General features: G+C 33.0%; 3 protein-coding genes across 6 annotated transcripts in view; 2 read left to right on the top strand and 1 right to left on the bottom strand.

Moving 5' to 3' along the window:
* The first annotated feature begins 20608 nt into the window (after nt 1-20608).
* LOC143044622 (uncharacterized) lies at nt 20609-36503 on the top strand. The gene is made up of 10 exons (XM_076216684.1): nt 20609-20666; nt 20771-20820; nt 21092-21219; nt 21727-21869; nt 23221-23343; nt 28941-29054; nt 29981-30133; nt 31139-31347; nt 33653-33808; nt 34744-36503. Exons 3-10 carry the CDS (start codon nt 21098-21100, stop codon nt 34906-34908), a joined length of 1185 nt encoding a protein of 394 aa, XP_076072799.1. The 5' UTR covers nt 20609-20666; nt 20771-20820; nt 21092-21097; the 3' UTR covers nt 34909-36503.
* A 517-nt stretch (nt 36504-37020) lies between these two features.
* LOC143044623 (galactoside alpha-(1,2)-fucosyltransferase 1-like) lies at nt 37021-43709 on the top strand. The gene is made up of 2 exons (XM_076216685.1): nt 37021-37541; nt 42580-43709. The coding sequence occupies exons 1-2, from the start codon at nt 37523-37525 to the stop codon at nt 43596-43598; spliced, it is 1038 nt and encodes a 345-aa protein (XP_076072800.1). The 5' UTR covers nt 37021-37522; the 3' UTR covers nt 43599-43709.
* A 16542-nt stretch (nt 43710-60251) lies between these two features.
* Nucleotides 60252-69877, bottom strand: part of LOC143044620 (uncharacterized) — a 19301-nt gene continuing 9675 nt past the window's right edge. For 3 of the 4 annotated variants that reach the window (XM_076216683.1, XM_076216681.1, XM_076216680.1), the window contains exons 2-5: nt 65410-65752; nt 63744-64201; nt 62413-62846; nt 60252-61062 (exon numbers count right to left, since the gene is read on the bottom strand). In XM_076216683.1, the coding sequence (XP_076072798.1) occupies nt 60612-61062; nt 62413-62846; nt 63744-64201; nt 65410-65743 (1677 nt within the window). In that variant the 5' untranslated portion in view covers nt 65744-65752 and the 3' untranslated portion in view covers nt 60252-60611. Of the gene's footprint in view, nt 61063-62412; nt 62847-63743; nt 64202-65409; nt 65753-68299; nt 68423-69877 lie in introns of those variants that run through there. The other variant, XM_076216682.1, reaches the window with a different exon arrangement.

Raw genomic sequence — 69877 nt, 5'->3', positions numbered from 1 at the left:
TTTTGGTTGATGCGGTCAAATATGGTCATTTTTGGTTGATGCTGTCAAATATGGTCAGTTTTGACAAATAATTTTGTTACATGATTACATGTTACTGTCAGTCTGAGGTATGAAAACTACTGACATGACTGATATTTGTTTCTGATGAGATATTTTGAATAAAAATAGGAAATGTTGACACTCTCAATTCCAATATTGTAGTTATTTATATACTACAGTCCCTCTTGACCTAAAATTATAACTGAATTACTGTGCAGCTATTTAGATTTACATAAAAAAAAAGCAAATATGGTAAGATTCGGTTGATGCGGTCAAAAAATTTTATTATACGACTCAGTCTGAAGTATGAAAACTACTGATATTTGTTTATGATTCAATATTTTGAATAAAAAGAGGACATGCTCATTGGCTGATCAAGGGGGGGGGGGGTCAGGAGTTGGAACCCCCTTTTTTTGACGATCAATGCTTTTGAATTTGAACATATAGTTGGACCCCCCCTTTTTTTAAATGGCTGGATCTGCCCCTGAATGCTGGCACTATAAATTGATGCGAACAAAATTGTTTTCCAATATTGCTGTAACTTGTATATTACAGTCCCTCTTGACCTAAAATTAAAACTGAAGTACTGTGCAGCTATATAGATTTGCAGAAAGACTGAAGAGCAAATAATGTCAGTTTAGATTGATGTGGTCAAAAGATTTTTGTTAAACAGGTCCGTCCGAGGTATGAAAACTACTCGTAAACAGATATTACATTTGGTTAATGAGGATAATTTTGTTATGACTTTGTGATAACGAGCAATCCTGACTCCCAGAATAAAAAATGTAAAACAATTCAAATAATAACCCTCCCCCCACCTCCAATAATACTAATTAACGGCCTAATTTATGTACAAAAAATGAATGAAAAACAAATATTTTATACTACACATCAACAAAAGAAAATCACTGAATTACGGGCTCCTGACTTGGAACAGGCACTGACATACATGCAGAATATGGCGGGGTTAAACATGTTCTCTTGCCGATTATAAATCTGAAATAAAATCGGCAAAATAGCAAAACTCTATATAATATTAATCGCTATTTTGCCGAAGCCTTTATATTAAGACAAATATTTCTTAAAACTTACATGTATAAATCAATTCTAGCCGTAGAATTTATAAATCAATTTTAGCCATATGGGTCGTTTTCAAAAAATGTCGAATTTTCAGTACACCCATGCTAACTTTTTTATTTCTAATGGAAATTTCAGTTGTAATGGTTTAAATGAAAGCTTGTCAGATTTGTGATTCAGAACATTAATAATAAACACACCTTACATCTTTTTTGATAAGATTAAACTGCATTTAAGACCCATTTTGGGGGTATTTGTCTGCGTACAGTGTCAGAAAATCACATTTCAAATGATTTTTTTGCGATTTTCTGATCGGCTTGATATCTCCAAAAGGGACTTTTTAAGAACGTTAAATATTACTTTAACGAAAAATCGTAGCTTCTATATCATTGTATGTAACATATTATCTACAAACTAAATCGAATCTGCGTACAGGAGGTTCATGTCTTTCCTGTTACCGCTACTTAAATCAGCCGTTAAATTATTCTCCCTATGAATATTGAATCAGTCAGTGTTGATCTCAAAAGTACAAAGTAATCTTTACATTTAAAACGCCTCGTTTCTTGAACGACAGTGTAGAGAAAAGAAATTTCAAGACATTTAGTGAAAAAAATATAGCGTACTTTTTTTCATGTCTATGCTGTTACCACCAATTTTGATAAAATACACCAACAGTATACTTGTAAAAAGTGCAATAACGTGTTGGAAACCAAATTCACAATAGAAAAACATAATCACTTCACCAAAGGGAGTAGTTATTTCACAACAGCAATCAAAAACGAAGAAATTTGTCTATCCGTTATGTCTATCCTGTTACTATGGTTACTATGGTTACAGTAACAGGATAGACAATTGTAGACAAAAACGTCGTTAATTTTTTTATCTTAACATATAGGTGCAAAACGAATGAAATATTTCGTTTTTTGAAGTCATCTTAAGGTTATAACGTCTTAATTTTCCCAATTAAACATTCGCAGGTGCAATACTGATATCGGTAACAGGATAGACAAAAAGGTAACAGGATAGACTTTTATATAGTAATATATCAGAAACGTACGTTCCTGTTACCAATGAAATATAGAGAAAAGTAAACTAACTTATGAGGGATTTACTTGATGTTGGGTTTATTTGAAAGGGTGAAAAAATGCCGAACAATATAAATTGCTATCTTAGACTTGCATTACTGGTGGTAATTTTTACAACCTTTGAAAACCAATTTTTAGAGGCATTTTTCAGTACAACCTGGAAAATTGGCAAATAATCTATCATATTACAGAATGAATATATATAGAAGTTTATTCTCTTGAAACCCATCTAATTGTCTACTTAAAACAAGCTTAACATTTTATCTAAACCTTTTCTTAATAACCCAAAATTTCTTTTGAAAATGGTAACAGGATAGACAAAATAATGTACCACCGATCAAAAAATGTTTCAACATATTCTTGTATGACATCATTAAGATTGCATCTTTTAATATGTTGTTCTTAAAGTACTGTTTGTTTTGATTTGTTTATGTAGAGGGTTGTTTGAATAAGTAACTTTTAATATTTTTTTCAATTTCAAAATTCGACATTTTTTGAAAATGACCCATATAATTTATAAATTAATTCTGGCTGTAGAATTTATAAATCAATTCTAGCCGTAGAATTTATAAATTAATTCTGGCTGTAGAATTTATAAATCAATTCTAGCCGTAGAATTTGAAATCAATTCTAACCGTAAAACTGTTCTAGAAGTAGAACTGACCAAATATTTGGTCAGTTCTAGCTAGAACTGTCTAAAACTGTTCTAGGGTAGAACTGTCAGGATCAGTTCTAGCTAGAACTGTCCAAATCAGTTCTAGGTAGAACTGACCAAATCAGTTCTAGCTAGAACAGTTCTAACCTAGAACTGACTAAAAGGTGTCAGGCTGACAATTCTACATACTGTTCTAGAAGTTCTCCTGACAGATACTTACAGAATTTATGAGAGGTTAGAACTGATCTCCACTGTACTTCGCACACCATCTCATACATCGCCGATATCCATGCGAGAACCAGATGCCATTCAAATTGCCTTTGCCTTACAAGAACGATCAGACACTCCGAACCCACCTCAACCACCAGGTCGGAGCAGTATGAAAGGGAAAAGTACAGCAGATCCAACACTGCAAGACTAGGTAATTCTAGTCCACAATATCTACCAGGATAGCCGGTCGATAAAACCCAACATCAGTCAGTCAGTAATTATTCATTACGTCTCTTTTTCATAATACACAATACGGATGAGAACATATCATGCATATAGAGGATAGTATCATATTATGAAAGTTATGCAAAGTACATGTATTGGCAGAATTCCCATTTTTACCCTACGAGGCCTCGTATTTATACATCAAGCTGTATGAACACCCTGTCTAAGCAAGGGATATCTGTCAGATAAGTCATATTTCTATATGTTAACCCTATACGATATGAAAATAAGTGGTATGATTGCCAATGAGACAACTATCCACCAAAATTCAAATTTAAAAAAAAATATTATAAAAACATGAAAAAAACATCACATTTTTATCATGCATAGATCGATAATTACGTTTCTTTGGAACAGGTAGATCAAACCAGTGTTCACAAAGAAAATTCTTATTCACATTTTTTGCCGCACTGACACCACTCCACTTTAATTCTTTTGAATCAAGAACTTTCCTTATTAGCTTCCCTTTTAAAAAAGCATGTCAAAAGGTAAGACAGAAGTTAAAGTTTGCCAACATCACCGACTTATATAGCGTCCCTGTGTACTGGGCGGAGTTTGAAAATTACATCCCAAACTTTTCATGAACCTAGTAAGTAGTATTATAGATATTTTTTATTTATAAAGTCTTAATAGTAGTGTTTGGGTCTGCCCGATACACTGCGGATGTGTGTCCCGACATGGTCAAACCAGATATTTTGCAGTTCTCCGCAAAGCATGCGGTATTAAGGAATAATATCATAGACCGATATATAAGGTCGGAATACTAGTAGGTCCCGGTTACTATTGATTTTCCTCTACATGAAAAAGCGGAAAACAGCAAAAATAAAAATAAGTATCGTTTTATTTCTGCGTAAAACAAAGTAAAATGTGTTGCCGGATCCAATGGTCTATTATAACAACACTTTCTGATTCAATTATTTTAGTTTTTACCGGCTGATATTTCCTCTTTTTTAAATGAGAACTCGGTTTGCATATTGGTAGATACAACAGAAAATTGCAAATTACAAAAATAACTAGTTAACAAAACAAGTATAATAGGAAAATATCATATTAAACAGAAAACATTGGGCCCGAGGTCTTATATTATAGGACTAGTGTTCCGGACATCATAGAATTGTGAAAGGAAAAAAATTGTAAGATTATTTTCGTGCCCATTAATTGATAAAGTAAACAAGTTTGTGTGCCTGTCAAGTATTTAGTCTTTGAATAATACTAATGAATTTGGAGACATATCAGATGTCATCTCAGAACTTTCTGTGGTAATAGCTTAATTGAGTCTCAACATATATACATTTGTACTGCACTCGTTCTATTTGAGCAGTCAAATTGCGTTCACAATATATTTCTATATATCTCACTGACATGGTATCACTTTTCCTCATGCATATTTAAATAGAAATTGCCGAGATTATAATTACTTATTCATACGACCTAGTATTCAACCTTTCTTGTTTTCAATGTATACAACGACGCAAACTTATTTCTTTTGCAATTTTTATAAAAAATAATCGATCCATGGTGGTCAATTGACATAATATACAGACCCTCTCCATTTAATAAACTCTGAACAGAATTAAAATACACTTTATTCGTACTATTTGTTTGTTCAAAGTATACAGAAAAACGCAAACCGGAAGTATAATCTGACTTAAAATTTCGTCCAATGACGGGACAATATCCGGATGCCTTTTTTCTCGTTTTTCTCCCAAAATAACTCAATCTGAATAATCATATGAATGGATGACAAATGCGACTATGCACTGTATATATAGGACACAGAGTCGTGTTGATTAATTTATTGTGGAAAGAAGAGAAGCGACACCAAAAATGAGGTCTTCTCGTTTAATAGTATAGATAAGGATTCCGTCCGAAACGGGGGAAAAGCTCGGCAGAGCCTCGCATTTCCCCGTTTCTAAGCCTCATCCTTATATCGTTGATATGTCAAGGCAATGAACTTTTATTGTCTATATAACCATGATTACACACACAATTCATAGAAATGTGTTCGTAGGATGTTACGTAAACAACGATCAATAATTCATAACTCGTAATATTAAGAAGAGAGACAATGAGAACATGATGGTGAATCTCTTTCTAATAAAAACATAGATAATACAGCATGTATGTTGTTAAAGTCGTGTCTCCATGCAAGTATCTTTATTTTCTCTCTCTTCTAATTGGTTGAAATAACTTGAAGTTCAATGACATACTTGGGGTATGATTGCCAATGAGACAGCTGTCACCACGAGACTAAATGACATAGAAGTTTGAAATAACTAAAGGTCCCCATACGAACTTCAACAAAAGAGTAATAATAATACCACATAGTCAGTTATAAAAGGCCACGAAATTATAAACCAATTTAATCAAGGGCACTACTAACTGCTAAATCTATGAACAAAAAAAAATAAACGAAAAACAATTAAGGCACAAAGCAAGAAAAGACAACCACTGAATTACAGGCTCCTGACTTTGAATAGGCACATTTAGATAAGCATATTGAATAGAACATAATTATATACATTTAATTTCGATTGCTGCATATGTATCCTGATGTAATTATTACACACATCATATATATTCTGAACGAGAAACCATTAGTAAGTTGAATAAATCAGTTCTGCAGTGTATGCTGACCAGGCTAAGAGGCAGGGAATTTAGACTGCCACGTGCACACAATTTGAATATTAGTATGTCACAATGCCATTGTTTTTATGTCGCCGTGGGAATTTATTTAAGGATTCGAATGACTAATATTTTTTCTGTCTATGAAGAAATAACATAAAAAAAATTGGTGCACACTGAATAACGCGCGCGTAGAATAGACAGAAAAAATAAAACAGTCATTTCTAATAATTTAATTCAAAATTCCATTTTAAACCGTAAAAAAACATGAAAAAACGTTGATGACGTCAAGGTCACATGACTAAATTATGACCATGGGCTCATAACAAAATAACGTCAGCCAATCAGAAGACATGTTACATCCAAAATTATTGTTCAATGTCGTCGATTACACCAATTGACTTCCGGTTAACTGGGTTATATCATTCATTAAAAAAACCTCGACATTTTTTTATTGGATGTTATTTTGCCTTGTAGAGATGTGTTACAAAGGTTAGTGTACGTGGCAACAGGCCACCTCAGAGAGATGTTACAAATGTTGTAAATGGCAACATGCCACCTCAGAGAGATGTTACAAAGGTTAACGCTGTACGTGGCAACAGGCAACCTCAGAGAGATGTTACAAAGGTTGTTGTATATAACATCTGGCCATCTCAGAGAGATATTATAAACTTTGCATGCCACTGTTCACCTCAGAGAGCTGTTACAAACTTAGGTTCTTGAACGTTACAACAGGCTAGCTCAGAGAGCTGTTACAAATGTTTTTGTACCTGGCAACAGGCCACCCCAGAGAGATGTTACAAAGGTTATTGTACGTGGCAATAGACCACCTCAGAGAGATGTTACAAAGATTATTGTACATGACAACCGGCCAACTCAGAGATATATTATACAGTTTCTTTTACTTGGAAACTGGCCACCTCAGAGAGATGTTACAAACTTAGGTTCTTTAACGTTACAACAGGCCACCTCAGAGAGATGTTAAACTTAGGTTCTCGAACGTTACAATAGGCCTCTTTAGAGAGATGTAACAAATGCTCTTGTGCCTTGTAACAGACCAATAAATTGGCCCCAGCAACATCTGAAAAATCCACAAGGCCAATATGTTGGTCCTTAATTGGTTAACATATTTTTCATATTTTCTGAACAAATACGGCTTTATGTCTTTTGAAATGTTGAAAATAAGTTGGTTTGAGAACTACGACAGTTTAATTCAAATAATTTAACGGTTTTATTTTGTATACTGTAAACAATAGTTTGACGTTGACGTTTATTACGTCACTTTCACAACAACAACAGGTACCCGCGCTGAAACAAATAACGTTAGAACACTATAGCCGTATATGAAACTTCAAATTAAAAAAATATATACCGGTACATGTATATTTCTTATAGACTTGAATACATCGGTTTTACTGTTTTAGAAAGTTCTTCATACAATCGAAGTCTTCATACATGTTCCTCTATCAAATTATTATCTATACAATATATGCATGTAATAAAATCATGAAAAGAAAAGTAGGGATTATCGGGCCAAAATTGAAAAAAAAAACCGAGAATAACGAACTACCTCTCGTTAGAACTTGCAAGTGCAAGGGGAAATCCGTGACGAACGAATGTAAACACACGTACACTGCAATGAAAATAGTAATACAAGATTTTGAAGGAATAAATCAAATACACCTAATCATTTAACAATATGCTAAAAGGATAACACATGGAAACCCATGGAAAATAAAAAAAAGTACAGCTCTATAATAAATTCAATTATTTTCATATGCAACACGTGCTATGTTTAATTTTAATCAATGCCACAATCCGGTAAACTTCGGCACCACACTCGAAAGTTAATAAACTTCCAATCAACAAGTACTGAATGAAACATCATTTGTCGGTAATACGTTTAAAGATTGGTACTAAATGTGCATACATGAATTATTTCCGTATAAACATTATGCATACATAAGTTCAATAACTTTTATGACCCTGTTAATGCAATAAACTCGTTTCATGTAAAGTGCAATTTCGAGACTAAACATACACTGATATATTTAACAGAAACACTTTCCGACTGCATGTGAATTTCCTAAAATCTTATCTAATGATTATTTCATCTCCCCTATAACAAATCCCCACTTAAAAGAATATAAGCACACTTTCCCGATGTTCAAAAGAACTATTGTAGTCAATGTACAACCGTTAGAAGAAAAGGAGTGAAACGTCTAGAGAAAATATCATAGTAAATATAACCGAGGCATTATTGAAAAGTGTTTCAGTATGTCAATATGATAAGTTAATGAAGCGAGGTTGTTTGTTTTTGTTTTTGTTTTTTGTTTGTTTTTGTTTTTGTTTTTTGTTTGTTTTTGTTTTGTTTTTTGTTGGGTTTTTTTTTTGGGGGGGGGGGGGAGGGGGGTAGGGGGTCGGATTAGGGTGCGCGTATCGTGAATTTAAACATTTAGTGTATGATAATGATCGTGTGTTACTTCTTTTTGTTTGCGACTGAACAGAATTAAGAATCGTTGAAGTCCAATTCTTATTTGCAGACGAAAATAATGTAATACTATAAACATCTCAGAAATTCAATATTCCTTTTTGAATAAACAAAAATCATTTATTTAAGTGTCAAAATAATTGTGTGTTTCTATTTCATTTCTCTTAATGGATAAGTGAGAAACCCCTTTTATATTTCAAAACATTAAATATGTACTACATGTATTTATAGATACCCACGTCTCTCGCTCCAAGTAGAAAAAACAACACAACCAGTCAGCCACTAGAACATCACAGAGAAACCGATCCGTATCCAAGGCCAAACGCCAGCGTATAAGTGACTCTGATTCCAATGTGTCTGAAATTGCAGACTTTATTCAATCTGTGTCAAGAGATGATAATTCCATCAAGGTTCTTGTAGATGAACTGCTAAAAAATCAAAATATTCGAAATTGCCTAATAGATGTTTTCAGATCAGATGTTTTTGACGAACTTCAAAACCATATTAATACACTTGAACTTCGCTTAGATGATATGGAACAGTATTCCAGAAGAACTTGTTTAAAAATGAGCGGTATTCCGGAACCTGAAACAGCCACCTTTGATGAAGATACAGACTCTAAAGTTCTGTCCGTCATAAACGAAATGATAATCAAACCCCATGACAGAAAATTGTCTATTCGTGATATAGGCCGCACACATCGTATTGGCGAAAGAAAAAAGGGAAAAACTCGAGATATCATAATTCGCTTTATATCATACCGAGATAGAGCATTGGTGTACAGTAACAAAAAGAACTTGAAGATGGTCAATGATGAGCAAGATAATGTTAAAAAAAGAATATATGTCAACGAGGCTCTAACATTAAAGCGTGCGACTCTATTTCGAAAAGCAAGACAACTGAAACACGACAAGCTCATAAACAGCTGCTGGACTCATGATGGGAAAATTCTAGTACGGAACTTAACCAAAGACCAGACATTTCAAATTAAAACTGAGAAAGATCTTACTCAGTTCCTTAAACTAAAGATTTCTTCCGACGTCCCAGAGACTGATCACCAAGCTAGAACACCACGTCCAGCCTATGCAAAAAATGTTCTAAGTCCTTAAGTGTCAGCGCAAACATATTTCGACCGTTAGCAGGACTGACGTCAACACCTGTAACCAACGAGGTCCCATTGAGAGCCCGCTCATCATCAGCTAACTCTATTACAAGTTATTAAAAACAATCTGTACATAATATTTCAAAGACAATCTGAATTATATTATATCTAATGCTAATCTAACTACATAAATTCTATACATATGTTAATCAAGGCAAACTCCACAATTAAATTGAAATTCTTTTTTCCTTTATTCCATTTTTACAAATTGAGTTATTCCTCTTTGTACTAGTTTCGGCAAAATATAAAATTTCCGGTTCGATGAGTCTTTTCATACCGTCATTTGGATCTAAAATTTATTCTAGACTGAAATCAAAACAATTCCATTGGCATACTTTCCCCTTTTTTTATCATCGAACATCATAACACACATGCAATAACTTAATGTACAATCCTTTTCCTATTTATCCCTAGCTGCATGTACCTCTAGACATGACCCAGTTTATAAAACTCCAACATGTCTGGTTTTTGGTGTGTTACATCAGAGACATATAATACATTTTAAACTTTTTAATGATATCGAAATTATATTATAAATATAAGTAGCTGTTATTTATGGTGTAATACCAATTAATTGAGCCCAGCCAGAAACCAAATAGAGAAAGTAGTACATATTTAACACAAAATAGTTCCTACTTGTCGTGCAACACAATATTATGTTTCTTAATACAAAAATTTTACACAAACAGGTAGCAATTATATATAAAAAAGGAAATGTGGTATGATTGCCTTTGAGACACCTATTCACAAAAGACCAAAATGATGCAGACACGGCCGTGTTTATACATACAAAAATGAATGAAAAACAAATATGTCACCATAAACCAGCGACAACCACTGAATTACAGGCTTCCCACTTGGGACAGTCGCTTACAAAAATATTTTGGCAGGGTTAAACATGTTAGCAGGATACCAACCCTCCCCTAACCTGGGATAGTGGTATAACAGTACAACGTAAGAACGAACTATAAAAATCAGTTGAAAAAGGTTTAACTCATCAGATGGACAAAAATACAAGTGGACTTGGCCGGGTACTTATACTTTCCGATAAAAAAAGACAACAAACAGATCTGAGAATATCTGACAGCTATAGTTCAAAGCCAAATTACAACTAACAAATCATGCGTCTTAGACTAATATATCTGCTACTATGGGTTCATTTAGTTTATTAAGCAGTTTCTTACAATTTTAATATGGTTTTTCCTTCGAGATCAAAAGTCTTCAATTGTCATAAAGTGTGATTGTTGGAAAATTGATGTCCAGTGGCATATATTTCATGTATGTTCATGACGGGTTAATGGTCAGAAAGTCACATGTTTTGATAGGACAAAAAGTCACTTATAGTTTGTTGAAAATTGATCAAATAATTTAAGAGAAAGATCTTGAAATATTTCTATTTATTCATGTTAAAGTTAAGGAAATTGTTCACAAGCCTTCATAAATGCAAATGCAAATTCATAAAATTTTAATCGGATACGTTTCTTGACACTTAAGCCACTTTAACATTATTTTTTTTCATAACTAAACTATTATTTGTTCGTTATTGAATTTTATAATTACAAAATTGCTTTATATATTGAATAAATAGTTGAAGAAAAAAACTCAAGATTTGTTTTTTAATTGAGTGTTTTCCTGTTCAAAGCTGAATTGTGACTTTCTGTCCTACATTCGTTCAGGACGAGGGTTATGACATTTGTATTTAAGATAATGCAAAGAAAAGTAAATTCACTGTACCTTTTAAGTCTTGTCTTCCGTGTTGCTTTGATGTGTGACCACGGAAACCACTTAAAGTTTTTAGATATTTATTGCAAAGGGGACACTCATATCCATGTGCAGTTGCACTATTGTTCAATTCTTTTTGTTTTGGTTTTTTTGCTGGTATCTCACTAATATCTTCTTCACTATCACTATCGACAAAAAGTTCGTTATCAGTGTATTCACCTAGGAGTATATCCAAGTCGTAACTATTGAGATCGTCATCCCACGAAATAAAATCGGACTTCGACATAATGCGTGCACATGAATGTAGTTTATTTCAAATGAGACAAAATTGCCATTTTTTATTAAATATAAGTCCTAAATACACAATCCATGAAAAGGAGAAACCATAAATTTTACCGACAATCATAAAAAAAACAACTCAATGCAAGCTCATAAGGAAATTTCGAAAATCACACCTAGAAAACAACAATTTACCGACAATCAAAAAAAAAAAAAACAACTCAATACAAGCCCAATTAATAATGAACACAAAAAGTAATCAACTTTTAATTATCTATATAAATCATGAATATAAGACAAAAGTCGATCATGATTAACGATAAATATACAACAAATTAAGTTTTTTTTAACACATTAATCATCTTTACTTTTGTAAATAGTACTTTCGGAAAGAGTGTGGACACCTGTGGTGTAACAACGTCTTGTTTACAAGGGGTCAATTAAAACTCTTATTTTTTTCACAGGTTGTGATTTACCTGACCATCGAATATACATGTCACCTGTGAAATTATATTTCCGAGAGAGGTGTATATTCAATAAAAATCCATTATGAACTATCAAGTAAATGAACTCTAATACAATTTATCAAGTATTATTTATTTAATATCCCTTTTCTTAATTTAAATTCAATATCAAATTATGTCTCTTTTTCGATAATATATAATACAAATCAAAATGAAATGACATTGAAATAAATAATTATGTATGAAGTCTAATTATTTAATTAATTATGTTAAATTTAACACTGAAGCAGTTAATTTATGCGTACACATTCGCCCTTACTTTTAGTACTTTTAATACTTTGATAATGACTCTATTATCCAAAGAGATCTCGCGAGATTTAAATCTGGCCGAGTGATATTACGGGATTTCGCCGAGTTGCCAATCTCTTGTATTATATGTCTCTGGTTACATGTATGCAGTGAGTACTCCCCCTTCTCCTTTTCTCTTTCAATCATTTTTTATTTTATTGAGAACTAATAAATGCTGGATTTTATCCATTCAAATACCAGCACAGAGTGGTTATGGTTGTAGACTTATGCTGTCAAACAGTATGTATAATATTAATGTGACAAACTTTATGGGCATTATCCAAATAATTTGTAGTATGCTTACTAACTCATTTATTAGTGATCATGGATAATACTTTATTACCACTTTATAATGTCCATACTGATGATAAACCTAGTATCAGAACTGTATATATCTCCAACTTATTTTTTAGTCTTATTATTGTATTAATCTTACTGCAAAGTAATGACATTGAACAAAATCCTGGACCAAACTCATCAAGATATAGCTATCAAAATATTCAAATAGCTGGTATTAATGTTAATTCCTTACGTTATAAAACTGATTTAATTCATTCAGAACTAGGTGAATGTGATGTGATTTGTGTATCTGAAACAAAACTGAAAGCAAATGTTGGAAGCACTGATTTGGTAATGCCAAATTTTCATAATCCTGACTTATTCAGAAAAGACAGGTTAACTGACGGTGGAGGAGGAATTTTGATCTATGTAAGAGACAGTCTCCATTGTAAACGCCGTAGTGACTTAAAAATAGCTGAATTAGAATCAGTTTGTGTTGAAATTACAACAAAAACTGGTAGATTCTTAGTTGTATGTTTTTATAGACCTCCAAATGCACCAGTCACATCACTTGACCATTTTGAAAATTTATTAGATAATGTAATAGATACTGATAAAAATGTAATATTGCTTGGTGATTTAAACATAGATTTACTAAAAGCAAGTCCGACTAGTAGGATATCAAGAATCTGTGAAAGATATGGCATAGAAAATGTTGTTAAGGAACCTACTCGAATAACCTCCTCAACTGCAACACTCTTAGACCCTATATATATGAATAATCTTAGTTTACTAAGAAATAGTATGGTACTACCAAGTTTTTGTAGCGACCACTCTCCAACACTTATTGAGATTAATTTTTCCTCTGCTAGACAAAAAGCTTATTCAAAAGTAGTTTATGACTATGAGAGTGGTGACTATGCATCAGCAAACATGTATTTACAAAGAAAAAAACTGGTGTGAATGCTTTAAAAATGTTCATGACATTAATAAGATAAATGGTCTAATTAACCAAGAAGTTCATCATGTCATGGACACATATATTCCCCCAAAAAAAGTATTGGTGAGACCCAGGGACAAACCTTGGATCACAACCAGTATTAAAGTTAAAATGTGAAAGCGTAACCGTGCTTACAAAAAAGCTAAATCAAGAAATTTAATTTCAGACTGGAAAAAATTTAAAGAACTTAGAAATGAAGTGATTGATCTAGTAAGAGAAGCTAAACGTCAGTACCTGATTAACTTGCATAATTCCCTAGTCGATAAATCAATCCCACCAGGGAAGTGGTGGAGAATAGCTAAGAGTGTTTGCAAATTTAAAAATAAAGAGAGTCAAAATTCTCCCATTAAGGTAAATGGAGAGATTCTTATTCACCCCATTGAGAAAGCAACAGCCATAAATGATTATTTTTGCTCAATATCTAGATTTGACACAGAACCTCAATTGCTTAATGTCCCACCTTTGGCACCATATGAGCTGTCTGACATAGTGATTAGAGAGCAGGATGTAATTGACCATTTCCAAATTTTAAATATTAACAAACCAGCTGGACCTGACAAGCTACCTCCAAAATTTCTTAAGGCAATTTTCCCATCACTGGTTACACCTCTAACATTCATATTTAATAAAAGCTTACAATCAGGAACAGTTCCCAGTGATTGGAAATTGGCAAATGTATCAGCTATCTACAAGGGTAAAGGAGATCAGGACAATGTTTCAAACTACAGACCTATCTCTGTTACTAATTGTTTTAGCAAATATTGGAGAAAATTATTTTTAAGTATTTACATAATTATATACATGATCATGCAATATTAACTGATCAACAGTCCGGGTTCCGAAACAAGGACTCTACTATAAATCAGTTACTTTTATTATATGATGAGATTGTAAAAAATCTTGACAAAGGGAAAGATGTCAGATTTATTTTTTGTGATGTGTCAAAGGCATTTGATCGTGTATGGCACATGGGACTTCTATATAAGTTAAGAAAATATGGAATAAAGGGTAATTTGCTTAACTGGTTCAAAAGTTATCTTTCTGATAGACAACAAAGGGTTGGAGTAAATGGGTTTTTTCTAACTGGAATACTGTCAAGGCAGGAGTCCCTCAAGGATCCATCTTGGGCCCTTTTCTGTTTTTATTGTTTGTGAATGACATAGTAGATGCGGTTACAAACAAAATAAAACTGTTTGCAGATGATACTTGTCTATATTGTGTTGTACATGATGAGAGATCAGCAGCTGAATCCTTGGGTCAAGATCTAGAATCATTAGATCAATGGGCAGGGGAATGGGGTGTAACCTTCAATGCAGACAAAACCAAATCTATGTATTTTACGAGAAAAAGAAATATTGATGTCACATCACTATGCATGAATGATGCACCTCTAGAAAATGTCTCAGAACATAAACATCTTGGTATAACCTTATCTTCTAATGCCAAATGGTCTAGTCACATACAGGATATTTATTCAAAAGCTTGTAAACGTCTTAATATTATGAAATATTTAAAACATAAGATTGATAGACAGTCTCTTGAAAGACTTTATATTGCATTTATAAGGCCTATTTTAGAATATGGGAACATAATTTGGGACAACTGCACACAAGATGAATCAGATCTAATTGAGTCTGTACAACAAGCTGCTGTCAGAATTGTAACTGGGCTTCGAACGGGAACTCCTAGATGGAAATTATATAAGGAATTCCCTCCAGAATAGACGTCAGAAAAACAAATTATTGTTTCTTCATAAAACTATTTCTGGAGATATTCCTAATTATATTGCTGCTGATATCTTGTCGTGTACATACACTAATGACCAGTATGGTCTGAGAAAAAAAAGGGAATTTAAAACTCCTCAGTGTCGAACCACAGCCTATAAAAACAGTTTTATTCCACATACTCTTGAAAAGTGGAATTCACTTGATGGAGAAGTTAAAAATATTTTAAGCTTCACAGGATTTAAAAGAAAACTGAATGAGGACATAAGTCCTTGTCCTGTTTTCTTTTCCACTGGTTCACGTAAAGTTAATATAATCCACTGCCAATTAAGAAATGAGGCTAGTGATCTAAAAGATCATCTCTTCTGTGATCATTTGTCGGACAGCTCTATGTGTGCATGTGGAGATTCAGTAGAAGATAATTTTCATTTCTTTTATGTTTGTCCATTTTACATTTATCAGAGATATGAGCTCTTTCGAAAAATAAGTAACTTTAAAAATGTCAATCTTGATGTCCTACTACAGGGTTGCTCAGACTTAAATATTGATGAAAACACAGAGATATTTACATATGTACAACAATATATTCATGAAACTGGAAGATTTTTATAATAATTCATGTGATATTATACTGTTTAGAAACCAGCCTATAACCACAGTGTACCACTCTTTAGTCTTAATTAAAGACAAACCTAACTTTTAACACAAAAAACAACCAATTGTGTTTAGCATCTTTTTGCAAATAAATTTATATATATTTTATTTTCTTTTTTGTATTAGTAATTATATTTTCAAAAATCAAGAAATTAATAGTCATGTAATAAGATGGTACACTAAATTATTTATGTATTGCAAAAAAGGGCCAATCAATTCTTTTTATTCATATAAATAGAACAACTTTGTTGCAGTGAGCTTGTGAATTTGAGTAAAAATCACTTTATGATCTACTTGATTCCTAACCAACACCTATTATTTTGGTATAAAATTCGACATCACCTTCAGTAGGTCTTGCTTTAACTTTGTTAACATAGTTATTTATATATGTATACACAAAAAATACTTCAAGAAGTGGAGGAACTGCCTCCCTGACTCACTGCAACAACGTATGATCTATCAACTTATCAGAAAATTATATACTATCATGCATGTTATTCAATCCATCTTGTATGGGAAAGGATTTGTATAGGCACTGCCTTTTGTCCAATCCCTTTGTTTAAATGTACATTTGATATTTGAACAATAAAATATTTTGAATTGAACAACACAAAAAAAAAAAAATTACCAAAAAGTTCTAAAAAATCTATAAAATTAACGAACCGGAATGTTAACAGACAATTGAAAAATATGAAGCGGCTAGCAAAATTATTTCCCCTGAATGTCTAAGATATTTTTTCGCGAACTTATCGATTAAATCGACTATTGATTGATTTCTTATTACATATATTGAAGTATCTACAGCACGGTATTACAAAACGTAAAGTTTCAAGCAGACACGATACCACTTTAATCCATCGGCAAAGTTAAAGCTGATTCTTCATTGAACATGCAATCTAAATATCTGTATACACCTGAAAGAAACCATCGATTGATTGACCAGTTGGTTGGACCACGTGCACGCTCTGTAATGACACAATATATACCATCAAAAAGCCTCAAATTTGGCATCAAACTTTGGATGCTGGTTGAATCTATTTCCTGTTATCTCATACATACTACTGTTTGTAGAGGCCGTCGTTTTGATCCTGTGTCTAATGGGGAACTTCAAAGTAGCATTATATTTAAAAGATTTATGATAAATTCGTACACTATCACGCCTACGGTTTATACATGAAGTAGTTGAAAGCTTATCAACAGAACACATAAGAGATCGATTTCTGGGTCAGTTAGAAAATCGGAAGCAAGAACTTTAAGGTTAGTCAACGACAAAGTGAAAGATTGTGTCGTATGTTCATAGGGGAAAAACGGAAGAAGGAAGCGATCAAGACTACAATGTTGTATAACCACATTGTAGATCTCTCAACGGCGTACAGTCTGTGTGTCAACAGACATTTAGTTCTATGTGACGAACAGTAACTTTTTGACATTTACAAATAATAAACTCCTGATTGCTAGTTGTTATTAATTCTAATTCATTATTTATAATAATGATTTCTGAAATAAATAAGTGTTATTAGTTGTCAAGAAACTGCCCCCCCCTAAAAAAGGCAATTAACTTTAAAAACACTTTTTAAAAATATAAGTGTGCCCGTGTAAGGTCGATGGTTCTAATTGGGTCGTTCTAATAGGGGCACTCTGGCTTTCCTCCAACGAAAAAAACAACAACAAAAAAACCAACAAACTGAGCGTCTCTAACTATGCAATGTCTTATAATCATGCAGGGAACGATATTCAATGTTACGGGGAATTCAAATCATTATACATGTAACATGTTATTTATCATGTTTATACATCTATGTAATTTATATTAGTGAGTTTTATCAGCTGTTGCATAATGTAATTATATATATTATCACGTGTGAAAATGAATGCCACAATTAAGAAAAGAGTACAAAACAAGAAATTAAAAATTAGATAAATAAGACAAGATAGATCACAGTTAATAATCATCCCATTCTTTTAGACTTTGACATTTCTTTGAATTGCAACTTGAATCTGCATAAATTTACTACGTTTATGTCTTCTTTTTTTCCTTGTATCGGGTTGTATTAGCCATAAAATCATGTAAAAAAATATTAAAATTGACATGTAAACACACGTGTCAAAAAAGAAGAGATGTGGTAAATACGCACGGTCAATGATGAACAAAAGGAGATGTGGTAAATATGCACGGTCAATGATGAATAAAAGGAGATGTGGTAAATATGCACGGTCAATGATGAGTAACAGGAGATGTGGTAAATATGCACGGTCAATGATGAGTAACAGGAGATGTGGTAAATATGCACGGTCAATGATGAGTAACAGGAGATGTGGTAAATTTGCACGGTCAATGATGAGTAACAGGAGATGTGGTAAATATGCACCATCAATGATGAGTAAAAGTAGATGTGGTAAATACGTCAATGGTGTGAATAAAAGGAGATGTGGTTAATACGTCAATGATGAAAAAGAGATGTGGTAAATATGTCAATGGTGTGAATAAAAAGAGATGTGGTAAATACGTCAATGGTGAATAAAAAAAGAGATGTGGTAAATACGTCATTGATGAATAAAAGGAGATGAGGTAAATACGTCAATGGTGAATACATTTAAAGGAGATGTGGTAAATACGTCAATAGTGAATAAAAGGAGATGTGGTAAATATGCACGGTCAATGATGAGTAACAGGAGATGTGGTAAATATGCACGGTCAATGATGAGTAACAGGAGATGTGGTAAATATGCACGGTCAATGATGAGTAACAGGAGATGTGGTAAATTTGCACGGTCAATGATGAGTAACAGGAGATGTGGTAAATATGCACCATCAATGATGAGTAAAAGTAGATGTGGTAAATACGTCAATGGTGTGAATAAAAGGAGATGTGGTTAATACGTCAATGATGAAAAAGAGATGTGGTAAATATGTCAATGGTGTGAATAAAAAGAGATGTGGTAAATACGTCAATGGTGAATAAAAAAAGAGATGTGGTAAATACGTCATTGATGAATAAAAGGAGATGAGGTAAATACGTCAATGGTGAATACATTTAAAGGAGATGTGGTAAATACGTCAATAGTGAATAAAAGGAGATGTGGTAAATAAGTCGATGGTGAATAAAAGGAGATGTGGCAAATACATTGTACGTCAATGATGAATAAAAAGCATGAGATGTGATTAATACGTCAATGAAAGGACAATCAAATGGTTAGACACCTTTCCTATAATTCTGCCATAATTCGGTGGCAGAGTGGTCTAAGTAGTTACTACTGTAATAACTAACCAGTCAACTCTAAGGTTTCGAGTTCGAACCCCGCTGGTGCGGGTGCACTCGACTCCAATCTTAATTGCCGGACTAGGATTGTTAGTTTTACTATCGAAGGTCGGTGGTATTCTCCGTACACCCCGACTTCCTCCACCATTAAAAACTGACCGCCACGAAATAGCATAAATGCGGTGCTTAAAAGTGGCATTAAAACATCAAACATCATAATGCTGTCATATATTTTTTTATAGGAAGATGTGGTGTGAGTGCCAATGAGACAACTCTCCATCCAAATAACAATTTATAAAACTAAACCAGTATAGGTACGGTTTTGTTCGTTTACTGTAAACAGTTGTTTTTTTGCAATTGTTTCTTTTTTTTGTTGCAAAAAGCAACTAATTCTATGCTACTAATGTGTACTGCTACTCTCCTAAATTATACTCAACCGCCACAGTGTGCATTGAAAAAATCGTATGCGTCCTATGCATGGAGAAGGGTAGCAAACGCATTAGGAACGTCAACGTTGAACATCTGATATTATCGGTGACGTCGTAATATTGTTACGTTTCTAACGTCTTGGCAATTTTGAAATTTGGTCTTGGCATTGAAAGGGTCAAAGAGATATTACAAAGTTCTTGTACACGGAGAGAGCGCGACACTCTCATAATACGAAAGAACAGATTTAACTACATGCTTTTTACGTCAAAATTCCAACCGGACGTCCATGCGTATTTTTACATTTAATGAAACCAAACTATGGCAAGGGTTTTATTCCCGGAATGGAGAAAGTCCGAGGATTACCATATGTATATGATTTAGTCAGGTAGGTTGACGACAAACCTTGGGGTTCAGATGTCATAACTATACATTACGATAAACCATGCTGGTTTACAAACATAACGTAATATAATGCGTAAAACATCGGTTGTCTATGTGAAACGAAATTGCATACAATGAGGCGGTCAAATGGAAGAATTATAACTACACGTAAAATCGTATATATGGTATAAATGGGTATACATGCACATTTAAGATTTCTACTTGATACGACATCCATACAAGTCTTCATATGATATAGAATATCATGTATTTAATTATGCCATATATAACCAAACTAAATTGGTATACTATGAATTGGTACGACATTTATTTTTGTTATGGTACGAAATAGGTATGGGACGAAATTACACTATATTTGCAAATACATGATAAGAAAAAAATCTAGATAGTAAATTTAACAGGCATCTAAACCCAAGGTAGTTTAAAAGTTCAAGGTAATTCTACACAATCTGCACTTTATACGAAATATAATAAAGGTAAAGTTTTTCAATATTGTATGTTTTTTATCGGTTAAATAATCCGAGAGTGATATATTATTTCAAGATGATTTTTGTTCATTTGAAATGTTTTATTTTTTTAGAAAAACAAATTTTATGCACATGCAGCAGTTTATCACAAATCACCACACAGGTAACTATCTTATATATAACTCTTGTTATAGTGTCATATATTTTCGTTTATGCAGACACACTAAGTGATAACATATAACGCAAACTCACCCCATCTTTTTATTTTTATATTGAATTTTACAATAATTTACGATTGTCTTATATTGATCCTTTTGTTTGTCTATATTTAAATACACTTGGGTTTCTACCTACTGAATAGATTATCATTAATCAATACACATAAGGTTAACACTACATTAAATTTTCCTTTTTTTCTTCAATTTTTTCTTCAGAAAAAAATGAATCTTTCATTCGGAAAAGAAATGCGTGAAAAAGGTTTCACTTTAAAAGAAGGTATAACTTTTGTGAATCATGGAGCATTTGGTGCAGTGCCGAAACAAGTTCAGGAGGCCCAAAGGAGGTGATTTTTTTAAACAAAGTTTCGTTGCCTGAATGGAAACTAGCAAAGTATTTAAGCTTGTTTAATACTTTTCTGTCCGTTAATTATAAAACAAAAACCAAGCATTTAATTTGTTTAAACCATGCAAAGTATTTAATCACATCAAATTTGATGTAAAATAGATTTATAGAAAGCAATATTTTACTTGAGTAGTATAACCCCCTTGTGTCGGTACCTCATGCTAACATGGAACGTACTTGTAAAGATCGTTCATGAGACAAAATTCGAAGAATCAAAAATAAAAAAATATTAAATTCCAGGAATGGAAAAATCTTGTTTTGTTAATCTGAAAGTCACATCTTTACGATAACTTGAGCATTATCGCTACTTTTATTAAATAGAAATATCGAAGAAATCTTTAAATGCGCAAAGTACTGTTACAATCTGCATGATTTGTGAAGTTATATTATATAGAAAATCTTAAATACTTGAGTGGTACTGTACATGGTTTTTGTTGTCGAGTTTCAGGCTTATGGATGACATGTATGAATTACCTGATTTGTGGGGTAATAAAACAGAGTCCAAAAAACTTGAAGAGGCGACAACGGCATTAGCTGGGTTTGTCAAAGCAGACTCAGACGATTTTGTTTTTGTACAGAACACAACAACAGGTAATAAGTAAAATAAAAACAAAGAACTCCAAGACAAATTCAAAACAGAAAGTATCTCAGACTAATCAAATGTCAAAATCAAACAATCCAAACACTTTAAACGGATGGAAACCAATTGTCATATTAATTCCTAACAATGTACCAGCATTGCCTTACATAGAAAATAAACTTTTCACAGTATGACAGTTGCATAGAATTTCACTTTATTGACAGCTATGTTCAAAACAAAACAAACAGACACAATAGATAAACATGTCAAAATTTGAGGACCAGCAGTACTATAAAAGTCTTGTCAAACGTAAATCCATAATACTTGAGGAGGAAAAAAAACATGAATAGCACAATTTACATACTATGCGTAATTTGTTGGGGTTTCTGCACATGCATTGACAGCGTGAAATATTAGTCGAGAGCCGCAATGTGAACCTTCTTAGCGACTGAGAGTTTCATATTTTGTCATATTTGTATCCATACACACACAAAAAAGCCTGATAAGCGTGCTTTTTCTTGCGAAAAAAAAGAGACGCCAACGTTGAGATAGCAAGCCAACGACACAAAATTAAATCCATCAGACTTCTAGAAGTTAATATACTAGTATTACTGTAAAGTCATCAGCAAAGGGAGTTGCTTATGAGATTGCACACACAGACCAAATAGGTACGATAAACATATCTTATCTGAATTTCGACATACAGATATTGTAACATAGCAGTCGCTCGACACAATTTGAAGCTGCTTTGAATTTCGAAACTTCTGGCTGATAAGTCAAGATAGAATGAAATTCAAAACAGTGTAGCTGTGGCCATTGATTGACACATTAAAATCATCCATTGACTGGGACAATTTACGTGAACGTTTGTCTGTAACGACCACTGTTCACGACGTACCTACGATAGACATTTAAACTGTGGGGTCACCAAAGGTTTCTTAACGCTTTTAATTATAAAATAATTCGAAAAATTAATCAGGAATAACTTTTGTGTTTTGATTTATATAATTGATATAAATCAAAATATCGTGTTATCTATGATTAATTTTTCGAATTACTTTATTTAGGTGTTGAGAACCTTTGGTGACCCCATAGTTTAAATGTCTTTAAAAATTACATAGTGAGCATTGGTCGTTACATACAAACGTTCACCTAAATTGTCCCAGTCAATGGATGGTTTTAATGTGTGAATAAATGGCCACAGCTACACTGTTTTGAATTTCATTCTATCATCTTCAGAAATAGAAGAGGAAGACATTATCTTATGTAATGCCTATTTACACATGTTTGAAGACATTATAAGATTGCATATAATGAATAAAAGTATGAAGAGTTTCTAGGATAACTATTTTTTTTACTTAGGTGTCAACACTGTACTGAAGTCGTTAAGGCTGAATCCAGATGACATTATTCTGTACACTGATATGGCGTACTGTGCAATACAATACACTTGTGAAGAACTTGTAAAACATTCAGAGTGTAAAGGTATAGTATTTGTAATATTGTGAAAGTTCACACACGTGTCGGCAATAAAAAAACACATGTAAAGAACATGTTAAACATTCAGAGTGTAAAGATATAGTATTTGTCAGACTATAAAAGTTCATACACATGTGCAATACATGTACTATACACGTGCGAAGAGCACGTAAAACATTCAGAGTGTAAAGGTATAGTATTTGTTATACGGTCAAAGATCATACACATGTGCAATACAATACACTTCTGAAGAACATGTAAAACATTCAGAGTGTAAAGGTATAGTATTTGTTATACGGTCAAAGATCATACACATGTGCAATACAATACACTTCTGAAGAACATGTAAAACATTCAGAGTGTAAAGGTATAGTATTTGTTACACGGTCAAAGTTTATACACATGTGCAAGACAATACACGTGTGAAGAGCTTGTTAACCATTCAGAGTGTAAAGTTATAGTATTTGTAACCCGCTAAAAGTTCACACATATGTGCAATACAATACACGTGTAAAGAGCATGTTAAACATTCAGTGTGTAAAGATATAGTATTTGTCAGATGGTAAAAGTTCAAACACATGTGCAATATATGTACAATACACGTGTGAAGAGCACGTAAAACATTCAGAGTGTAAAGGTATACTAGTATTTGTTACACGGTAAATATTAAGATCATACACATGTGCAATACAATACTCGAGTAAAGAGCATGCTTAGCATTCAGAATATAAGGTTGCACGGCCAAAGATGATACACATGTGCATTACATTACTCGTCTGAAGAGCTGGTCAAAATATGTAAAATACCCTTACTTTATCGGTAATTCGTATATTTTCTCTTTGATTTTACTGCCTATTATTTTCGAGTATCAACGTAATGTAATTGCTGTATCACTGAAAATATTATGCAATACATTATGTGACGTCATAATAACCAATAAACAGTTTCGTTTTTGATACTGACTATAACGGGCTCGTCTAGATATTCCACATGATATAGTCAGTATCAAAAACGAAACTACCTATTATTCTATATATATTATGCATAGTTACTCTATTACCTTTCACGAAGACACGCGCTCAATTGTGCGCTTTATTTAAAATTTGGATGGTTGTTATGTTGTTGTATATCAGTATGTATGGTCAAACTATGTTTCTGTTTGAAGAGAAAGTTGTTCCCCTTTTGTCAGTAATTTGTATTTTTGTTTGTGGCGTCATCTTTGTCTGATTAAAATGTAGAAATGGAAGCTGATGTGTTTTTATATGTCCGTATGTAATCGCCTCCATCCATGCTATCAGAGCTATTCCCCTAGTCTGTAATAATGTACATGACGTCATAATTTTTTTTGAATTTGAAATTTAATCAATAATAAATTAAACTAGATTTGTAATTGCTAGCAATAACGGATGGCACCCTCGTCCCCCCATTGCCAGGCGAGCGGCAGCCATTTTGGAAATTCCAAAGTCAAAGAGTGCATCTACACTTGCAAATTATCATTTTTGCAAAATTTCATTGAGTAAATTTGGAGCATTTTGAAATTTTGAACAATTTTGCTGTTTCCATGGTTACGGCGGCCATTTTGGAAATTCCAACTTCAAAATGCAACTCCGCACATGCCAGTCACTATTCTTGTAAAGTTTCATCCAGTTTGCAGTACTTAATTTTTTTTGGAAATTTTGAACATTTGTGCTGCAACCATGGTTACAGTAGATAATTCCAAAATTCTAAAAGCGTACATCTCATTGCCACATGTCATGTTATATATCAATACAGTTTCATTTACTTTGGTGCACTACTCTCTGAGAAAATGCTGATTTTATGCATTTTTCCATAGGGTCAATGCAAAACTTGGACCCTGTTTCCATGACAACGGCGGCCATTTTGAACTATCCAAATATTGTCTTGACACCTTGGCATACTGGAGAACATTTTCATAAAGTTTCATCCAGTTGGATCTTATAACGAAAGAGTTCGAATTTTTGATATTTTAGCTGTTTCCATGGTAACGGCAGCCATTTTGAAAATTCCAAAGTCAAACTGGAAATCAGCACGTGCCAGTTAACATTCCTGTAGAGTTTCTTCCAGTTTGGAACACTTTGATTTTTTTCGCATTTGTGCTGTTTCCATGGAAACGGCGGCCATCTTTTACCATTCCATAGCAAGGTGCACAACTTCAAATGGGGTTCCTCATTATAGTTGAGTTCCATAAACATTGGTCCGTTCAATTCTGAGAACTCGCGCGGACAAAATGTGTGGAAGAAAAATAAAAATAACAAGTAATCCTGTGTTAGGATGCTAACACAAAAGTCACCAAAACGGACCCCAAATCGTTTGTTCTGCGGTATCAATGATGCCAAATTACCTATGTGTAAAGTTTCATTAAATCGAATGGATTTTGATATTTTAACATTTTTGCCGTTTCCATGGTTACGGCGGCCATTTTGGAAATTTTGAGGTCAAAAGTAATGTCTACATATGGTAAGCAACATTTGTTTTAAGTTTCAGCATTTTGAAATTTTTGGACATTTTTGCTGTTTCCATGGCAACGGCGGCCATTTTGAAAATTCGAAACTCAAACGTTTAGTCTACATACATTAGGCAACATTTGCTATAAGTTTCAATAATTTTGAAGCATTTTGAAGTTTTTCATATTTTTGCTGTTTCCATGGTAACGGGGGCCATTTTGAATATTCCAAAGTCCAACCCCCACTGTAATGTGTTCCCTCCATAATTATATACAATCATGTACCATTTAATGTCTCTAGAACTAATTTGACATTGATGTTCTGGAATGTTCCATAAAAATTCACCCCCCTAAAATTATGCCAAGGAGACCCCCGACTGAAATAAAATTAGTTCCAAGTTGAAGCTGACATGTGTCTCTAAATATTCATGAAAGAAAATATAATACCATCTACTCTATTTACAGCAGAGAATTGATGAAATGCAAAAAAAAATTGACCCCACCCATCTTTGAGCCCCCCTAATTATGCCAAGATGACACCCTGGTATCATGGACATTGGGTTCTGCAACCCCCATGATGCAGACCTATACCCAGAATAAATATAAATTTTCCATCCTGTACTGCTTCCCAAAAAATGGTAGGACAGTTTAAGGGGTCAGAAAGAGAAGAATAAGAATAATAATAATAAGAAACGATACAAAAACAATAAGTCGCCAAAAACTCCGTTTTGGTGACTTAACTAGATTTGTAATTGCTAGCAATAACGGATGGCACCCTCGTCCCCCCATTGCCAGGCGAGCGGCAGCCATTTTGAAAATTCCAAAGTCAAAGAGTGCATCTACACCTGCAAAGTCATCATTTTTGTAAAATTTCATTAAGTTTGGAGCATTTTGAAATTTTGGACAATTTTGCTGTTTCCATGGTTACGGCGGCCATTTTGGAAATTCCAACTTCAAAATGCAACTCCGCACATGTCAGCCACTATTTCTGTCAAGTTTCATCAAGTTTGCAGCACTTTATTTTTTTTGGAAATTTTGAACATTTGTGCTGCAACCATGGTTACAGTAGATAATTCCAAATTTCTAAAAGCAGACATCTCATTGCCACATGTCATGTTATATATCAATACAGTTTCATTTACTTTGCTGCACTATTCTCTGCGAAAATGCTGATTTTATGCATTTTTCCATAGGGTCAATGCAAAACTTGTCCCTACTTTCCATGACAACGGCGGCCATTTTGAACTATCCAAATATTGTTTTGACATCTTGGCATACTGGGTCACATTTTCATAAAGTTTCATCCAGCTGGATGTTATAATGAAAGAGTTAGAATTTTTGATATTTTAGCTGTTTCCATGGTAACGGCAGCCATTTTGAAAATTCCAAAGTCAAACTGGAAATCATCTCATGCCAGTTACCATTCCTGTGGAGTTTCTTCCAGTTTGGAACACTTTGAATATTTTCGGATTTTTGCAGTTTCCATGGAAACGGCAGCCATCTTGACCATTCCAAAGTCAGGTGCACAACTTCATATGCTGGTCCACATTATGGTATAGTTCCATCAACATTGGTCCATACAATTCCGAGAAACTGTGTGGACAAAAAGTGTTGAAGAAGAATAATAAAAATAAGGAAAAAAAGAAACGTACAATAACAATACGTCACCCCAACTCCGTTGAGGGTGCCATAACTAGAATTGCCATTGCAAGCAATAGCGGATGTCACCCTTCCCCCATTGCCACTAAGCAGCAGCCATTTCAAAACAATTTAACAGTGAATGCAGATCTATGAATTGCAATATATCTTTCTATAAATTTTCAGTACATTTAGACCATTGTAAAAAGTTTCATATTTCTGCTGTTTCCATGGCAACGGCAGCCATTTTGAAAATTCCAAAGTAAAAAATCTCATCTATACATGCCAGCTAACGATAATATTAAGTTTGATTAAGTTTGGAGCATTTCGAAAATATTTGACATTTTTGCAGTTTCCATGGCAACGGTGGCCATTTTGAAAATTCCAACTTCAAAAGTCTGATGCAGTCTTGACAGTCAACAATCATATTAAGTTTCATTAATTTTGGAGCATTTTGAAATTTTTGAAATATTTGATCCTGTATCCATGGTAACATAGTAGTTCCAATGATTGTCAAAATCATTCAAAACCTGGATATAGTGGACAACTATATTGCATTAAAATTTGATGATTTTAAGTTCAAGCATACCAAAGTTATTCACCAAACCCGGAAGTTTTTGGAGCATTTTGACCTTTTTGCATTGTTTCCATGGAAACGGCAGACATTTTGGAAATTCCAACGCCAAATTCCACATCAACCAAAGTTGCTCATCGTTATGCTAAAGTTTCAAAAAATTTGGAGCATTTTCATAATTTTGAAATTTTTGGTGTAGTTTCCATGGCAACATAGTAGTTCCAATGATTGCCAAAATCATCCAAAACCAGTATATGGGTGGCACCTTCATTGTATAAAAATATAATGATTCTGAGTTTAAGCATCTCCAAATTATTCACAAAAACCAAAAAGTGGAATTTTTCACAATTGTTCCGTTTCCATGGAAACGGCAGCCATTTTTTATGGTCTTAGACCCTACTGCAACCCGGAATTTTGTGTTCCCTATTATACTTAACTATCATTAAGATTGGTTCCATTGGCTCCGAGAAAAGTGGCGGACAAAATAGTTGGAAGAATAATAATAATAACAAAGAAACAGAGGAAAAGCAATATGTCACCCGACATTGTCGATCGGGTGACATAATAAGAAAAAAAAGAAACGATGAATAACAATATGTCACCCCAACTCCGTTGAGGGTGCCATAATAACACATAGCTTACATGATGAAACCGTAGATTGTGAGCCTTCGAAAGGGTAACAATTTAATATCGGTGTAACAATCTGCTCGTTCACCCTCGGTTTATCGAGAAAAATGATCGGAAAAGAATAATTGACGGTGTTCAAGGTTTGATACAAATGTATAAGTCAGCTATACCGTTTTATGCGTTTTAAGATTCATCTCTCAACAACTTCCTGTAAACCGAGGAGTTATGGTATCATCTGTGAGCAGTTACTGTAGCTCGCAGCTTCACTTGTTAAATACATCTTTATACTTTTATTTGCAGGTGTCAAAACACACGCTCTTTCATTTGAATTCCCCATTAAAAGCGAGAACGACGTAATTGAGGCTTTTAGAAGTTATTTTAGCAAGAACAAAAATGTAAAAATTGCTATAATAGGTAAGACAATTATGAGAAGAATAAGTTCTGTATTGCTTGAACAAGTGTAATAGAGTTTAAAACAAAGAAAATTTTCAAAAGATGTCTGTACATAAATGTTGCATTTGGTTAAAACGATATATATATATTTTAGGTGTCAGACCACCAATTACTCCCTCCAATTTAGAACGTACTATGTAAAAGTAGCCCTACTCTGACACAAAATAGTGCTTTTAATGTCCTTGTTTACTTAAACTAACCAACAAATTTGCAGAAATGAAACTTTTGGTGAAAGAGAAATATATCTAGATCATTTTAAGCCAAAATTTACTTGTCTATGAGTTTGCATTAAAAATTGAGGATTAATGCGCTCCATAGTATACTAATTTTAGATTTCCAGAAAACCAGGTTTTTGTTTTGGGGTACCTCTGTTTGAAGGTCAGTTATTTTGTTAGAAGGCTTTAAGTTTTTAGGTATGGTGAAAATTGGCATGTAGAAAGCTGATACATGTACAATTAAGGATATACCTGGTTTCTATGAAGTTAAACTTAAGGTAAAATATTTAGAAAGGTGTGAAAATTGCAAAATTTGGTTGAACAGATAGGGATTTTTAATTGGTGGTCTGACACCATTAATAAGACGGATAATTGAGATTGAAAGTCAATGTTGAGAATACGTCAATAAGACATCAAGTTGACAACCCAACAAAGCAGTTTACAATTAATCATGTAGTCGTCCAGTCGCCTCATAATGTTTAACATTGCACATATATGTCGTTATATGACATTGCTATATTCCTGATATGCATGTGATATTTGCCACTGGACGTTTAAACGCTGATTCAGTCATAATTCTATCTAATGTGTTAAATTAATTCATAGATTTTAGATAACCTTCAAGTTGGTGATTACAATATTTGACATTTTTTTATTTGTTTCATAACATAGAACATATTTCAAGTCCACTTTCTGTAAGATTGCCAATAGAGAAATTGATTCCACTCTGCAAGGAGTATGGAGTTCTCAGCCTTATAGACGGTGCTCATGCGCTTGGGCAAATTCCACTGAATCTTCGAGAGCTTAACGCAGACTTTTATACAGGTAAATAATAACAGAGTCTTTTTAGATAAAGGTAATAAAACGATTTTTTTTTTAATTTCCTAAATAGTTGAATTTAAAAACTAAACAGTTATTATACAGTAATGTTGTTCAAGAAAAAGACGTGAATATTATATTGTATGCAATTTGACCTTCGCGACCTTGAAATATTCATATTTGATCCTTACAAGTCTTGTGTAGCTATTTTTATACTTTAGTAAAACTTTTTTTATTTAGTACTATCATATGCATTTAAGTAATCTTTTTCCGTCTATGAAGAAACATAGCGGGCGGGTTATTTTAAAGTGTGCACCACATTTTTGATGTTATTTCGAATAGACAGAAACAATATTATAGTCATTCCTTATGATTTAATTTTAAGCAGCGATAAATCATGAAAAACGTTGTTGACGTCACTGTCACGTGATAAAAATTATGCTTATGAGCTGATAGACAAAACACTGTCAGCCAATCAGAAGACGCTTTACATCCAAAATTAAAATATGATCTGTAAAAAATCTTTCAACTGTAAACAAAGTTCCCACGTTTTTGGTTCTGATGATCAATAATTAAAAGTGACATTGGTATACAACAATTATCAGTTGAATAATAATGATAAAATAAAGTTATATTTCACATCAGACTCCAAATAAAAAAAGAAGAGAGAGTATGAAAACCAATTATGTAATATGATTAAAATTATATGAAAAAGATTGATCTTAAACAGAAAGCGCTAACTTATCACAAGAAGAACGATCACATATTACAAAAGGTAACAATAATGCTAGGAGCACGACAACTCGTGTTGATTAGTCTAGTTTTCTATGTTGTGTCTTGTGTACTTTTATTTGTCTTTTTATTTTTTAGCCATTGCGTTGTCAGTTTGTTTTCGATCTATAGGTTTGACTGTCCTTCTGGTATCTTTCGTTCCTCTTTTAGGGTTAAAGCTATACAACAAATAAAAAAAAGACCAATCATTAGATACATACCGTATGTTTTTTCTTTCAGGAAATCTTCACAAATGGTTCTACTGCCCGCGAGGATGTGGATTTCTCTATATGAAGAAAATTCACAAGGATTGGGTGAAACCGCTCGTAACATCATTTCGTTATTTTGAGGGGTTCCACAATATGTTCCATACTCAGGGCACACGTGATACAAGTGTCTTCTGCGTTGTACCGGAAGCTATTAAATTCTATTCAGACATTGGTGGTTATGTAAGTACATGTATAATAAATTGCTTAACATTTTGATTCAAAGTTTTCGCTTTGTTGCTTTTTTTTATTATTTTGTTTATGTATTAAATTAGGAAAGGTTAATATCTCAAAACCGTTTTAGTCAGTCATGGTGAGTTTATTGATTGGATAATTACGGTCATACCATGTTCGTGTTTGCATTATATATTATAAGTTGCTTAAATTGTATAAATTTCAAGATTTTGATAGAGTCTTAATTTGAATTGACATGATTCATTTGACATCGTGCTCTTACCGAGGAAGGATATCTGTTATCCGAAACATCTAGTAACATAATGTTCGTTTTATTGTTCTTTTGGTGTTGTACCCTTTTAGACTTGTTATATATATATACAGTTGTGTATGATAAGTTATATGGTTCACTATTGACCCCCTACGGATCCATAGAGGGTTAGTAAAATTCATTAGGGGGTCAGTAGTTAACCGTATAACGAATTTATCGCACGCAACATTTTTCTGCTGCATTCTGTTGAAAAAAAAGCGAAACACAACAAAATTAATAGATGACGTCACCATTAACGGGTCATGAACCCCCTATGAAATTTACTAACCCGGGTTGAGTTCAATATCGTAGCAGCTACGTAGCCGCTACGTAGCTGCTATCTATATCTATGTAACAACTAGTATATAGCTACACGTTCAATAGTGAAAATCTACGTAGCGCTACGTAGCCGCTACGATATTGAACGCAGCCCTGTATACAGTCTCATAGGGGGTCACCACGTGACGGCGTTAAACAAATCACAACGTGATAATTTACTCGCGGTGCGATAAACATGTATATGCATTTGATTACAAGGAGACAAAGATAAACGATAATTTGACACCAACACAAAAACAATGTAGTCAAAAGCAATTTAACTGTAAATACGGACAAAACAAAGAGTGTTGTATTTCGAAATGGTTGAAAGCCCGTAACTGACCATTTTTATTTCGAAGGCCAAGAACTTGAAATCGTCAAATCATACGTATACCTAGGTATGCTGCTACAAACACTTCAATGGTAAATTTGTTCAAACTCAAAAAAGAAAGGCACAACAAGGAGCTAGAGCTCTATCATCTTTAATCAACTCGATGAAAAGAGTATTCATTGGTCCAAGTCAACAGTGTTTTAGTATAGTATGGTTGGATCCGTTCTGAACTATGCGTCCGAGGTGTGGGGATTTCATCGGGCCAACGAAGTAGAATATGTTCATAATCGTTTATGTCGATAAACTGTACTGACTTTGTTTTTATGTGTTGAACTCGGGCACTTCCCGATGTGTATTTCAAGAAAATATAGAACTGTTAAATTTTGGTTGCATTTAATCAAGGACCAACCAAATATTGGGTATGATGTATATAAATTTTTATGTATTGATGCAGCTAATGGCAAAAACAAATTAGGCATCCAATGTAAGAGACCTTTTGTTTAGTTTAGGTTTGAATTATATATGGATTAACCAAGATCACATAAATGTGTCATTTGACCTTAAATCACGTATCAACGGTCAATATTATCAAAGCTGGTATGCTACTATTAATCCTTGTGAAAAACTGTCTATCTATAAATGATTCAAACTAGATTTTTGTATGGAGAATTATTTACAATATGATTTTAATACCAATATACTTACAAAACTACGTAGTTGAAGCTTGAAATTATATTTAGAAACAGGTCGCTTTACAATATTCTTAGAGTCAATCGTATTTGTAGATGTTGTAAAAATGAATAATATTGAAGATGAATATCATTTTTGTGTTGATTTGTCCTGCATATAGAACACTTAAATGTTTTTTTTCTCCCAAAGTATTATTGTTCATGGCCAAATATACGAAAGCTATTTTTTTCTGTTACAAGCTGGGTCAAAAACCTTAACTAAAAAACTATGTAATTATCGTAAAGATGCATGGAAACTAAGATCGCAAATTAACAGTTAATATGTTATTCATGTTATTATAAGTTATCTCTGCATTATTTAATTTATTTAATTGTTCTCTGTATTCTGTCATATTTGACATATATGTATTTACCTTGTATTACTCTAGAGCAATTTTGTTGCTAATGCAATAAAGATTCATTCAATTCAGAACTCCATATACAATCTTCACCTATAAAAAGATGTTTGAATAGTATAGCAAGCTCTTGATTATCCAATGCCTCTACAAGTTGTGAATAAATTTGAAAGAATCAAAAAGAGGTCATGCACGCGTTTTTAAATCCAAATTCTCCAAAAAAGGAAAAAGAAAGCCTTTTTTAACTAATGATTTCATTTTATATTTAAAGGAAAAGATACACAACTATGCAGCCCCATTGATAGAGAAAGCTGCAAGTATGTTAACCTCTGCATGGAAAACGAACACCTTAAACATACCGAAATCAATGGAGCCCCCATTTATGAGACTTGTTCAACTACCACAACAAAAAGAACAATTGACAGACGTATGTACATCTTAATAAAACTTCGGTTATAGAATAAAGAAAAAAAAAAAAACAAAACAATGTCCCCCGCGTTGCACATATTTTCATTTATCGAAGCTACAAGATGAATAATTAAAAAATACACTTTCCTTGTTCTTTAAAATTGTTCACAAATATCTCAAAGGGACATAACTGTTTAAAAAAATAATTGATCGGCTCGGACTTTTAAATTCGTCTAAGATATTGCTGATATAAACCTATAATACAAGTATCATAAATCGGACAAGAATTGTACACAGGAGAGCAATCACTGTTTCATATAACTAGTATTTCCAAGGGGAATAACTCTTTTAAAAATAATTAATGGGCAATGATTCTCAAACTCGTCGAATAAATTCCTGATATAAACCTACAATATAAGTTTCATATAAAACACATCTGACAAGAATTATACACATAAGAGCGCTAACGATACAATTTCCTTATAATAAAAGTATTGAAAGAAAATGATTTACGAACTCGTCAGAGACATAAAGTCTGATATAAACCTATATAAGTTTCATAAAAATCTGACAAGAATTAATCCCATAAGACCTTCACCCTTACCAGAATCAAAAGTGTTATATCCCAACATGTATGGAAAAGTACCCAAGAAATCGTATCAAATTCTTGAGGATTTACGATTATGATATTTGTAAACTTATCCCTGGAAATGTTTCAAACAGGCATAAGAACTACATGTAGTTCATCGCTGAATTCATTAATATTCTCTGTTTGATTCTTAAAATAGTTTGTTCAATAATAACTACTTGTTACTAGATGATCTTAGATAAACGTAAATTTTCACTAACCCTGTAGACAAAATTTATCAGTATTTCTTTACGAAAACAATATGACATTTTCTCACAATACCAAAACTTGACTCTAAATGGAATATTAAACATATTATTTTTTAGGAAGGCAAACAAAACAAGATCGTGGATAACATCATCAGAAACAAAATTGCTATTTATCCTGTAATATTTGGAGAACACACCTATTTACGAATTACAGCAAACATTTACAATACTGAGGAAGATTACAAGAAGCTATGTCAGATTATAGAAGACGGACTGTTTTAAAAAGGAACATCGATTGAGTAGGTCAACTGTTAGGTGTGTGCTCCTAGAATGATAACATCTGTTGCTTACTCGACTCAGTTTTATATTGGTAAATGTTTGTGTATTGATATGAGTACTCTTGTTGACTGTTTTACAGTGCATATCAGTTTTAAATATCATGCCTATATTAATTGTCATTTTTTGTAAAACATATGGAAACTAGATTATCTGTAAGACATTCGATTTTTAAATGACTTGGATTAAAATTCAACGGATAACACCAAGAAATATTGATACATGTAGAAGATTTCAATTCAATGTGATTTCATGTTTATATATGTGTTATTTTCTTATTGTTATTTCAAGATTTCAATATTTCTGTTATATTATGAAGTTAACTTATTTTACAAGTTAATGTCCTTTATCCCAAGTGGGAGTGCTCCGTACAATGTGTACAACGGAAGAAGAAGCTACCTGTACAGAACAGAACAGAACATCATGCATGTAGCGTTTGACCTTCGTCTTATACGGGAGTAGACTCCTAGGCGGGAGTGTAAAACTTCTCGGCTATTGATGAATAAAATATTTATTGGTTTTTGTCATATGGTCTAAACATACATTTATCCTACGGTACATAACGCTACAGGGATAATTCTGTAAAAGTCAGATGAACGTTTTAATCTTTTTTTCCTTTGAAGCTTCTTAAGGATGACTTTTTTGTACTTAGGTGAGGTAAGGTAATTAAAACATTAAGAAATTAGGAAATTAAAATTGATACTTTAAGCCGGTAGAGCATCAATTAAGGATAAAGATAAGCTAAATATATTGATAGGTCATGGACCTCCTTTTCTAGATATTTGAGATTTAAAATATGGCGGGAAAAGGCTGACTCGAATTTTTACCTTAAGTTTTTTTGCATTGGTATTATTTGGGTCTCAAAACAAAAGAAAGAAAATCAAGAATATTTTAAAATTTTGGTAAATGACCTTTCATGAGCTATTTAGTCTTATATGAAAAAATAAATGGGTGTTATTGGTCAAAATATTTTACATTGTATTGTATGGAAAAACACCAAGGAGTCCGAACATTTAACCCTCACCCAAGTACATCCTTAATGATCAAAATAAAGGTTTGTCAAACTACACTACTATATATCCAATGCATTTTTTTCCCGCTAAAGTGTGTGGCCAAGTGTTTTGATTTTTTTTTATATTTTGTCAAAAGGGTCAAATTAATATTTCTCAAAATTTTAGAATATTAAAAGAGCCGAACTCATTTTATCAACTGTGTGAAGGTGTGTAATGATCTATGATACCACATCACATGTGATATTCAGATTTCAACGCATTTCATTAAATTCCAAATTGACATCCTTTTTTTTTTTAGATCTTGTAATTTAGTAATAATATAAAAGAAAACGCCCCAAATCTCTATTGAAAAAGAGTAGCTGTAAATTTGTCTCCTACAGTTTATAAGGGAAAATTAAAATGATTATCGTAACCTCAGTTCGTATTTAACGACGAATTTAAACAAACGGGACCTGTATTGCAAGGAACGGGATCTATTATTGATTTTTTTGGTTATTTTTATTTCAATATTAAAATTATTAAATAGCATGTGTTGTTTACCTGAATACATGAGCATCTTAACCAACTACTAGCAGATGAATATTCCATTTAGTTCAGTAGTGTCAGAGGAATTTTTTTGATTAATAAATGACGGTTAACGACGACAGATGCAACGTTATGGCAAAAGCTATCATTGACCCTTTAAGCCAGGTCTGATCAAATAAACAGTATGTTTAATTTCATTACAAGCATTCAATTTGATATATATTTAACAATCAAAATTTCGAGTCAAGGGCGGATCTCCCAAATATGATGCAAAATAAAACATTTAAGATAGTAAGGTTCTGTAATCAGCACTAGGGTGATACTCGTTATTATCGAATGGTTATCATCTCCATACTTTCTGATTGTGTAAGTATAAAAGTTTACATTCCTCACTGCATCTGTACTATGTTCGATTGAGGGAGTGAACTAGAAAAATACGAGGTTTTGTTATGTTTATGTCCCGGAAATCATAAGTCATCTTCTTTACCTTTTCTTCTTTAATTTTGAATTAATTCGAACATTTTGGTTTATTCAAATTTGTTTGAATTTTTCCTATCTCATTTAAATTATTCAAATTCAAATGTTGAATTGTTCAAATTCGATTTGAATTATTCGAAGTCAATTTGAAATATTCGAGCACATAAGGGTCATGTAAAACATTTTTGAAAAAGTTCGCCTTAAAGGAAAATTGTATTATCCTCTTTTTATGAATATTCATTATATTTAAACTCCTACTATAAGACTTTAACCTACACTGCGTAATTTTACTTATGGATTTGTATTTATAGATGTATTGGTTTTAACTTTTAATAATACTTAGTAAACCATATTTACCAATGACATAGTAAAATTATTACAATGGAAAAATCATTTAAATTTTAGCCAGCATTTACATGATTATAGATGTATTTACAATAGATATTTAAACGTAAATTCCTTGTATAAACAAACTTTGAAATACACAACTTTTTAACAGGTCTATAATATAATAATATAAGAAGGATAGGTACCTAATATGTGTAATGAATATCTTAAAAAATGGTAGGTTTTTTACTCTATTTTATGTTTATTAACCCGAACATGCTTAGTACGTTGCCGGTGTCTATTATTGAACTTTAATATTACACATAACATCATCTGGTCAAATAGTCATGAGCCAAAATGGATACTGCTTTCTCTGCTTTTAATAAAATCATGTCCTGTCAACGCTAAAAATGTCAATGCTGAATAGCAGTGTTGTTTATATTGAACCTTGCCAATTGCCGTCCATGGATAGTTGTATCACGGTTCATATCATCTCTCTTTTAATATTGATACCGGAAGTAGAAATCAAACATGAAATTGTCACCATGAAGCTTCTTTTAGAGCAAACACACAAACATTCAAATTGAAATTAAGGGGGTAGACCTTGGTTCAGGGACATAACTCTTTAAATCAGTAAAGCGTTTGTAAAAGTCAAGTTCATCAATGTATTTTAAGCATTTACCTGAAACAGATTGAAAATAATCTATGTAACCTAGAAGCTTAGAATATATTTTTGAAAATGGTTGACACAAACTATATATTTTTGAAAATGGTTGACACAAACGTACTGATGATTTTAAGAGTTATTTCCCTTAACCTAGGTCTACCTCCTTAAATGTTCTTAAATAATTATACGTGTATATGTATTCATTAGTGTCATTTGTTCTATTCATTCGACCATCCCTTGCCCTTCAGGATATACATGTTATATCATGAAAAAGGAGCTATTTTGAGGTTCTTTCTTTGATATTTTATTGTAAAACAAATAAATGTAAACATCCCAACTAGTCGGCACATAATTTATTTATGTCGATAATTGCTTGGTACGGAAGCGTATTAGGGACATAGTAAAAATAAAACTTTTTTTTCAAAGACGATATTTTGACATTTCAAATCTCGAAATTTTGGGTTTTTCTAAGTACTTTTAAAACTTTGATGGGTGAAATTACACTGTAAAAAATTTGCATCCAGAATTTTAAAGGAAAGTAGTGATTTGGTCCAGCTAAAAAAAGTTTAAAATTAGCAGTTCGGTAGCTGTCAAAAGAATTCAAGACGCCCTAAACATAAAATTGTCCATATATTGAGTTAGAGCAGATGAATTGTTCGTAAGATTTTGATATAATTTGTCCCAAAAGTAGTTCAACACACTGTAAAAGTTTCTTTGAGAAAACGCAGGTGAGACTTTTTTTATTTTCATTTTATGTTCTAAAAGAAATGCGCTACGAAATAATTGTGGTCTCGGACCTAATACGCTTCCTTAGTTTGGTAAATATTTGAACGATACTACATTTTTTATTTAAAAATCGTTTACGTTCAGTGACAAATGATTTCATGCATATTTAGGACGAGATGAGCATTTTTGCAATCTTGGTTGATGAAACAACGAACCAATGATTTTAATTATTTAATAAACATGTACAATTGTATTAAAATTGTATGTAAAATACATCTGTGCACTTTTGTGCAGTCGGTTAACATGTCTCATTCGCCTTTGTTTTCTCTAGTATCTGCCGGACTCTGTAAACACGTTATCAATTTCATGCGTCGGAGGCTATTCTGGATTTACATTCATCAATAACGCTGAAAGCCGAATACTGGATCGCCAAATATGTATAAAGTTCGTCAACTACGTTGAAAAGCTATACACCAAAAGAGACATAAGCATAGCCAAATCGATTTAAGGCCAACTTTGAGCATTCTCGAACAATCTTGACGGCTTTATACATACATGCATAAGATATAGATCAACCAGAGAAGGGAGTTCAAATAAAAAGTCTGTCCTTAAAAAAAAACAGTCATTAGACAGTCTTTAAATAAAGTGCTTCACTTCTGGAACCGTTTGGTCAATTTAGCTGGTACGAATGAATGTACTTTTCGTGGCCTAGACAGTTGGAATAGTTAGCTATTCTCTTCATTGTCAATAATCGCAAAAAAATGTCAAATATTTCTGTATCGTTTAAAGCGAATTGAACCTTCATACTAACTTTCTTAATCCAGTTACCTATCTCAAAGATCACAAATGTCTCTTCATAATACGTCCACGGTAGAATCTACGCAGAGATTAAACCATTGAAACTTTAGAATCTACGCATGCACCATTGAATGAACATTTTTGTCCTATCTTTTTTTTAAGGTGTAATCTCTGTTCTGTCTTTTTATTTTCCCCTCTATTCGGTCCTGTTTTATTATTTATTCATCTTGCCTTTTTGACATAAATTGTCACCCTGCCTTTGTTTTTGGCAAAGTGTCTCATCCTGCCTTTTTTCATCCTAGCACCCCTTACCGAAATCAAAGGAGGGTAGCTCCCTTACGCAGTATGCATGAAACTTGATTCAAAATAATAGGAAAGATTGATTTGGAATTCTTGACAAACAGTTCTTGCGACGGACGGACAGGAGTAAGGACAGACGGGCAGACTTATATATACATGTATAATTACGAGTAAGAGAATAATTACAGCTTTTTGCCACCATAAGCTGTTCACACGATCGACAACGTTATTTTCTGAAAATTAAATATATTGCATTGTAGCAGAGCTTTATATTTAATCAAATTATCTAGTATATTTAATGACTCTACCGTTCAAAACTGTATACCTCCTTATTTTGATAACATCGAACCACTTATTATTTCATACACTTACAAAAAAAAAACCGCAGAAGATAAATTTCTAATTATACATGTAAGTCAGTAACATCAGACGAGTATGTAGAAAATAATACTCCCTTAACTTGAAACTGTGAATCGTCGAAGTTTAGATATAACCCCTATAGCCATGTTATCACAGAGGACCTCAATGTCGTTCAGGACAGAGAGGTTAAAAACTTTTTAAAAAAGGATCGAAATATCGTCCTCCGTCTAAAATAGACCGGAAAAAGTGTCGTCCAGTCACCAAAACTGCCCGTTCCTCGTTTTGTAAAAAATGGTGTAAACGGGAAAAATCTGATAAAAGATCTCTTGAGTCTTTTTTAAAATAAATGTATGAATGTTGTAGATAATAGAATATCACATTTTAAAAATAATTTAGAAGTTAATAATAGAGTACATAATACGCCTATTTCTAGAATAAGAAATAAACCTCAAAAACTTTCAAAGCGGTTTGTGTTTGTTCCGGTCGACACAGCAGCCAACAATATGGTGGTGGTGGTGGCATGATGTAAATACTACATGGACATTTTTAAGAATGAAATTTTAAATTCATCTACATTCAAGTCCATACGCTCCACGGAGAGTCATCATATAGTAAACAAACATATCATAACCACACCAAAGCTTAAGGCTTCTAAACATTTAAAGGTCCCTTCTAGATGTATTGGTTACCTAAACTACACACAAAAACTTTTAAATATCGTTTCATCTTGGCCTCTAGTAAGTGTTCTACAACTAATATTTCATTGCTTTTAACAAGTTCCTTAACCATGTTAACTACTATCAAAGAGCTTATCATAAACTATTGTAATAAAGTATATGAACATAGTGGAATTAACTATTTTTGGAGTGTAAAACACAGTTTTGATTTTTCTACTCTTTTCACTACACTTCCACACTATCTTATCAAACAAACGTTTTTATATCTAATTTAATGGTAGTTAGGTAAATCTGAAATCAAATATATTTACTGCAACTTGTTTAAAGCTTTTTTCTCTAATGAGAAAGGTAAATATGAATGATATATTTACTGGAGGTGCGATGAGATAAAATGTGAATGATATATTTACTGGAGGTGCGATGAGATAATTGAAGCTGTTAACTTTCTCCTTGATAATATTTATGTACGTTCCGGCAACACAATTTATCGACAGGTTGTAGGTATTCCTATGGGCACGGACTTACTGTCCTTTCCTAGATTTAGATATTTCGGTCTTAAACTGGAAGCTCCACACTAAAAGTTACGACAAAAGGGACAATTGTTCGTTCCCAAATTGTTAATTTTCCATTTTTAGGTGGTGATGTTCCTTTGGCACCATCTTACGGTGTTTATATTTCACAGCTCGTTCGCTATGCCCGTGTCTGTTGTGACGTTTTTTATTTTAACGAACGTAATCTATGTATTACTGGTAAATTATTAAGCCAGGAATTTCGTTACAAGATAATTAAATACTGTTTTTATTGGTATGAATATTGATTTTGTTATCAGTTAATTAAAAGCCAACTAAAAATATAACTTGTATGTATAAATCTACACATTCATGGATCTACAATCTGTCGATACCTGTATTTTGGCATTGCACAAGGTCATGTTTTCTCTGACTGTTTTTGACGTCTTCACACGAAATCCATTGGATGTTGAATGTGAACGGATTGATAATTTAGTATTAGATGCATGATTTTTTTTTATTAATTGTTAGATGCTTTGAACTAGCTGTCAGTTAACTGCGAGTACTCTCAAATCTGTACTTTGTGTCTTTTTGTTGTTCGGATGTACAAGTACCTGTCCACGTCCACTTGTATTTTTATCCGTCTGATGAGTTAAGCCTTTTTCAACTGATTTTTATAGTTCGTTCGCATGTTGTACTATTATACCACTGTACCAGGTTAGGTGAAGAATTGGGATCCCGCTAACATATTTAACCCCGCCATATTCTGTATGTGTGTGCCTGTCCCAAGTCAGGAGCCTGTAATTCAGTGGTTGTCGTTTGTTTATGTGTTACATACATGTATTTGGTTTTCGTTAATTTTTCGTACATAAATTAGGCCGTTAGTTTTCTCCTTTTAATTGTTTTACACTGTCATTTCGGGGCTTTATATAGCTTACTATGTGGTATGGGCTTTTCTCATTGTTGAAGGCCGTACCGTTACCTTAAATTGTTAATTTCTGTGTCATTTTGGTCTCTTGTGGAGAGTTGCGTCATCGGTATTATACCACATCTTTTTTTTATATATATATATATCAACACCAGTGTATGTTTTAAAGCTGGGAAATCATTATAAATACCCTATAAAATTGTTAAACAGATAATAATAAATTTGAATTATGAAATATTTTTAAGTTTTTGTCATCAATTTATTGCATATTCTGCTGCTTTTGAGAACATGTTTGTTTTATATATTTCAGGTTATGGATGGTGTAGTAGATGCATTGCGGTATCCATAGTTACTGCAATTTTCTTTATAATTTTTGAATACAATTTGTACTATATAACAGAGGAAAATGTTTCATCTGAAAACCAGATACACATGTTAATGCCGAAACCGAAGCAATTTAAAATTAAACATAAGATATGTCCAATGTTTGAATGTGGAACATGTGGAATTGGTAATGCAATATTCCAGTTCGCTTCAGCTTTTGGTATAGCCCTCCACCATAACATGACACTAGTTATCACAGAGAATGAACTTTTTAACAAAATATTTGATATCAATGACAAGAACATACAAAAACATAAAAACAGGGATATTTGTGATAGAATGCCGATTATAACAGAAAATTTTGGATGTTGTGCTTACGACAGCAAATTCAGGAACCTTAACTCATCACATGATTATAGACTTGGACATTATTTGCATTCTTGGAAATATTTTCATGGTTACGAAGAAAAGCTAAGAAAAGTGTTGGTGTTTAAGCGTCATCTTCTGACTTATTCAGAAAATGTTATCAAGAATTTGCTATTAAAACACGGATTTCGTTCAAAATCAGATGCTATAACTGTAGGTATACATGTTCGTCGCGGTGATATGATTCAAAAGTTTAAACGCGGTTACAATGTTGCTTCGAAAAATTATTTTACCAATGCTGTTAGTTATATGTATTCGAAATTTAATAAAACCATTTTATTTATTATTGCTTCCAATGATAAAGAATGGACTTCAAAGAATATCATTTCAAACAAAGACTTGAAAGGTTACAAGTTTGAATTGCTGACAAATAATAAACCGGAAGTAGATTTTACGATTCTTTCAAATTGTGATCACGTGATAACATCCGTTGGAACATTCGGTTGGTGGATGGGATGGTTAGCAAATGGATTGACATTATATTATAAATGGCCTGCCAGACCAAATACATTTGTTGGTTCTCAATATAATAAGAACTTCACTGATTTCTTTTATACTGATTGGATAGGAATTTCTTAGCAAATAAAAAAATACAAATGAATTATAATAATCATCGGACAAGAGACCACAATTAATTCCTCTATCATTTCTTTATAATGTTTTGTCGCATTAAAACAAATATCCCTTTTTTTGTCATTTTTTTGTGTGTTTGTTATGTACAGTACAAGTCCAAAAATACATCCAATTTTCAGAAAAATTGCATATATACATCATACAAATTTGGCCAATACACATCCATACCCCTATCGGCAAGTCAAGAGATGTTCCGACAACTGTAAATATAACCTTTCTGCACCTGGCCTAACCACTCTTTTCATATTAAAATCAGTTAAAATAATACACCCAAAAGTTTATTTCAGCTCTCTTCTTTCATTTCACCTTAGAAAAAACTAAGAAATGTATGAGGAAGGGAAAGAAAAAAAGAAAGAAAATATACACTATAATTAAAGGGAACTAATATATTCGTGGACAAACAATAAGCGGGATCAATAATTGTGGTCTAGGGCCTATTAGGGCCAAACTTGACAAATCCCAATAAAACTTTACATGATTTAAGCTTCAAGTAATATGAGACAGTTTAAAAAGTTTCAATGCCATATGATATATATTATAGAAAATGTGGCATTTTTTATATCTTAACTTAGGTTGCTGAGTTGTGACGTTGAAATAGAACAATTTCAAATTTCAAATTTTGGCTTAAAAAATCCCCAAACAACAACAAATTGCACTTTTTAATGTCTCAATGTGTAAGATATTATTAAAAGTAAATATAGCATACTAAATGTATTAGACTTATAAGGAAATGACAAAAAGTTAATTTTATATGACCCTGTGCCAAAATATAGAGGTTTTCAAATGAAGCGGTTAAGTTAAACCAAAACCTTGTACATATCATAAATATTCTTTTCATGTAAATATAAGTTTCAAATAGCATATCACATGAGTATGACATGGTTTTAAACAATGTTAAGCCTAAAAAAACAAGTTGTCATTTAAGGCCGTTCCCAATATTTCAATATTAAATTGCATATAAATGACACGAAAGATGGAAATATGCTTTTTTTGCTTAAATCCTAAGGCTTGCTGAGATATGATTATATATGAAGCCTAGATGTAACAAGACTGCCGAGTTTCTTTCAACTATATATATGTAGACAATATGGTTTGATCCAAAGTTTATAAACATTACTGTTTAAAATCTGCATGAAATGTTAGCCTCAAAAAGCCAATATTTTAACCACCATTGCAGCCATCAAACTGAAGAAAATATAAAGGTTTACTTGAATTACCCCATTCAACGGGTTAGTGAGTGCATTATTGAATGGATTTAACAAAGTTTTTCATAACTTTTTGACTAATATCTAATCATGTTTTATGTAAGATGGTTTGCGCATCATTTTTGTTTGTTTGTAATTTCATCTATTCTCTATTTACAACGTACAGCAAGCAATACAGGGCACCAGAATGACTAGTGTAGTACAATTCGAACAGGAAAACCAACGGTCTAATCTTTATATTGAAAAGGAGAAACGAGAAACACTAATGAACCACATCAGCAGACGACAAAGTATGAAGTAAATATTTTCGGCTACAATTATCTCCTTTTCACCCTTTATTAATCGTGCATGTTTTGATGATCTTTGACGACAATACAATCGTGTGTTAGGTATACATGCATGTTGAGTTCGTAATAGTTATGCAATGATGACGCAGTGTGTAATTGTAAGATCATCCCGAAGGCAGGAGGCCAGAGGGTGACCTTACACAGGCAAACCAAGTCCGAATGGGATAACTATTTTACATCCCTATATTACTATAAAATATATACCCTTTGTTACCCCCGAACACGGTGTTTAAATATGAAAAGATGTCAACTCGCCCAACTGTCACTAAATCGTCACTTTCTAAAAAATCGCCCCACTCTCGTTTACCCACTTATGAAAAGGTTTAAAATCCCATGACCAAATCGCCACACATGAAAAATAGAAAATTCACGATGAATTAAGTGGTGACGACTTGTCCCACTTTTTAGAGACAGTCTTCACTTAGATAGTTTTACATTTAGAGTAGGGCGCCTATTTTAAAAGTTGGGCGAGTTGGTAAAAAAGTGGGGCGATTTGGTGTGGGGCGAATTCAAGTGGGCCGAGTTATGTTAAATTACAGATTGAATGTATCCAATCGTCCTGGTGTAGGGGTTTGATTTGTGGTTTTATATGTTAAAGGTCTTGAGTTCAAATCCCAGCACAGACATTGGATTTTTTCAAAACAAATTTTGAAAGTTAGTCGTTCCGTATAAATATTTCTAAGTGTTATTGTGGATTTAACATTCCCGCAGATCTTTAATGCTTTCACAACACTGGTTTTGACACATATTGATTTAAATATTAGAATGATTGACACCGGTGCGCTTGATACGGTGTTTTTGGTTCGGGATTTTTTTTTGTCCGCTTTTGCCTTTTGTTCGATAATCTTGCTTTTTGTCTGACACTTTTGTTTTTGTCCGTTCTTTCTTTCCGTTGTTTTTGGTCCGTTTAATTTTTTTGTCAGATAATTTTGCTTTTCGTCCAACACTTTTGTAATTGTCCGTTGTTTTCGGTCCGTTTATTTTTTATTGCAAGTAGTTCCTTCCAATCTCACTAAAGCAGAACACCTTACATCTAAATTAGAGAGTCAATTCAAAGTCAACGTTTTATGCCGACCTAGAGGGACAGAGTTTCAAAATACTCATCTCACTGATGTGTACTGATAGTTATGTAACTGCATAGAAATGCCAAAACTTAATATTAAAAAAACTGCTTATAAGTTAAAGGTGCTAGACCAATACCCAGGAGACAAGGCTTTTAAATAGTCAAACTGATATGTACAGATATGTATGCAACTTTAAATCAAATAACAATAATATATCACAAGTAGATCATATGCAATTAATTTAATGCTCTAAAACTTTATAAATGTTCGGCTTTTTAAACAATTTTGATCTGCACGTCACTGAATAGAGTTATAATGTCGAAACGCGCGTCTGGTGTATCAAATAATAAGCCAGGTACCTTAAATAACTATTAAGCAGAAAACCCTAACTATTGTCGTCGCCGGAAAACCAATACCTATGTGTAGCTTGCAGCTACTTTCTTCAAAAACAATAATTCGAGGCTAGCGACGCCATACTTGCATCCCATGTTTTGCATTATTTGGCTTTCATCTTAAGCGATTTATTTTTCAATTATAAAAATATTTATAATTATTAATAATGCTCATTATAACGATCGTCAAAATATATACCAATAGCTATTTATAACCGAACAGTACGATTAATTAAAGCATGCTTAGCGGTAAATTCAGAACTAGTTGATCAGACTAGCAAAATACCAGATACTCCAAATGCTACTCATTCATAGAGAAGAATAAGGTTTGTATTCATTCTAAATTTGTCATTGAGTTGAGAAGTTCAAATGAAACCTACAAAAATATGAAAATTTGAAAATTAATGCATAACAATTTGACAAACAGTTAATCGGACAAAAGTGTCAGACAAAAAACAAAACGGACCGAAAGCAACGAACAAAAAGAAAACGTGTAGATCTAAAAACAAACATAATCGGACAAAAAGCAATAGTGGACATAAATCAAATACCGGACCAAAAGCACCGTATCGAGCGCGCCGGTGTCAATCATTCTACATGTATATACTTAATTCGATATATTCAACAAACCATTTTTGATAAATAGAGAATAATACATGGCAAAATCCGTATCCTATGTCGTATTATCCCGAGACATCAATATCAGCCCAAGGGCCTTTAGACCCAAGGGATGATATTAGTCGAGGGTGATACGGCATGTGATACGGATTTTGCCATGTATTATACGCTTTATCATATATTTCAACAGAAGAGTATTATATTATATGAACTGTTTTCTGATCCATAGCACCTTCAGTTCTACTTTTGTCTTGTTTCAAAGGCCAAAAAAAAAAAGAACTGCTCAATTACTTATTCGAAGCACCTGGGTTACCTTACAATTTGCGTGCTGTTGTTTTCCATATATTTTGTTTATTATTGTATTAATTTGTGTGTTTTGTATTTTTTAAAGTTGCATTTAGTGTGCCAAAAAATATGAAAACTTGACGTTCGTGACGTCACATACCAAACAATGACGTCATTCAAAATTGACCTATTTTGAGGAAAATTTTTCTATGGCAAAAAAAAAAAAACAAAACTGACTTTATGTAAAAAAAAAAAAAAAAAAAAAAAAGTAGGGGTGTGATAATGGGTATGCGATAAAGGGTAGGGGTGTGATAATGGGTATGCGATAAAGGGTATCAGGGTGTGATAAAGGGTATTCGATAAAGTTTGCGCATCAAGTTGCGCGATAATTGATTAAACAGCAGGCTATTTGTCAAATATGCAAAACTAAGAACTGTATTTACGCATATATGATATAAAATAAACAAAGGTGGCTGGGACAAGAAATTGCATTTCTATAAAACAAAACGCACATATATTATGTACTTTCTAGGTTTTCGGTTATTTTGTGGTTTACCACATGGTATTTTGATGCAAGATATAATCTGAACGTGGGTAGAAAATTACGTTTGCATGGACAAACTGAGTTATTTTTTTTATATAAAATCTGCTGATGATTCCGGGTATATATGCACTTTAATTCAATTGAATTATTCTTATTGAAAGGGACACTTGCTGTCAAATTCGTGTTCACCGATTTAACTCAAATTTCTTTATAACAATGTAAAACATTTTCTTTGGTTACATCTTCTGACATCAGAATCGGACTTCTTTTGAATTGAATTTTAATGTGCGTATTGTTGTGCGTTTACTTTTCTACATTGGCTAGAGGTATAGGGGAGGGTTGAGATCTCATAAACATGTTTAACCCCGCCACATTTTTGCGCCTGTCCCACGTCAGGGGCCTCTGGTCATTCTTAGTCTTGTATTATTTTTAATTTTAGTTTCTTGTGTACAATTTGGAGTCTAGTATGTCGTTCGCTGAACTGATCTAGTATATATATTTGTTTAGGGGCCAGCTGAAGAACGCCTCCGGTAGCGGGAATATCTCGCTGCATTGAAGACCTGTGTGTGACCTTCTTCTGTTGTCTGTTCTATGCCAGGTCGGGTTGTTGTCTCTTTTACACATTCCCCATTTACATTATCAATTTTATCAAAATATAAAAGTCTAAAATTAATAATTTATAGCTCAATTAGTCAAGATTCTCCGACATTTGAAAAATTCATATCCAACTCGTGTTTATCCAACAAGTTTCAAACAATAGATGAGCTTGGTGTTTTTATATAACGAATAAAATTGTTCTTTTTAGGAAAGTATAACGAGACCTGTTTATGACTTATAATATAAATTTCATACATATTTATAGCTCACCTGGCCATAAATTGGCCTTTAAATAAGAATATATACAAATCTGTAAACACCAATAATATACAGCAAAGTAAAATTTACAAATAAGTCAACATGACCTTAATGGTCAATTCACCCCTTGAGAAGTAATTGTCCGTTAATTGTAGCATATTTTAACTAATTTTTGTAAATTTTTACAAAAATCTTCTCCACTGAAAGTGACACGCGTGGTAAATATGTATATGTTGTACATGTATGTCACCTGTTTAGCAACGTCATGATATGTCTGGTCTGTTCGGGAAAAGTCATTGGATATATACTAGCAGCAATTTGACAAATACTAATTTTGATCTTAGAGAAGCTTGATATTTACTTAACAATAGAACGTGATTCAACGTGATTCAAACGTTCATCTAATTTTAACTGATTTATCTCCCTGTAGTGTATTGTCCCCCTTTAGTCAGCTTTCAAAGAAAACATTCTAACAAACCGCGCAAATTGTCAAATGTAAGCACTAAAGAGGAACATTATCGTCCAAATATGTATTTCAAATATTACAATATTAAATAGTGGACAGCATGGAACTGAATGATAAATCATAACAATCGTTTATTTTATTTACACCTTTGTATTTTAAACCTATAAAGTTGTGTTAAAAAAATGGACCATATTCGCATAGCAGAAGTTATGTAAGATATAATAATACACAGTTTATTGACAGAGAGTTAAAGAATTGTAAACCGATTATCATGCATAAATATGCCTGCATGACTCCACTGTAAATCGAGAAGTTGCACAATGAAATAATCTCATTATTTTTTTCAAATCAGATTAGGTGTTAAAGCAGTGTATAACGTCGAAAAATCTATAATGAATTTCGTCAGAAAATTTGTTCTTTCATTTTTACAATCTAAAAATCAGGAAATATAGATACAATATTTATCAAAAGTACAAGGCTTATAATTTATATTAAGTTTAACTCTTGGGAATAATTTGATATACTTATTATGCAATAAAAAACATATGTATACATTATTGAAAAAGTCCATAGGATTAGAGTACGTTAGACTGAAACATGTAAGAAAATAATTAGAGATTTTTTTTATATTTAAATGTATTCCTACGCAAAATGTTAAATTAACGATCATGCGGAGAGTTGTCTCATTTGCAATCATACCACTAAGTCTTCTTCTTTTTTTAGATCAATATAACCATGATAACATCTGAATTTAAAGAAAAATATATTGAATTTTAATTATTTTACTTTTGAAGTACTTTTAAGAGATGAATAAAAACCATAACATTGATTACTCATAACTTAGAAGAAAACAAATATGTATAGTACAGCTTTTAAAATGCATTTGAAAATTCGCATTTATAAGTATTTCTAAATCAAGCATCTTCTGTTAATGCTACACATTCAATAACCTGTTGCTCGCCTTTGGTGTATATCCAGTATTAAAAAAATATAACCGATTGTCAACATCATCGATGATACAATCTTTTGGCAAATGCAATTGAACATGAACACAAGTCTCTAAACATGATAATCTGAAAAAAAAAAGTTTTGCTCCTTTTTTTTTATATCATGTAAATAAGAATTTTGACATTTTTGATTGTTCGGTGTTTTACCGCTATTCGGCAACCTACTACATTGTATTTCTAACGTTTTTTTTCACTTTTAAGGGGGGACTAGTGAAATTTATTGTCTACAAAATTATTTATTTTTAGAACAAAAGAGTATCACTGTTACATCACATTATCGAAAATAAAAGGTATTTCGCAAATAAATGATCCCGTAAATACATGTACATCAAGTTAATATTATGCGTAAACCAAATTTCTTCACTTTAACGTACATGTATTTCATGTTTTGAACGATTTTGCGATCCAATGACGATATTCCAAAAAAAAAAAAAAAAAAAAAAAAAAAATGGGAACATGAGTTCAATTGTAATAAACCAGAATAATTGTTCTTTCTGAATTATTATATATTAGTTTAACATGGGAAACTGTACACAAAAAAATGTACGAGAAAGAGATGATTATGTTCCAGTATCCAGGAAACTAAAACGTTGTACAGAAGAAATTTCACTTTTCTTATGATGAGGTCGAGAAAGTCAATAATAAAACAATACTGGCGTCGATACTGGTCAACAGTTATTTCTAGATAATCATTGTAAATTTTAAAGAAATTATATGTTAAACTGTTTAATATGAGGCAGGCATTACCGGTGAAAGGGGACCAAGTCTTTATAATTCTGAATCTGAATAAGTACGTTGCAGGGCCAGTATATGGCATCAGTGGCAACGGGAGAGAGGCGCTGGAAAATTAGCCCAACGTTGTGAGAGCAACCGAAGTTTTGAAGCTCTCAATTGTCTTAGCACACACGAGATTGTCTGGTAGTCTATTCCATTCGGGTATGGTTCTTACAAAGAATGACTGTTTGTATTGCTCGGATTTGCTAGGTGGAATTTTGAAGCACCGGCTGTTGTTTTGAGCAAATTTGTCTACAATGTTTGTTGTTTTATAGTCACTAAATTGTTTTGATTTAATTTGTCGTTTTGGTCTCTCTTTGACTAATACTGAGTCTTGTGGTATAGCTGGTACCAACTCCCCGGCCACCTTGTAGAGAAAAGTTAGTCTACTGTGACGACGTCTGTTTTCCAGTGTTGGAAGTTTTAGTTCATTCATAAGTCTCCTTATACTACCTTCCTCTCTGCTTGTGTAATCCCCACTGATGAAACGCACTGCTTGTCTCTGTACTCGTTCAAGTGCATTAATGTCCTTGATTAAGTAAGGGTCCCAGAGTATGGACGCATATTCTAGAAGTGACCGGATAAGTCCTATATACGCCTGTTTCCTGCAATCCTTAGGACAGTGGCGGAGGTTTCGTCGCAAGAAGCCTAGAGTGGAATTGGCTTTCTTCACGGTTTTGGCGATGTGGGCGCCCCACATCAGATCATCTGAGATTATTACACCGAGCTACGGATTTTGTTGTACCTGTTGCAGGATGTGATTGTCCAGTTTATAAAAATGAGATGATTTGTTGTTGACGCTCATCACGTAACATTTTTTGGCATTAAATCTCATACCCCATTTTTTGGCCCATTCTTCCAACGATACAAGGTCGTTTTGTAGTAGTTGGTGGTCCTGTTGAGTTTGGACTTTCCTATATAGTAGGCAATCATCTGCGAATAGTCTGACTTGAGATTTGACAGTTTCAGGTAAGTCATTAATGTGACATAGGAACAGCACCGAACCTAATACCGTGCCTTGAGGTACTCCTGATGCTACACCTACCGAGTCAGAATTTTCGCCATCTACCAAGACTCTCATAGATCGTTGTGTCAGAAACATGTTGAGCCAATCTAGTATTGGACCATCAATACCATAACTTTCAAGTTTGGCTAACAGTCTTTTGTGTGGGTCCGTATCGAAGGCTTTAGAGAAATCGAGTATTACTATATCTGTCTGCAGGCCTTTGTCATGAAGTTGGAATAAATCGTTCATCGTTGTTAGAAGCAGTGTTTCACAGGAAAACCCTGAACGGAAGCCATGCTGGAGTGATGTGAGTATGTTGTTCCTTTCAAGGTGTGTCAGAATGTGTTTACATATAATATGCTCAAGCAGCTTACAGGAAACGCAGGTAAGAGAAACAGGTCTATAATTCTCTGGTGTGTTTATATTTCATATTTTAAATACAGGTGTGATATTTGCATTTAACCAATTAGTAGGTAGAGTGTCAGAGTTTATGGATTGCTGGAAGATGTGTCGCAGCCCAGGTGCTAGTTGTTGAGAGCAGTTTTTCAGGACAATGTTTGGTAAATTGTCTGGTCCAATGGTTTTAAATGGCTTTATATTCTTCAAGAGTTTTTCGACTCCATCTGTTGTTATTTTTAGCGGTGGTATTGATTTGCCAACTTTCTTATCTATCTTTGGTGTTGCATTTAGAGTGTCTTTTGTAAAAACTGATTCAAATTGGTTTCAAGAATATTAGCTTTCTCCTTCTTGTCGTTTACAAGTGCCCCATTCTGTTTCATTGCTGGTATGCCAATGTTTTCCTGTCGTCTGGATTTAACATAACGCCAGAATGGTTTTGTGTTGTTTTCTTGTAGACCTTGGTAAATGGTGTTGTTGATATAATTGATCTCTGCTTTCTTAAATTCTTTTTTGTACTTTTTTTGGAAGCTCTTGTAGTCATTCCACTGTTTAGATCTTTTAGCATGCTTATATAGTCTTATTTTGCGTTTTAACATCCGGCTTAGATTTCTGTTAAGCCATGGCAACGATTTTCTAGATGTGCATACCTTTGACGGGGTGTATTTGTCAATAATTGTGAATACAGTGGTGGTGAAGGTTGACCATAGTTCCTCTACTGGAGTGGCGATTTGAGATTCCATAGTTGTTGAAAGTTGTTCCATTTCTTTGTAGATTGAGTCCCAGTCGGCTTTGTTGAACATGTATTTTTCACGCTTTGACTGTTTGATATAGTGTGGAATTATGTCAAAGTCTGTGACTACCATGGCATGATCACTAATACCAGGGATGCTGGTTGAAGATTTACATAATGATGGATTATTAGTTAAAACAAGGTCTAGTAAGTTATTGTATCTAGTTGGTTCTCTTTGTACTTGAGTAAGCCCAAGATCTATGGAGGTTTCTAAAAGTGCTTGTTGTACTTCACGGTCTTGTGCCCCTGGCTTAACTATGAGGGTGTCCCAATCAATGTCAGGGCAGTTGAAGTCCCCTGCTATGATCATTTGTTTATATTTATTACCGTCAGCAAGTTTGTTTATTGACTCTTTAAGTTGGACGATGTCTTTCATATTACGGTGTGGCATATAAAATGATGCCAAGTATAAGTCCTTCATACTCTTTAGTTTAACTTTTGTCCATACAATTTCACATTCAGTGACAAGTTCGACTTTTTCATCTGATACCAAGTTTGATTTAATACCTGTGAAAACGCCTCCTCCAAGGGAGTCTCGGTCATTACGGTGAAATATGTATTTATCTGGGAAAACTTCACAAGATTTTATACAGTTTTTCTCTGGGTCCCTACCCGGTTTTATGCCTTTTAGCCATGATTCAGTGCCACATATTAAATCTGGTTTTACATATTCAACAGCTGCTCTAATTTTTTTTTTTTTTTTTCAATTCAAACATATTTCAACTTCAAAATGTTGAAAAAGACACGGAAATGCCGTAACGTTTCCGATTTTGGTTCTGTAATTTGAGATTTTAGTTATGGCGTTATTTATGTTATGACGTCATAATCAATATAAACAAAGCAACGCTGTCATCAGGTAATGTTTCATATCAAAGAATTATTAAAAATTAAATTGGTATTGTGTTCCTTCTTATATTTTACTAGACTGATAAATATATATTTTACTCAAAGTTCCTGACAAAGTAGGTTGGTCCCCTCCGTAAAACATTCAGTATGCCTTCGGAATATACAAAGCTTGCGAAATTGTAATTTAAAAACTGCCAATCTTTGCTGCATATTCATAAAAAAAATATGAAACAAATCCTGTACATATTTATGCCTCGTTCACACGGACATTTAATTCGAATTGAATTCGAATCGAATGCGAATCGAATTCGCTAATCTCGTTCACACACTCTTCAGTTTTAATTCGAATTGACGTTAGGACGTAAAACGTTTCGAATGCGAATTAAACTACATTTGTAATTCGAATTAGTTAATGCGAATCGAATTCAAATTACGTGTGAACTCAGCATAAATCGAGAGATCTTTCAAGTCGCAAATTTTCTGAGTGTTCCAAAAAGTCCTTAGTATCTATGTTCCAATATCCCAAAATATGCTTATTATTTCACACTAAGTTATCAAGCACACCGATCTGCTCGTATCACATATATATTGTTTTACTTTTCTACATTGGCTAGAGGTATAAGGGGAGGTTTGAGATCTCATAAACATGTTTAACCCCGCCGCATTTTCCCGCCTGTCCCAAGTCAGGAGCCTCTGGTCTTTGTTAGTGTTGTATTATTTTTAATTTTAGTCTACACTTTAGTCTACATTTTAGTTTTACAATTTGGAGTTTAGCATGACGTTCATTATCACTGAACTAGTATTTTTATTTGTTTGGGGGCCAGCTGAAGGACGCCTCCGGGTGCGGGAATTTCTCTCTGCATTTAAGACCTGTTGGTAACCTTCTGCTGTTGTTTGTTCTATGGTCGGGCTGTTGTCTAATTGACACATTCCCCATTTCCATTCTCAATTTTATCAATAGAGAACTATCGTTTTCGTTAATATATATATTTTCAAAGACTGCCTGTGCAGTTTAAACAATTAACGATAACTTTTTTTTATAAAGTAGGCGTCTTTCTACTATTCTGATCTTTATATTAGCAATTTGTTGCAAAATGTTGGTTTCTATTTTATCTAAATCAATTATTTTTTTTCTTGATCTATTTCAAAACAACATAAATTCTCATCATATTTTTCCAAACACTTCTCATATCAGCCAACAAATAAGAAGCTTTGATAGATTGGGAAGCAACTTCTAACGGAATGACATCTTTACAGGACGAAACTTAAGTGATCACTGACGTCATAATGTGTATGAAGTCGTCATCAAGCTACTTACGTAAAGCGATTAACTGTGTTATAATAGATAAACATCTAATATGGAGGCCTTTTTTGCTAATTTCACGCGACTCAAACGCCAAACAGGTTCATATTGATTTTCGCGGCTAACATTTTACGATACCTGTGAGTAGAAACTTCTAATAATCTATTGATAGCATATGATAGCACTTATGACCCTCTCGTCCAGACAATTCAAAATTAATAATCTAAAGGACAATGGACTGAATTTACATTTATAAAGTGATTAAAGTCAATGCTTAGGTTCTACGATATTGCTCAGATTTTATGATTTTTATCTGTCAAAATGAAAAAAAAATATGTTTTTCTAATACCCGTAACGTTGTTATGTACGTGACGTCATAGAAAATAATTTTGAATAATTTAATTTTGGATGTAACACGTCTTCTGATTGGCTGACGTTATTTTGTTATGAGCCCATAGACATAATTTAGTCATGTGACCGTGACGTCATCAACGTTTTTTCATGGTTTTCTACGGTTTAAAATGGAATTTAGAATTAAATTATAAGAAATGACTGTAATATTTTTTCTGTCTATTCGAAATAACATAAAAAATGTGGTGCACACTGTTACATAACCCGCTACGCGCGTTATTCAGTGTGCACCAAATTTTTTATGTTATTTCTTCATAGACATAAAAAAATTACAGTCATTCCTTAAATAAATTTCATCGGTAAAAGACAATAATGATAGGACATTCAGTATAATAAATTAAATGACACATAGCTGAAAGGGTGATAGAACAGATTGGTACCCCTCGAAAAAGAGTTGTCAACCTTGGATTCTTTCGATGACAATGTTTTCTCGGGGTAACAATCTGCTCTATCAGTCACCTACCTGTGTGTTATTTTATGAAAATGATCTCTATGTTTCATCTCATAGAGATATAACTTGAAAATGTTACCAGTATAGATACACATGCATCAATGCCAAATTGAATGATGAAGAATACCCAAAGTGAAGGGTGAGAATTTAAGTATATAAGTTTAAACTCTGAGAAGTTCGAGGCACATAGATATTGAAAATATGCCGCACAGCTCTTTATCACAGCTTCTTATCTTTGAAAACGTAGAAGGTGCGAGATATGAGTTTTTAATTCTAGGAGTTTGTTTTACGAACCTTCATAGCAAAAAGTGGAACAGGAATTGGAATTGTCTATATTTACAAAAAATAAACCTACAATGGCATTGTGAATGGTTTTATTTTTGAAATCAGTCGTGTTTTTACTATTTATCTCATGATATCTACTGAAAGCTTTATACTTGTATTATTTACAATATATGTATATACAACTCGTCTAAATATCAACCCAACAATGTAAGATCTGTAAATTTGCTTTCGCAAATTTTTTATTCTTCCCTCTCCGGTATTCGAACTTATGCTACTGAGATATCGTGACACCAAATCGCCTGCACTGTATCCGACCCGCTAGACCACACGACCACCTGGGCTTCACAAAAATAACGCTGTCAATGGCCGGGGAATGCTAGTTTTCGCTATATATAGCACCTAGCGTTTCCGTAGTCTAGGGACATGACAAGACTAAGTTTTACAGACACCCTCGGTGATATATCGCCGAATTCGACTAATGTTTCGAATTTGGAAGTAGCACGACTTTGTGACGGATTTGACTTGCTTTTCCATGCTTAATGTTGTATCAATATAAACATCAAGGTTTTTGACCACAGGTACATTGCTTACTATTGATCCATCAAATGATAGATGACAAGTCGAAAATTCCTTCACACGAGTTTTTGGTGTAAATAATATCAGTTCCATTTTGTCTTGGTTCAGTTTCAGCATGTTTAAGCACATCCATTTACTTATGTCAACAAAACAAGTCTCTAAACGTGACAATATGTTGTCCCAAATATCGAGTGGTTTTGTAACTAGGTAGACCTGGGTGTCACCAGCATACCCATGATAGCTTAAGTTGTGTCGCAGACATATTTTACTGATCGGTTTTGTAAAAATACAATACAAGCGTGGTCCCAATACCGAACCTTGCGGAACGCAATATTTAAGGTAGATTCATGGTATATACCGCCATCTAAGATTATCGCAGTACACAATCAGTCTAGTTATTTGCCCAAATCAGCAAATGTTTAGACAGATGTGCAGTTGTATTGGTTAGACTGTATATTTATATGAAGAAAACTTGCTTATTTATTGCATTATCCAAAATATTTAAACAAATACCAAACATTTGTGTTTTAGAATCAAGTTGTTCAACTGAGCCATGTGAGGCGAGATAACTCTTTTAGTAAAAAAAAATAATACTGGACTCATAGGGATTTTTTAAGTTTTACTTGTAGCAAAAAAAAAACCCCCATTTCGGTGACACCGTTTTTATTTTTATATTTTCAAAGTATATTATAAAACCTATCTTCTCACAATTTATTTATAAATTCTATTTATAGATTTCTTTTTATGCACTAAAATGTGTTTGTTCATGATCATTCTAAGCAAATGTAGGCAATTTTCAACGATTCATAGGTTGAAAAATAGCACGGTGACCTATCTGTTTTATTATATTTTTGAAAAGAGCATAGTAAAATCTTCATTTTGGAAAAGTATAAGAAAATTCTATCTTTAGGAACATATACCTATGATCTACCTTATTGTTGATTATATCTGACAATATGGAGCTAATTGCAACACGTTGAGTTTGACTACCAAGATATGATCTCATTCATGACAGCGCTGAGCCTGTTATGCCGTAAGAGTATTCTCACTGATTGATGTTGGATGGGTGGTCGATATGTTGAATGCAGCGGATAGATCGAGCATAACAAGTACCGCACAACTGTTATTAACTTATTATCAAGTTCCAATGCTATATCTAAGTAGAGCTCTTTCTTTTGAATGACAGACACGATATGCTGCATGCATGTTGTCGAAAAGTGAGTTTGCTTCAAGATGCTATTCGAACCGAGTTTCATTCACCTTTAACCAGATTTTTGCCATAAAAGGCAAGTTCTGAGCGGGACAATAGTTTTTTTTTAACTTATCAACGTCAAAACCGTGTTTTTTCAACAAAAGGTATTAAAACTGCTTCCTTGTTAAATGCTGGAAAATGCGATTCTGCCATTGAGGTGTTTATTATCTTGGTTATGATAGGAAATAAGCTGTTGAGGCATGAGTGTAAGAGGTACATTTTTGTAAGTATGAATTTTGTAACAAAAACCCAACAAAACTTCAAACATAAAGTGTATAACATATGTTTTGATCCTGCAATCATAAAATTACAAATAACAGGTATATAAACAAGTTTTTGCTTTATTTGTAATTATCTCCTGTTACTCTGTTTTAATATTGAGCAAATGAAATTGTGTATTGGAGTCCTCTTCGGGGTCTGCGTTAAATGTATGTCAATTTAGGTCTCAAAAATCAATAGCTGATATCATACATTTGTGTATAGTTTGTGTGTCCCCATTTAGTTCACTGAATTTATGTCATCTAAAGGACATTATTCAGCTACCAACTGTTACATGCAATTATAATAAGGGAGCTACCATTTGATTTTTATGGGGTGGGGGGAGGGGGGGACTGGGATGAAAAATTTTGTCCTGCATTTTTTTTTAGCTGTAATCTCTGTCCTGCATTTTTATTTTTCACTCTTGTTCGGTCCTGCCTTTTTTTTTTGTATATCCTGACTTTTTTTTTTTGCAAGTGTCTCATCCTGCCTTTTTTTTTAACTCAAAACTCCTGTCCTGCCTATTTTTTTCAAATTTCATCCTAGCCCCCCCCCCCCCCCCCCCTAAAAATCAAATGGTAGCTCCCTAAGTTCTTTTGTAAGCAAATCTGATATCAAACTAAACACAAAACCAACACGAAAGAAGTCCCCATTTGATCGTGTTGTAACAGGTGTCCCCACCTGAAGTGATCAGATGCCGCCACCCTTCCTACATCTGTGTTGTTTACGGCTTATGGTATTGCAAGAGACCCATTTGGCTTTCATCATCAAACAAATGTACATTTAAAAACTGAGGTTGCTGTTGTGCAGTGCTTCTCTACTAATCACGTCAGTTATTCTATCACTACATATAATTCAAATTAAACTTCAACATTAACCAAGGTAAGTATCGTTTAATTTAGTAATTAACCTGAAATCTTGGCAGAAAAAAAAATGTTTTCTATGTACCCTAGGGTTACCTTTCATCGTCAGTAGAATATAGATGTATGATGTATGTAGCAGGAAGATGGGATAGACTGTAGATAAACTCATCATAGATACCAGGACTAAATTTAATATATACGCCAGACGCGCGTTTCGTCTACAAAAGACTCATCAGTGACGCTCGAATCCAAAAAAGTTAAAAAGGCCAAATAAAGTACGAAGTTGAAGATTAGATAAAGTGTCTATTCTAAATGATCGTTAGATTCAGTCTCACAAAAAAATATAAGTACGTCTAAACAAGTGACATCTGTACGAGTACATATGTAACAAGCTCGTTAAAAAAATGCAACAGTAGTATACCGCTGTTCGACAGTCATAAATCGATTGAGATAAAATAAATCCGGGTTACAAACTAAAACATCAAGGTAAACACACCAACTATAGCAAAGAACTAACAGAAACACGTACTGATGTGCAACAAAAAACCTTTACTTTGTTTCATTTTTTGAAATTCAATACCGTATTGGCAGAACAAACGAAATACACATCATCTTTATTCAAAATTAAGGTAATATATTAAATATGCAAATCTAAATACAATAAAACTATTGCAGAAATGTCTCCATGCGAACAATTGGTTACATTAATTTGTTTATTTAGGATGTCAAATTCACTTTTTGCATATATTTTTCTGATATATTCTTTAAATAACAAACAGTTTTCTCACCATAAACAGATGCATGTTATATCTCTACATTGTTAAAATAATCACATTTGTGTACACATAATAGACATCAATATACTATTAGCAGTTGAAAGCAGATGCATTGTATGGATATATACGCGGTTTATTACAAATATAAGTTGCTGTTGGTTTAAAGATATAATATTGTTTTCGTTTTTACTTTTTGCCAACCATTTCATCTCTCATACAAGGAATTAACCCTTTTCGGAAAGCCACTTCGAGTAAATCATCTGCAGTAAGAATTGTTTTAGGATATTGCTTCATTGCCCATTTCAAAAAGACGCAGAATTCCGACCAATCAACGGAGTTGTCGCTATCCATATCGAGGGCCTGCAACGCTTTTTTAGTATCGTTACATCTGTAACAGGCAAAATAAGGGGCCATGAAACCATTGTAGAAGGAGTCGAAATCCAGGAGGTTATCACCTTGAACTTTATCTTTCAGGTCCCATTCGTCCCATCTTTCACGGATTTCCTCAAGTAGGTTTTGTCCATGTGGTGTCTTCATTGGATCGTTGGCGATTTCGTCTCTTATTTCATCTGTGAGTTTTCCCCCAGCTCGGTCGAACAAAACAGCTAACCCACATTTACTCATATACTCTTCTTTCCTAAATATTATAAAAACATGTCAGTGTACTTGTGAAAATAGAAAAAAAAAATGAAATATAAAAAAAGGACTATCCCGAACATTAATTTGTCTTTTTCGGTGGTGTCCAGAAGCAGTGTTCGCGGTTTATTTATACCGTGTAACTTTTCATTTCGAACGTAATTTTAATTTATTTAACTTTTTTAATTAAAGTGGTTATATTTCTGGGATTTATTTGCTTTGATAAAATTGTACATAAAATTATAACTATGGTGAAGTCGATTACAATTGTGCAATGAAAAGAAAACAAGGAAAAGGGTTTCAAATTTAAACCAATAGGTTTTCAAAACAAAGCTTTTACAAAGACTCTATAGCGGATAAAGGGATGAAAAAGAGAATTATAGAAAAATCCCTCCTTTTCATGAAATATAAGTAAAACAATGCCGGTGAAGATATTGATTAAAAATTATTTATAAACAGTAATCGACTAATCGTAAATTTTAAAGAAAATATTTTCTTAATTTAAATTGTGTTATTAGAATTTAACATTTGATGGGTAGTTAACACATTGGCAATCATATCGCATCTCCCTATTTTTATTTATAAAAACACGATATGTTACATTCATTGTTCATCGAGATGATTTTATGCATTTAAATCAAGCTTGTGAAACTAAAATAAAAAAAATCAAACTCTTTGCTGCAAATTGATAAATAAAATTGGAAAAAAATATACACATACAAAATCTAAAGACCTTTCAGGTCACAACTTTACTGTACATTCCACATAGTAATTTAACATGTTACAATTTCAAGCACTAGATTTTCAAGTCTAGATATGAAATGAATGTATGATACTAAGGGTGCATTTTTTTCTAACACAAACGATGCAAACGGCTAAGCGCGCACATGTTTTGATCATTTCTTTCAAACATACGTTTGCAAATTTTACATAAACTTTGACAAACTATGCAAACCATAAAAGTGCGTCTGCACTTTGTCGTCTGTCGATTGTTAGTACAAACGCTAAATTTGTTTCTTACTTCAACCTGATTAAACGAAGTATTTGTTTCTACGTTTGTAAAAAGTCTGTTTACCAACAACATGTGCATGCATTATTGAAAGTTCAAACAGGGTCTGTAAAGACTTATTAAACGATGTATTTGTTTCTACTTTTGTAGCGTTTAGAAAACAACAACAAACGCGACACAACATTTACAAAAAGTTGGTTAGAAAGAAATGCGGCCTAAGAAAAAACAACATCGTCTGTCGGATGAGATAAATGTATCTTCAGTATCAAACACATTTGCACTTACTTTTGAAGTAGTTGCTTTCAACCTGTGTTGTATACTTCATAGAAAATGTAAACAAACCTGTTCGCTCGTAAATCTTCTAGCATGACTTCCTTCATAAGATTGGCTCGCTCTATAGTAAAGTCTTCGTTCTCGCCAAAATAATTGACTAACTTAGTTTGGACCATTTTCGCTGATGAAAGAGTGGTTATTCGAATAGGAGCTTGTTCCTCGAAAAATTCGGCAAAATCAAATTCTTCAGCATTTAAATCAAAAACGAAGTCGAGAGCACGTGCACCATAAACAGGCTGTTTGATGTGGGGATCAACTCCAGTGGTGATTCTGGTCATGTTAATTGCTGCTTTTCTCAGGTATGTGCAATTAAACTTTTTCAGCACTCTTTTGTTTCCCATTCTAATCATATTAAGTATTGTAACTATAGATGGCGCATTTCCCATGGCAGCGCCTTCTTTTATTACACTAGCCCAAATTCCATCTGCTCCATCCATAAGTACCTAAATATGGAATAAAACACTCAATTTTGTTTACAAATATAATAACCTAATATCGATGACTATTTTTCCAAGGCTGTTTAATATGAAATTTTTAAAGTCTAAAATTTTCAAAAACAGTAATTTAAAAAAAAAATAGACATCTCTTGTTGTATACATTGCCTTCATACATAACTTAAAGAAACTTCATTTCATGAAAAACATGATTTTGTATAAACCTAAAACAAGAATTTAACAGAAAACGCACTATCTTAATAACAATTAGTTCCATGATAACTCTTTGAATATATATATTACTCACTTGTTCGTCCATAAATATTTTGGGTAGCGTTTATTGTTCCCGGAAGTTCCTTAAGATCTGATAAATGTCATGTTTATGCTTTTTTTTATATTAATCTCTTTATTTATATACTTAGGAAAATCATTATTAGAACTGCCAATCAGTGCTAATAATGATTTTCCTATGTTACGCAGTGAAACAACACATGGGCATATAATCCTCAAATCAATTTAGCCTACATGTTAAATAATAATAAGGGTGAATAATGTTTGAAGCCATGGCGTTGTTATATTATTTCGACTTGTGAGTTTTAATGCCTCTTTCGCCTCTCTTATTTTTTTTGCATTTGAATAACAATACATCAAAATAAAAAAAAAAACCTTTTCATATTATTTAACGGCTGTTTTAAAAGTGTTTTGAACGACATTTTGCACTACAATTTAATTCTCTTGCTCTACTTTCTTTTTGTAAAAAGGCAACAAATTTAAGATGATTTGGTCAAAAGGCATTTGTTTACCACTTTATCACCGAGATCAGGTTTGGATGATTTTTAAACAACTAATCAGTGAGATATAAATTATGATAATTAAAGACATATAACTTTTATTGTAATGGCATACCTGCAAAGCTACAGCATTACAGTAACCAAATTTCTCGTGAACATGCACCAAGAGATGACCTTTGAAATTATTGGCATTCATGACCTTTCTTATATGTTTTGCCCATGCGCCACATTCCTCTGGAAGTGATTGCCCTCTTGGTTCCTCAAACATCAGACCAAACAATGGTAGTTTACATAGGAAATCAGTTACTTCAAAAACTCTTTCGGAATCAGTTGGCATAGCATCTGGGAGGTCTCTGAAACTTACGAATACTTTTGCCTCTGTACTCAAATTTTTAAAAACCCAGTCTACCCATTTTTTAAGCAATGCGCACATCTCTTTTATTGTGAATCTGTCAAAATCATACGTAGAATCTCCAAGATCGATTTCGAAGATAACGTTATACAGACCAGCTTCTTTCATTTTCCTTAGACCTACAGGAATGCTTTCAGTGTCAGGAACTTTCTTCTTTATTGCTGAAAAAGGCATAAACAATGTCATAGTTTTCAAAGGTACCGGGATTATAATTTAATACGTCAGACGCGCGTTTCTTCTACATACGACTCATCAGTGACGCTCAAATCAAAATAGTTATAAAGCCAAAATAGTCATAAAGATGTTATAATTGAATCAGCATGTTCCTGATTTTGACCTTGTTACTTGATCTGACTTTTGAATAAAGTGACAGTGATAAATATATAATAGATGTTCACTTTGTCAAACTGGCTCAAGAACAATTTAAAAAAATGTTTACCAAAAAATTTTAAGTTAGGGTTTACGAGACTTATAGACAAAGCTACTGATCTTTCTGTGGCACTGAGTTCATCTCGTATTGTGTGGGTTGTCTTTAGATATAGGAAGATGTGACATGAGTGTCAATGAGACAACTCTCCATCCAAATAACAATTTATAAATTAAAGTAATCCATCATAGGTCCAGGTACGGTCTCCAACACGGAGCTTTGGCTCACACCGAACAGCAAACTATAAAGGGCCGCACAAATTACTAATGTAAAACCATTCAAACGGGAAAAACAACGGTCCAAACTATATAGAAACGAGAAACGAGAAACACATATAAACTACATAAATTAAACAGACGATAAATACTGTACATCAGATTCCTGACTAAGGACAGGTGTTTTTCTTGTAATAAATATTTCTGAGCATGGTCTCTCTGTCCGTCTTTTTTATCCATTGACTTATGTTTTTTTTTTAATTGCTACGTGATATCTCTTTTCGTATTTTACATTGAATGCCTGGTGGTTGTTAAACTTTATTTTTTTTTAAATACATATTCAGAACAATGACTTTATTTAAGAATTGAATGCTTCTTTTTGTAACTTCATTTGGGTGTAAAAGCGTTGACCGAAGTACAGTTCGTATGAAGCGCGAAAGCGCTTTATTCTAAAAATATGCGCACGGTCAACGCTTTTACAAACTTATGAAGTTGCAAAAAGAAGCATTCAATACTTATAATTGCATTTTTTAGCTAGGATCATGAAAACACGATTTTGTAAAATTTAATTTGCCTGTGCACTTATTTTGGGACCTCGTGTAATAATAAATGATAAGTTTTATTGAGTCATGCAATTGCTTAAGGAATAACATGTGATGTGCACTTAGCCAGTCAGAATAACGTATTACAATGAAACATACATCTAATGTTATCATAAGTAACTGACCTTCAGTTATTTCTGAGAAAGCCCAAAGGCCTGTACGATCCTCTCCTTTGTCAATGAGTTGTTTGATAAAGACATCATCTACACGAGTGCTGTGGTTGAAGGAGGCAACTATTGTATGCTTAAATCCACATTTTTTAACTTCGTCATAAACTTTCCACTTGTTTTCAATGGTGTGACCTCTAAGCTGGCCTACTGTGCTCTCTCTTATTGAGTTGTCTAGGACAAACAAATCTAAATCTTTCAGTACTTCGTATTTCTTTATACTTTCGGCCACATCTTGTTCATAGACTTTGGCCAAGTTTTTAAACTGACTATTGCATGCTTCACGTGCCATTTTCTTTATCTGAAAATATTGATGGTGCATGGTCACTAAAAGTTGTTTAACTAAACACGAAAATAACAATTTTGAAGTCACTTTTCTGTGTTTACCTTCATCAGGAAAGTCTCAGACCCAATAATTGAAAAACATTTTAACAGTAAATTTGCTAGAGCTCAAACACATTTAGCTTAGCAAAGTAGAAAAACTGTATTTGGTTTAAAGTCGAAGGTTTTGTCATTGTATTTAAAATTGAGAATGGAAATGGGGAATGTGCCAAAGAGACAACAATCCGACCATAGAAAAAACAACAGCAGAAGGTCACGAACAGGTCTTCAATGTAGCGAGAAATTCCCGCACCCGGAGTCGTGCTGTTTTTACATATTTGAATTTATTTGATGCTTACATTAGTAGTATTTTATGTTAATGTTGTAAACTATGAGGCTTCTATAAAGCTCAAAGTATTGAAAAAATACAACTTGTTTTTTGCATAAACATTTTAGGTGTCAAACAGTGCACAACAAGTGTTATGGTTTATTTTGAATTGTGTAGATATCCTCTGATATATTTTAGAATGTACAAAATAGTGAAGTACTTGTTAAAATTATTATCCAGAAGCAACTGTATTCTTAAAACTGCTACAAGGAATAACTGTATAATTTCTGTAATATTAGAAGCAGTTGGATTTATCAACTACAACAATCGTTATTTAACTTAGATTTAAATGAGATCTGGTATAACCAAGACAATTTGATTATTGATACACATTTATTATTATTTGTAAAAACAAGGATATAAAATTGAGAAAGGAAATGGGGAATGTGTCAAAGAGACAACAACCCGACCATAAGGTCACCAATAGGTCTTCAATGTAGCGAGAAATTTCCGCACCCGGAGGTGTCCTTCAGCTGGCCCCTAAATAATATATATACTAGTTCAGTGATAATGAACGCCATACTAAACTCCAAATTATACATAAGAAACTAAAATTAAAAATAATTCAAGACTCACAAATACCAGAGGCTCCTGACTTTGGACAGGCGCAAAAATGCATAGGGGGAGGGTTGAGATCTCATAAACATGTTTAACCCCGCTGCATTTTTGCGCTTGTCCAAAGTCAGGATCCTCTGGCCTTAAGGCCCTTGGGCTGATATTGGTTTCTCGGGATGATACGGCTCATGATACGGATTTTCCATGTATTATTCTCTATGTATCAAATTGATAATCTGATGTATCAAATTATTATCACATATTTTGTACTGATATCATATGTACGTTTTTGCATGGCCAATAATAGCCGGAAGTCAACTTGAAGGTTGGTTATCAGCCCTCGGGGCCGATATCGATATCAGCCCTCGAATCCATATCAAGCCCCCGAGTTTAACTTCCGGTAACCTGTCAATCAAAGACTATTTGTAAACAAGTTGAACACAATGAAAAGAAATTGAGAATGTTACGAATCTGCTGTAGAAGAAAAAAGTAGAAATCAACAGTGAAAATCACAAAAGTGTTCGTAAAATTTTGACTTCATAAAGAGTTTAGAAAATATATGAAGCCACACTGGAATGAGTAGCGATATAGGATTCTTCTTAAGCATTTTTTAACATTTGTAATGTAACACTTTAAAGTTGTTTAATATTTGCAATTCTTAGAATTAATATATTTATTGTTAATTATTTTTGAAACTTTTCACAAAACGTTGTTTACCTACTGTGATACGAACTTTTTTTAACTCACAGTGATACATTTTTTATTTTTTTTCGTTAAATATCTTTTTGATTTTTGAAGAAATATCAAACATAATTTGGTGTAAGCTATTTGTTTTCTCTTGCTTAAAAATATGTGATAAATAAATTATTACATGTCATTTTTCATATGGTCCATGGTATCAGCCCACGACCCATATCAAGCCCTCGGACTAAAGCCCTCTGGCTTGATATGGGACTCTAGGGCTAAAGCCCTCTGGCTTGATATGGGAGTCTAGGGCTGATACCAGGGTCATATGGAAAATGCCATGTAATAATCTATAAATATCGTCTCTCTGAATTGGATTTTATGTTTAGGGAGCTACCATTTGATTTTTATGGGGGGGCTAGGATGAAATTTGAAAAAAATAGGCAGGACAGGAGTTTTGAGTAAAAAAAAAAGGCAGGATGAGACACTTGTATAAAAAAAAAGTCAGGACGACAATGTAGGTAAAAAAAAGTCAGGATAAACTAAAAAAAAAAAAGGCAGGACCGAACAGAGTGAAAAATAAAAAGGCAGGACAGAGATTACAGCTAAAAAAAAATGTAGGACAAAATTTTTCATCCTAGCCCCCCATAAAAATCAAATGGTAGCTCCCTTATTATTCAATCAAATAGACATTAACTCATTATATATTTGTCAAAACCTGCATCTCTATCGTCCCATGGCGCTCTTAAGAATAAATTGTTATTTGATTTAGTATTTACATATATTTTTTGTGTTATCTGATTTAGTATTTACATATATTATTGTTATTTTATTTAGTATTTACATATACACAGTGACATTTAAAATATATATACAGTTAAGAATATAAAATATACTTACTATTGAAAAATCAAATTATATATTCAGTTTTATAAAATGAATAAAAAAGAAAGTTTGTGAAATTATATGAGTAACATGTTCGTATATATAGCCATCATCAATAATAATTAATCTGTTTCCTGATACTTCGGAAATTGGTGTCGTTGTTTCTTGAGGTTGTTCGCTCCTCTGTTTAAAAATAACAAGATTTATAGTTGATATAGACGTTTATAAATTCATAGTTAACAAATATTAAAAGGAACTTAAAAAGTGATAGGTCCGTATCCTGCTTTTTTTTTTTTTTAGATTTATCATATGTTTAGTGCAAAATACAGTAGTTTTGTATATCTAATAATCCTTATCCTGACATCCCGGTATTCGAAAAAAGAAATCCCGGATCCCGAAAGGGCCAATCTCTAAATCCCCAGCTTAAAAACATTTTTTTTTTTTTTCGTAAAATATCTTTTTGATTTCTGAAGAAATATCAAACATAATTTGGTGTAAGCTATTTGTTTTTCTCTTGCTTAAAAATATGTGATAAATAGATTATTACATGTCATTTTTCATATGGTCCATGGTATCAGCCCACGACCCATATCATATGTTTAGTGCAAAATACAGTAGTTTTGTATATCTAATAATCCTTATCCTGACATCCCGGTATTCGAAAAAAGAAATCCCGGCTCCCGAAAGGGTCAATCTCGAAATCCCCAGCTTAAAAACACCCGATCCCGATGTCCCGATAAAGGTCCTGCCCCCCCTAATATGTAATCAATAGAAATTTTCAAACGAGGAATGATTCTCTCAGTCTATAGCTTTCATACATTTACATTAGCACCTTTTCTTTCAAAAACTAAGAAACAATTGTAGAAAGGATTTTATAAGATTTAAAGAAAATGGCTTTTAAATTACACTATAATAGAACACAGCCACGCCACCGCAGGTTCCTGACTGATATCAAGTTCTTATTCGTTATGTTCAGTCTAGATTTGTATATAGTATTAGTATTGTCATTGAAGTCTTGCTGGTTATAAAGATTTTTTTCTGCTTTCAAATGTTTTAGTTTGAACCCGACCTCAGGTTTTCTAAAAAATATCGGATACTAGTTGTAAACATATTATGTTTTGGTCATTGATTGGAATTTAGTAGTGTCAATCTCTGTATAATGACAGAGTTCTTGCTTGGTTATTGGAGTTTGAACATTGATAGTAAAAAAAAATATCCGATAAAAAAGTTGAATGTAAATGATATCAAACTCCAAAGACTTTTATTATATATATATATATAAGACTAGTGTGATTATGACCCGTGTTGATAGAAATATCTCAAATCAATCGTTGAACCTGACAGAGACAGTGACAGGTGACATTACTATTGGTATCGGATTCGAACAGGATTTTTTAATTATTTGGTAATGTTAATTGATTATATGGAAAACCTTTTTTTCCTGGGCCTAAAATGATGTAATTTGTCCTTTATTTTTATTAGTTATACATATAAAGTTGGGATGGCAACAAGCACTCTAGTACTCGGTTACTCGCTCGGAAGGCCTAGTACTCGAGTACAATTTTAGAACTCGGATACTCGTTTGATATAAAT

This window comes from Mytilus galloprovincialis, chromosome 9 (genome assembly GCF_965363235.1).
Source record: "Mytilus galloprovincialis chromosome 9, xbMytGall1.hap1.1, whole genome shotgun sequence".
NCBI lineage: Eukaryota > Metazoa > Mollusca > Bivalvia > Mytilida > Mytilidae > Mytilus > Mytilus galloprovincialis.
The sequence above is the reverse complement of the archived record's forward strand: the minus strand, read 5'-3'. Positions and strand labels throughout refer to the sequence as shown.

Coding starts and splice junctions, on each gene's coding strand:
- LOC143044622 (XM_076216684.1), top strand. CDS start 21,098: ATGAATCTTTCATTCGGAAAAGAAATGCGTGAAAAAGGTTTCACTTTA. Junction 23,344..28,940: donor AAAACATTCAGAGTGTAAAG/GTATAGTATTTG, acceptor TTTTATTTGCAG/GTGTCAAAACACACGCTCTT. Junction 29,055..29,980: donor TGTAAAAATTGCTATAATAG/GTAAGACAATTA, acceptor TTCATAACATAG/AACATATTTCAAGTCCACTT.